The sequence below is a fragment of the Lepus europaeus genome, chromosome 2 (genome assembly GCF_033115175.1).
Source record: "Lepus europaeus isolate LE1 chromosome 2, mLepTim1.pri, whole genome shotgun sequence".
NCBI classification, from domain to species: domain Eukaryota; kingdom Metazoa; phylum Chordata; class Mammalia; order Lagomorpha; family Leporidae; genus Lepus; species Lepus europaeus.
Genome location: NC_084828.1, coordinates 143,865,485 through 143,935,928, shown reverse-complemented (window position 1 = coordinate 143,935,928; position 70,444 = coordinate 143,865,485). Strand labels below are relative to the sequence as shown.

The window sequence follows — 70,444 nt, the reverse complement described above, 5'->3', positions numbered from 1 at the left end:
ACAGCTCTGAAAGCCGTCATTCCTACAGGGCTTTCTCGAAAGTCATTTTGTTTCTGCTGTACATTAACCACAAAAGAACTCATTCTAAAGCCAAAGAAAGAAGACAATTATGTGGGCAACGGCTGAGAACCGTGAAATAGATGCTGATTACAAATAGAGGCTGCAGGCATTATGAAATGGGGCAGCTCTCAATTTTCAAAGAACAAAGAAAAAGCAAGAGGCTTTTTTAAATATCAAAAGGACTTCCAGGTTATAATTAGTAAATTGACTGGCCCTTTTAAAGGTAAAAGGGAATTTCAAAAGCCCAGGGCATTCATGGAACTGTAGGAGACAGAAGTCTAGGGGACAGACCCTCTCTGCACTCCGCACTCCGCACACGTGAACACAAAAGGTCCCCTGACTTTCCCAAGGTCATAAGGCAAGTCTGCAGCTCCAGGATTCAAATCCGAAACCCTGACTCCCTTTCCCGCCTGTGCTTTCCACTCATTCTACAGCGGAAGCTGCTTTCCCAAGCCAGTGGCGATCCTCACATGATTTGGCTAAATACACGTGCGTCGTTGGAGGTGGAGATAATGGTGGTGGCGGCAGTGTGGTTGGAGGTGGCGAAGGCGGCAGTGACGCAGGTGGTAGTGGAGGTGGAGGTGACACATGTGGTGCAGGTAGCAGCAGTGCAGGTGGTAGTGATGGTGGTGGTGGCAGCAATGGAGGGTGAATGTGGGGGTGCTAATAGAGGTGGTCCTGCTGGTAGGAGTGGAGATGGGCAAGTGGCAGGGGCGATGGTCAAGGTGAAGGTGGAGGTGGCAGCAGTGATGGTGGTGGTTGTGATACGTGGTGCTGGGGGTGGGACAGAGGAGATGGTGAGCATAGCAGTGGTACATGTGTGTGTGGTGGGGAACTAAGTAGGGGACAGCTCAAGAGCATCCGAGCCCTGCTGGTTAAGACGGAATCCACCTGCAACATGGATGAAGGAGGAGAGGGCTGCCGCAGGTAAGGACAAACCAGTCAGATGGTTCCTTAAGATGAGAGGAAGTGTGCAGAGCTGAGGAAGCAACAGGAGCATAAGGATCCTTCAGGGCAGGATTCCCCCTTGTGCTGAATGCTTCCAGGCTGGGGAAATGCTCCCAACGGCAAGGCCCCTGGAGCGCAGGTGCAGGTTGAGCAACCTGTCCACACTGGCTCATGGCCTTTTCCGTGCAAAGATACAAGCAGGAGCAGGAAGGCAGGGCAGCCCATGTCTGCTCTATCCCCTGTCTTTAATGTTTGGGTTTTTTTGCATTTTATATATGTTAATCATAATCCAGATTATGTTTATATATTATATATTGTTTTTATGTATTTTTAATCATAAGAGAGTTGCCTGGCTGAATAAGACAATTTGCCAAGTCCTGCCCAACAGCAGTTGGTGGTAGTGCAAGCTGGACGAATTCAATTTATCTTTTTTTTTAATGTTTGTTTATTTTACTTGAAAGGCAGAGTGACAGGGAGAGCAAGAGAGATTTTTCCATGCACTGGTTCACTTCTCAAACATCAGGAACAGCTAGAGCTGGGCCAGACTGAAGCCAGGAGCCCCAGATTCCATTAGGGTCTCCCATGTAGGTAGCAGGGCCCAAGCACTTGAGCCATCATCCACTGCCTCCCAGGATGTCTTAGCAGGAAGCTGGATCTGAAGGGGAGGAGCTAGGACTCAAACTTAACTTGGATATGGGACACATGGACCCTAAGTGCTGGATTAACCTACCGCACCACAAAACCCTCTTGTCAACTTACCTTTTGTGGTAAAGTCTTCATGTCATTAAAAAAGCTGGTGTTGCCAACACTTTGTGGCCCACACTGCCACCGTGTGGAAGGCACCTGTTGGCTGCTCCCACATGAAATAAACCTGAAGCAGTAGCAGCTTTGAAGCCAACCTATGACTTCTGAACAGGAAACCCAATGCATGCCTCCTGTGTGGCTCTCGACACAAAGAAAGGGCTGTTGAATCTTGTAGACCCTCACGGATCACCTGTGAGGCCCACGTTCTCACTCATTCCCTCCGTGAGATCTCCGACTGTGGGGTGGATCGTGAAGTCATTGCGCAGCTCCTGTTCCTTCACATCCCCCATTCAATCCATTCACTAATGGACTCTTGAACATGAGACGCAACCTCATCTTCCCCAAGAGCCTAACGGTGATGAACCATTGCCAACGGCGGGGCAACTCAGCTCACTGTCTCTGGGCCTCCCCTTCACCACCCTCTGACCTTTATTGCAGGTCCCTTTGAAATATTTTTCTCTCTGGCTCCCTGCTTGGCTTGGTTCGCTCTTCTCCTTGGGTGGAGCAATGTATGAAGACAGGTCTAGCGCAAATGACTCAGCTGGCCTGGTTCAGCTTACTGGACGGTGTCTGCTCTGCACGGTCATGGGTGGTACAAGGCCAGACACCTGCTCCTCCCAAAGAATGTCACCAGAGTTAGTGTCCTGGCAGGCAGCTCTGCTTTCTGTTATTCTATTTTTTTTATTTGAGAGGAAGACTTACAGACAGAGAGATAGAGAGAGAGGTCTTCCATCTGCTGGTTCACTCCCCAAATGGCTACAATGGCTGGAGCTAGGCCGATCTGAAGCCAGGAGCCAGGAGTTCCATCTGGGTCCCTCACCTGGGTGGCAGGAACCCAAGTATTTTAGTCACCATCAGCAGTCATATTCACCTCTCAGTCACATTAGCAGGAAGCTGGATAGAAAGTCGGGTTGGGACCCCATCCCAGGCACTCCGATGTGGGATGTGAGCATCCCAAACAGTGGCTTAAGTGCACCACAGTGCCTGTGCCATAGAACTCATAAAAGTAGGCCAGCACCACAGCTCAATAGGCTAATCCTCCGCCTGCGGCGCCAGCACACCGGGTTCTAGTCCCAGTCGGGGCACTGGATTCTGCCCCTCTTCCAGGCCAGCTCTCTACTATGGCCCGGGAGTGCAGTGGAGGATGGCCCAAGTCCTTGGGCCCTGCACCCGCACGGGAGACCAGGAGAAGCACCTGGCTCCTAGCTTCAGATCAGTGCTGTGCGCCGGCCGCAGCACGCTGGCCGCGGCGGCCATTGGAGGGTGAATCCAATGGAAAAGGGAGACCTTTCTCTCTGTCTCTCTCTCTCACTGTCCACTCTGCCTGTCAAAAAATAAATAAATAAAATAAAAATTAAAAAAAAGAATTCATAAAAGCAATAATACACAAATTGAATAATAAAAACACAACCTCTCAAAATCGAAAGTAAAATAAGGGTGCTGGCATTGTATCACAGCAAGCTAAGCTGCTCCTCGGAACACCTGCATCCCATAGCAGAGCGACAATTCCAGTGCCAGCCACTCTACTTCTGACCCAGCTCCTGCGAATGTGTCTCAGAAGCAGCGGATGACGACTCAAGGACCTGAGTTCCTGCACCCACATGTGAGACTCCACTGGACTTCCTGGCTCGTGGTTCCAGCAATGTGGCCATTTAGATGGAAGCACTCTCTCGCTCTCTCGCTCTCTGTCTCTCTCTCTCTCTGTCTCTCTGTTTCACTCTCTTTCTCCCACCCTGTCACTCTTCCTTTCAAATAAATAAATATAAATAAATATATTTTTTAAAGAGGCAGTAGGCAGCCAGCCAAGCGCAGGTGGAGCTGGGCACTGGCTTCCACGGTGTGTGCAGACCCTGCCGGAAGGAGAACTGGGGAGGACCCGAAACCTGGGGAAGGCGACTTTCACCACAGCCTCCAGGGACTGAGGGGGCCGGTTGGGTGGTGGGGTGGCAGTGAGGAATGGCCTCTCCCAGGGTGGGGGACAGCCCTCTGCATTTGTAAAGACATGACCACCCCAGCTTGCTGTAGGAGCTGGCTCTGTGGTATAGCAGATAAAGCTGCCGCCTTTGATGCAGGCATCCCATATGGGCACTGGTTCGAGTCCCTGCTGCTCCACTTCTGATCCAGTTCCCTGCTAATGCACCTGAAAAGCAGTAGATGATGGCCCAAGTCCTTGGACTCTTCCACCCACATGGGAGACCCAGAAGAAGTTCCTGGCTCCTGGCTTTGGCCTGGCCCAGTTCCAGCCGTTTCAGCCATTTGGGGGAGTGAACCAGCAGATGAAAAATTTCTCTAACTCTGCCTTACAAATAAATAAATATTTAAAAAATAAAATGAAAGGGTCAGCACTGTGGCATAGCAGGTAAAGCCGCAACTTGCAGTGCCAGCATCCCATATGGGTGCTGGTTTGAGACCCGGCTGCTCCTCTTCCAATCCAGTTCTGCTATGGCCTGAGAAAGCAGTGGAAGATGGTCCAAGTTATTGGGTCCCTGTACCCACGTGGGAGACCCAGAAGAATCTCCTGGCTCCTGGCTCCTGGCTCCTGGATTCGGCCTGGCCCAGTCCCAGCCATTCTGGCCATCTGAGGAGTGAACCAGTGGATAGATCTCTCCTGTCTCCCCCTTTCTCTCTCTGTAACTCTGCCTTTCAAATAAATAAACAAATATTTAAAAAATAAATAAATAAATACTAAAATAAAGAGGTGGGGTCCAGCACTGTGATACAACAGGCTAAAGGCTGTAGTCCGAGCTTACAGCCTACAGTACCAGCATTCCATACAGTCCCCAGTTCCAGCTGCTCCACTTCCAATCTAGCTCCCTGTTAATGTGCCTGGGAAGACAGTAGACAGAAGACTTCTCACTCTGCCTCTCCTTCCCTGTAACTCCATCTTTCAAATAAATATTTTTAAAAACATATGATCAGGGGATTAAATGGCAGAGTAGAGAGGGAGCTTACTGCTCTAGTCTAGGAGAAGATAGTTCCAAAAAAGTGGAGAGAGTGCAAGATCAGGGAAGAGTTAGGGAGAAAATGGCAGAGGAAACTCCAGGCAAATTAGAGGGACAAAGCAGACCTATGTGGAGGGTGTGGACACATGCAAATCAGGACCCCAGCAGCTGAGAGCCTCAGCACCAGCTTTGGAGAGAGGTGAGTCCAGACTGCAGCAGCCTAAGCCACTGGTGATGAAGCTGCAGGAAAAGCCTGGAAGAAATCCAGCTTGGACCCCTACGGGGGATAGTGTACTTGCCAAACTAGAGGAAAAGGAAGGAGTGGGGGGGGGGGCGTTTCTCTCTCCTTGATCACCCTGCAATGTGTCCTATAACAAGCCAATAGAGCAGGTGCCATTTTGGACATACATAACAGCTGTGCCAGCTCATGTCCAAGCCCAGCAACCAGCCAGGTAAAGACTTCCTGAGTCTGGAGGGAAGAACTAATGGGGGACTTGGTGCTCGTGACTGTGGGAGGTTTGTGTGCTGGGACTGTGAAAATACTGAGGCTACAGGGCTTTGAAAACACTGAGGCTGCATGAGAAGGCTCAGGGTGTGGCTGGGACTTTGTGCAGTCTTTGGGAGGCTCCACATGCTCAGGGATCCCTGGTTTCCTGGTGAGGAGCATTGCTGAGGAATCTGCTTACACCAAGGATGGCACAGATCCTGTGTGTGGTCCTAGTAGAAATGCAGACCAATATTAAACCAACTGGGGATAGCACCCAAGCACCAGTCTCCTTTGAGGAGGGGAGTTCAGCTGAGTTTATGCCAACTGAACAGAAAAATCTCCCCTCTGATTTCTTATAGAAGAGAGAGAGATTTACCATGCCCAACCTGGGTGTCACCTTAACACTCCCTTCACCCTGGAGCACTGAACAGAGCTCCCTGGGCACACCCACCACATGCCTCTAGGTATTCCCTGAAAGCAGATACTTCACTAATCCACACATAGTCCAAAGATAAAAGCCACCACAGAAAAAAAAAAAAAACCACACACACACACAAAGAAGAAACAAACAAGTATCTCCACAAATGCCAAATAATAAATGCACCAATTCAAGAAACAAGAATAAGGAACACAACATGATGCCCCCAAAAGAATACAATGCTTCAATACTAGATTGTGAGTATGAAAAGTTTGAAGAAATGCCAGAAATGGAATGCAAAAATTGATCATAAGATTACAACGAAGTAATTAGAAGCAAATGCACAATCTAATGAAATCCATACATGACATGAAAGAGAATTTCTCCCACAAAATTGAGATCTTAAGGAGAAAACAAAATGAAATCTTGGAAATGAAGAATTCAATAGAACAAACAAATAATGCAGTCAAAATCCTTAAAAACAGAATTGGCGAAACAGAAGAAAAAGTATCTGACTTAGAAGACAAACCATGGGGAATTATGCAGTCAGAAAAAAAACAAGAAGAGGAAATTAGAAAACTAAAAAGCACTGTTGGGAATCTACAGGAGACTATCAAATGATCCAACGTACGGGTTCTAGGAATTCCTGAAGGTGTGGAAAGAGAGAAAGGATTAGAAGGCCTTTTTAGTGAAATAATAATAGGAACCTTCCCTGATTTGGAAAAAGAAAAGGACACCCAAGTACAGGAAGCACATAGAATTCCTAATGACATGACCAGAATAGATCTTCACCACAACATATTGTAATCAAACTGTCCACAGTAAAACATAAAAAAAAGATGCTAAAATGTGCACGAGAGAAACACCAGATTACTTTTAGAGAATCTCCAATAAGGCTCACAGTGGTCTTCTCATCAGAAACCCAACAGGCTAGGAGAGAATGGTGAGATATATTCCAAGTCTTAAGAGAAAAAAGCTGTCAACCCAGAATACTGTACCCTACAAAGCTCCCATTTGTGAATGAAGGTGAAATAAAGACCTTCCATAACAAACAAATTGAAAGAATTTGTCATTACCTGTCCAGCCTTGCAAAAGATGCTTAAGATGTGCTGCACACAGAAACACAAAAACATCGTCATCACTACAAAAGGAGGTAAAGGAAGAACATCTCCCAGTAAAAGTACAAAGGAAAGATAAAGTAAAAATAGGAATATATATGTAAAAATGGCAGGGCAAAGTTGTTATTTATCAATAGTTACTTTGAATATAAATGGCCTTAACTCTCTAGTTAAAAGACTGGATGAATGGATTCAACAACAAAATCCATCTATTTGTTGCCTATAAGAAACATATATCTCCAACAAAAATGCACACAGACTGAAAGTGAAAGTGTGAAAAAAAGAAATCTCATGCTAACATAAACCAAATAAGAGCTGGTATAGACAGCCCAATATCAGACAAAATAGACTTTAACACAAAAACTATTAAAAGAGACAAAGAAGGGCATTATGTAATAATTAAGGGATCAATTCAACAGGAAGATGCAACTATTATAAATGTATATGCACATAATTACAGGACACCTGGTTATGTAAAAGAAATGTTAATGAATCTAACAGGAGACATAGACTCCAATACAAGAGTAATGGGGGACTTCAATACTCCACTTTCAGCAGTGGACAGATCAACCAGACAGAAAATCAGCAAGGAAACAACAGAGTTAATCAATGCAATAGACCAAATGGACTTAAGAGATATACAGATGTTTCCATACTACAGTTACACAATACACATTCTTCTCAACAGTGCAAGTAACTTTCTCTAGGATTGACTGCATGCTAGACCATAAAGCAAATTCAAAAAAAATCAAAATCATACCATGCATTTTCTCAGACCATAATAGAATGAAGCTGGAAATCATCAACTCAGGAATATCTAGAACATATGCAAATACATGGAGACTGAACAACATGCTCCTGAATGAACAGTGTGTCATAGAAGAAATCAAAAGAGAAATCAAAAAATTTCTGGAAATAAATGAAGATGACAACACAACATATCAAAACTTATGGGATACAGCAAAAGCAGTGTTAAGAGGAAAGTTTATAGCAATTGATGCCTACATCAAGAAATTGTAAAGGCACAAAATAAATGAGCTATCAATGCATCTCAAGGATCTAAAACAACAGCAAACAAACCCAAAACTAGTAGGAGAAAAGAAATAATTAAAATTAGCCAAGAAATAAACAAAATTGAAACCAAAAAAAATTTCAAAAGATCAGCAAACCGCAGAATTGTCTTTTTGAAAAAATAAACAAAATTGACACACCATTGGCCCAACTAACTAAAAAAAGAAAAGACCAAAATCAATAAAATCAGAGATTAAAAAGGAAATGTAATAACAGACACCACAGAAATAAAAAGAATCATCAGAAATTACTACAAAGAGCTGTATGCCAACAAACAGGGATATCTATCAGAAATGGATAGATTCCTGGACACATACAACACGCTTAAATTGAGCCATGAAGACATAGAAAACCTAAATGGACCCATAACCAAGGCAGAAATTGAATCAGCAATAAAGGCCCTTCCAACAAAGCAAAGCCCAGGACTGGATGGCTTCACTGCTGAATTCTACCAAACATTTAAGGAAGAACTAACTCCAGTTCTCCTCAAGCTATTCAAAACAATTGAAAGGGAGGGAATCCTCCCAAATTCTTTCTATGAAGCCAGCATCACCTTAATTCCTAAACCTGAAAAAGATGCAACTGAGAAAGAGAACTAAATACCAATTTCCATGATAAACTTAGATGCAAAAATCCTCAACAAAATTCTAGTCAATCGAATCCAACAACATGTCAGAAATATCATTCATCCAGACCAAGTGGGATTTATCCCTGGTATGCAAGGATGGTTCAACATTCACAAATCAATCAGTGTGAAACATCGCATTAACAAATTGAAGAACAAAAATCATATGATTATCTCAATAGATTCAGAGAAAGCGCTTGAAAAAATACAACACCCTTTCATGATGAAAACTCTAAGCAAATCGGGTATAGAAAGAACATTCCTCAACACAATCAAAGCAATTTATGACAAACTCACATCCAGCATCCTATTGAATGGAGAAAAGTTGGAAGTATTCCCACTGAGATCTGGAACCAGACAAGGATATCCACTGTCACCATTGCTGTTCAATATAGTCCTGGACGTTTTGCCAAAGCCATTAGGCAAGAAAAAGAAATCAAAAGGATTCAAATTGGGAAGCAGGAAGTCAAATTATCCCTATTTGCAGATGACCTGTTTCTATATATAGAGGATCCAGAAGACTCCACCAAGAGACTAATTGGACTCACAGAAGAGTTTGGTAAAGTTGCAGGATATAAAATCAATACACAAAAATCAACAGTCTTTGTATACACAGATTTTTTCAGATTCATAAATTCTCATAGCTGAGAAAGAACTTCTAAGATTTCTCATAGCTGAGAAAGAACTTCTAAGATCAATCCCATTTACAATAGCTACAAAAAAAATCAAATACCTTGGAATAAATTTAACCAAGGATGTCAAAGATCTCTACCATGAGAATTACAAAATATTAAAGAAAAAAATAGAAGATACAAAAAAATGGAAAAATCTTCCATGTTCCTGGATTGGAAGATTCAATAGCATCAAAATATCCATACTTCCAATAGCAATTTACAGATTCAATGCAATACCAACCAAAATACCAAGAACATTCATCTCAGATATAGAAAAAATGATGTTAAAATTCATAGTGAGACCCCAGTTAGCTAAAGCAATCTTATACAACAAAAACAAAGCTGGAGGCATCACAATACCAGATTTCAAGACATCCTACATGGCAGTTATCATCAAAACAGCCTGGTACTGGTACAAAAACAGATGGATAGACCAATGGAACAGAATAGAAACACCAGAAATCATCTACAATCAACTTATATTTGACAAAGTAGCTAAAATCAATCCCTAGAACAGAACAAGGACAGTCTATTCAACAAATGGTGTTGGGAAAACTGGATTTCCACAAGCAGCAGCATGAAGCAAGACCCCTACATTACACCTTATACAAAAATCCACTCAACACTGATTAAAGACCTAAATCTATGATCTGACACCATCAAATTATTAGAGAACTCTGGGGAAGCCCTGCAAGACAATGGCATAGGCAAAGACTTCTTGGAAAAGACCCCAGAAGCTCAAGCAATCAAAGCCTGAATTCACAAATGGGGTTACATCAAATTGAGAAGCTTCTGTACTGCAAAAAAAAAAAACACGCAGAAAGTGAAGAGGCAATTGACAGAATGGGAGAAACTTTCTGCAAACTATTCAACTGATAAAGGATTAATAACCAGAATATATATAGAAATCAAGAAACTCCACAATAACAAAACAAACAACCCAGTGAAGAAGTGGGCAAAGGACTTAAATAAACATTTTTCAAAAGAGGAAAATCCATATGGCCAACAAATACATGAAAAAAATGTTCAAGATCACTAGCAATCAGGGAAATGCAAATCAAAACCATAATGCGGTCCCACCTCACCCCAGTTAGAAACCCTTCAAACAACAAATGCTGGCAAGGATGTGGGGGAAAAGGTACCCTAATCTGCTGTTGTTGGGAATGTAAACTGATAAAGCACTATGGAAGACAGTATAGAGATACCTCAGAAGTCTGAATATAGACCTACCATATGACCCAGCTATCCCACTCCTGGGAATTTACCCCAGGGAAATGAAATCAGCATATGAGTTATCTGTACCCCCATGCTTATTGCAACTCAATTCACAATAGTAAAGACATGGAATCAAGTCAAATGCCCATCAACTGAAGGCTAGATAAAGAAATTATGGGATACACTATGGAATATGGTTTAGAAAAAGTGAAATTAGGTCATTTGCAACAAAATTTGTGAATCTGAAAAACATCATACTTAGTGAAGTAAGTCAATTCCAAAGGGACAAACACCACATGTTCTCCCTGACCTGTGATACCTAGTAAAGCACCTAAAAGGCAATCTGTAGAAGGGAAATTGATGGTTTGAGAAGCAATAACTTGAACAACACTTGTCTTGACTGTTGAGGAACAGTTTTTTAATACTATTTATTGAACTCTTTATTTAACATAAACATATGTGTATAAAGTCAACTGAAAATAGATCTCAGTAAAAATTAAGAGTGGGAATAAGAGGGAGGAGGAAGAGGGGTTGGGAGTATGGGTGGGAAGATGGCATGGTGGGAAGAATCACCATGTTCCTAAAGTTGTAATTATAAATTGTATGAAGTTTATAACTGTAAAGCTTTATAGTTCTGCATACATTCCTACAGACTTACTTCTAAGGGTACAGTTTAAAAACTTGCCATGGGACCCCAAATCCCCTAAAGCTGTGTGATAAAAATGCCTTCTGTAGTGTTAAAGTAATCATATGGATAGGATTAAGGGTCTGGTAACAATAATAAGTAGAATTAAAAAGGAGTGAATGCTCCAACATGGGCAGCAGTCCACACAGCAGACTCATAGAATGATAATCACTTAAATAGCACTTTGACCTCAGAATGAGCCCTTAAGGCATTCTAGTCTGCCTGAAAAGCCCATGAGAGCATTTCAGGCATGGAAATACAAGACACTGTGGCAAAAAATATTCTACATGAAGGACCTCAGTGGGTGAGACCCCAGTGGAAAGTGGTCATCAAAGAAGAAAGCATCCCATATGGGTACCAGTTCGAGTCCCTGCTGCTCCACTTCCGATCCAGCTCTCTGCTATGGCCTTGGAAAGCAGTAGAGGATGGCCCAAGTCCTTAGGCCCCTGCACCTGCATGGGAGACCCAGAAGAAGCTCCTGGCCCCTGGCTTCAGATCGGCACATCTCTGGCCGTTGCGGCCAACTGGAGAGTGAACTAGTGGATGGAAGACCTTTCTCTCTCTGCCTCTCCTTCTCTCTCTGTGTAACTCTGGCTTTCAAATAAAGAAATTAATCTTTTTTAAAAAAGTTTTGACTGGCACCATGGCTCAATAGGCTAATCCTCCACCTGCGGTGCTGGCACACTGGGTTCTAGTCCCAGTCAGGGCACCAGATTCTGTCCCGGTTGCTCCTTTTCCAGGCCAGCTCTCTGCTGTGGCCCAGGAGTGCAGTGGAGGATGGCCCAAGTCCTTGGGCCCTGAACCCGCATAGGAGACCAGGAGAAGCGCCTGGCTCCTGGCTTTGGATCAGCATGGTGCACCGGCCACAGCGCACCGGCTGCAGCAGCCATTGGTGGGTGAACCAACGGAAAAGGAAGACCTTTCTCTCTGTCTCTCTCTCACTGTCCACTCTGCCTGTCAAAAAAAAAAAGTTTATTTATTTATTTTAAAGTCAGAGTTAGAGAGAGAGAGGGAGAGACAGAGATCTTCCATCTGCTGCTTTAGTCCCCAAGATGGCCACAATGGCCAGGGCTGGGCCAAGCCAAAGCCAGGAGCCAGGAGTCACTCTCCTTGGTAATTATCTCTGGAGTATAGTGTGTGCATGCACACACACACACACACACACATACTCCTATCTACTGTTTTCAATTGGATTTTCCCTGAAAGCAGAACCAGACTCAAGGACTTGGGTGCTGGTTCATCTATCTTCGAGGTGCTCACAAGAGGTAGAAGTGAGGGAGTGAGAAAAATGAAACAGGAGGGAGGCAGGCCAATAAAGTGTGCACTAATATGTAGCAACAGCTGTGGAACCACTGCGGACTCTGTGAGACCAAGCAGGACAAGTCTCAGAACTGCCCCACAAAGACACAGAAAGGCTACAGAAATGGGTTTCCAACTCCTATCCCTCAAGGCTGCCACAGTAGCATCAGCTCTCATGCACATCAGGTGCACCTGCAAGTAGACCGTGCAGTGTTCCATGGCATCGACATAATCCTGCAGCTGGAAAGCAGAGACCCCAGGGCACATGCATGATGTGGGCGGCTGGCAATGGAAGTGTGCTTGGAACCATGGGAAATCAGGAGGTGACGCTGGGAACCATGGGAAATCAGGAGGTGATGCTCAGAGCCATGGGAAATCAGGAGGTGATGCTGGGAACCATGGGAAATCAGGAGGTGATGCTCAGAGCCATGGGAAATCAGGAGGTGATGCTGGGAACCATGGGAAATCAGGAGGTGACGCTGGGAATCATGGGAATTCAGGATGTGATGCTGGGAACCATGAGGAATCAGGAGGTGATGCTGGGAACCATGAGGAATCAGGAGGTGACGCTGGGAACCATGGGAAATCAGGAGGTGATGCTGGGAACCATGAGGAATCAGGAGGTGACGCTGGGAACCATGGGAAATCAGGAGGTGATGCTGGGAACCATGGGAAATCAGGAAGTGATGCTGGGAACCATGAGGAATCAGGAGGTGATGCTGGGAACCATGGGAAATCAGGAGGTGACGCTGGGAACCATGGGAATTCAGGAGGTGATGCTGGGAACCATGGGAAATCAGGAGGTGACGCTGGGAACCATGAGGAATCAGGAGGTGACGCTGGGAACCATGGGAAATCAGGAGGTGATGCTGGGAACCATGGGAAATCAGGAGGTGATGCTGGGAACCATGGGAAATCAGGAAGTGATGCTGGGAACCATGGGAATTCAGGAGGTGATGCTGGGAACCATGGGAAATCAGGAGGTGATGCTCAGAGCCATGGGAAATCAGGAGGTGACACTGGGAACCATGGGAAATCAGGAGGTGACGCTGGGAACCATGGGAAATCAGGAGGTGATGCTGGGAACCATGAGGAATCAGGGGTGACGCTGGGAACCATGGGAAATCAGGAGGTGATGCTGGGAACCATGGGAATTCAGGAAGTGATGCTGGGAACCATGGGAATTCAGGAGGTGATGCTGGGAACCATGGGAAATCAGGAGGTGATGCTGGGAACCATGGGAAATCAGGAGGTGACGCTGGGAACCATGGGAAATCAGGAGGTGACGCTGGGAACCATGGGAAATCAGGAGGTGACGCTGGGAACCATGGGAAATCAGGAGGTGATGCTGGGAACCATGGGAAATCAGGAGGTGACTGCAGAGACTAGTGTATGGCCCCACAAGATGCTGCTAAACCTCCCTTTTCCAAACCAGGTGAACAGGAAGGCATGACTTTGCTGGCAGAATGAACCAGAACAGCCACTCCCCACTTACTGCCTCTTTCCCCTCCTCAGAGCCACTGGGATCATCCATTACATTTTCAGGCAACCAACGTACGAGATACACAAGGAGCATTACTCTGTACCAGCCAAGGTTGTGCTGGTCCCAGTTCCCACACAACCTACACACACACTCCAGCTGCACTGAACAGCTTCAGGACACGACACCTACCCTTCCCCAGCCACCCTCCCCCACCACCAGCCCCCTTGCTCTCTGCAGTACTCCTCCCTCACCCTCACCCCCACCCCGATTCCCCCACAAAGACTTCAGGGTTGAGCCAGGAGCGGGGACCACCCGGAGGTCAGAAGAAGCCTTGATGGGGTGAGGACCAGTCACAGAGGGAACAAGATGCACGGTGAGCTGAGCTGAGAGTGGTCGAAGCCCACAATGAGGCTGCGGGCTCACAGCACTGCTTACTTCCTCTCTGCTCTCTGTGTTTGAAATTCTCCATAACAGAGAGTGAAAATCTGCTCTGGGCCTGGCAGACCTGGAGGCTCATGGCAGGCTCTCCCTCAGGACAGCTGCAAGGAGTGTCTAGGCACAAGGAGTGAGATTGGCCGACAGAGCTCACCTCAGCTTCCAAGCCTGGTCTCTGGTCCTGGACTGCCCGCCAATGACCAAGAACAACTTGGGCATTAGGGTCTGGCTGTTTCTAACCAATGGGGACTCCCTGGTGGGAAGTTCTTGCTCTGGAGCTCCCAGTAAGGTGGGTGAGGGCCTTGTCAGCCCCGCATTGCAGTCTGGGGGTGGGGCTTTTCCTGTTCCTTTCGGCTTCCTGTCCCTCTTCCCTTCACAGTGGTCACTTCTGCATTGCATCTTGAAGTCTCCCCTCTCTGACCCCATTTCTGCCACCCTTACCATTCCCAGCTGTGGCTCCTCTAGAGACCGCTGGCCCTTGCGGCTCCAGTTGGATGACTCAACCCAAAGGACCTAAACTGATACAACTGAGGTGCAGGTCGCTTCTCTCCCCACGCCCCGCCACCTCCCTCCCGCAAATCTCGGAAAATAACCAACACCAGAGAGTTACAAACACCGCGGTATATTTTAAATACACACAATAAATTAACATTTTTCACACCAAAAAAATATAATGACCATGGATGAGGGCATTTCAAAAACTCTGCAGAAAGTAAGTAATTAGACGACAGTGTAATGGCAGGCAAATTTAGCCTGCTGGTTAAGACACCGTTGTCCCACACCAGAGGGCCTGAGTTAAATTCCTGGCTCCAGCTTCCCACCAATGTAGAGCTTCGGAGACAGCAGTGAGGACTCAAGTAATTGGGTTCCTGCCACCCACTGGGAGGCCTGGACTGAGTTGCCAGAGCCTGGCTTCAGCCCAAGCCAATCCCAGCCATTGCAGGCATTTGGGGAATGAACCAACAAATGGGAGTTCTCTGTCTCTCTCTCTCTCTCCCCGCTCCTACCCCCACCTCGATATCTTTCAAATAGATAAATGATTTTCAGTCTACCTTCTGAATCCTCCTAGTGTACAACCTGATTTTAGAAATAATATCAAAACTTAAGTTTGTGGTCCTTTGGGCACACGAGGTCCCAGCCCACTGGCCCCCTTTTCCTCCCACCCATGAACAGGCCCTGTCAGGGATCACAAACATCCCAAGGTCGCCCCCACACTGGGGTTGGCAGCCTCTCAAGCTCTCCCAGAGCACCCTAATCTCCATCACCAGGTCACTGCTCTGTGCTGGCACTGCCTCGTGGGTGTCCTTCCACCCACCTCCGCTTGTACCCCAGCTCAGCAGTGAGAGAGGCTGGAGAACTCACACCGGGTAGACACCCAGTAACTGAAATCAGATCGACCCTTGCATGATTAAGGCTTACGTGCCCCCCCCCAAAAAAAAAAAAAAAAAAAAAACCTATAGGGTTCATCTCTACAGTGTTCCTTACAAAAGTTTCAAGAAAAAAGACCAAGTGACCCCTTCCACTGGAGTGCACATGGAGACGGAGAAAAGAAACCACGTGGAGGTCCTGCTCTAACCGTTTCTCAAGCTCTGGGGCCTGGGGACCCAGCCAGGCAGCCCTGGCTCTTGGGTTCAGGACCCCTGACAGGCGGGGAGGGGAGAGATCACACACATCCCCTGCGCTGCTTCTTTCCAAGGCCAACACCTCTTGCTCACTGGTACAGACAAGAGGCTCAGAGCCTGTTCTGCTGGCGTGGGACCCAAGAGGACCCCAGCCAGGTGACAAGGCTGGCTCGCGAGACACCAGACAAGGGGAGAGATCACCAGCCAGCGACCCTGGATTGGCCAGAGCTCCAAGGACTGTTGCCAAACGTCTCTGGGAGCTTCGAGCGAGACAAGGGCTTCGGTTTCTCTCGCTGGTCCAAGTCCTGGGGAATATCTTCCAAGGACGAGATCTCCAGGTCACTCTCATCTTCAGAAAACTGCACAGGGGGAGGGGAAGAAGAAAATGCATTTTGCTAAGGGAGGCTGTTGCTGTGGCGCAGCGGGTTAAAGCCCGGGTCTGCAGTGCCAGCATCCCATATGGGCGCCGGTTCGAGTCCCAGCTGCTCCACTTCCAATCCAGCTCTCTGCTGTGGCCTGGGAAAGCAGTGGGAGACCTAGAAGACCCGCATGAGAGACCTGGAAGAAGCTCCTAGCTCCTGGCTTCAGATTGGCTCAGCTCCAGCCATTGTGGCCATTTGAAAGTAAACCAGTAGATGGGAGGTCTCTCTCTCTCCCTCTCTCTCTCTTTTTCTCTCTCTGCCTTTCTGTAATTGTGCCTTTCAAATAAATAAATAAATCTTAAAAAATTAATAAAAATAAATAATAAGACCACGATGAGGCAGCCCCGTTAGCTTGGCCTCAGATAAGGGCAGCAGTGGAGCCTAGGGTACAGGGGGAGCCAGGAGATAGACAGCGCTGGGCCCAACCCAGGCTTTGATCCAAACTTCCCACCGGAACTGCCTCCAAGGGCGTTCCCCCATGGCCTAAGGCCTTCCCCCAAGGCCCATCTTCCAAACACGATCGTTAGGCTATCTCTGCCCTCTGAGGAGCAGTACCTGATACACTGGGAGTTCAGAGTGCCCCCCGAGTGCAGGAGCCAAAGCACACTCAGGCCACGGCACCGCCCTCGGGGGAGTCGGCCCTACACCCAGCCTTGTGCTGGGCTCCTTGGCGGAGCGAGGACTGGGGAGGAGGCAGAGTGGGAGGAGGGCAGCCGCTGCCAGAAGCCAGCCGGGCAATTTCCAGGCTCTCCTGGATGCAGAGATGCGAGTACCAAACCTATCGAGCAGTTTCCATGATGAACCAGAAGGCTCTGACATCAACACGCACACAAGCGGCCACTTGCCGTCTCTGTCTGTGCGCATGCAGGGCGGGGCGAGGAGATGGGGGGCACCTGCAGGTGTCAGCCCCTCTCCAGTCCCCGCCCCATGCTGCCCAGGACTCTGTGGGGAATGACAGGGAACCCCGAGTGTCCTCCAGCCTACCTGGGCCTTCCTTCCTGCTGGGGCCGCTCCCCGTGGGCCAGCGTTCGGCCTTGAGAACAGACTGACCCCTCCTGCGGGCTTCTTCACGGGCGTCTCCAGCTGCTTCTCGAGATTCCGGACCATGGACTGCACGAGGGTTTCTGGAAGGCGGACAAGCGGCCCTGTCAGGGGGAAAGCCCAGAAAAGGAATGGTCCATCCCAGGGAGCGGGGGGGGCATGTCCAGACTCCAGGTGCACAGACGTGTGCAGAGGTCAGGAGGGAGAAGGCAGGGCGACCACAAAGAAGAGGGGTAAAGACAGAGAAGTTCCGGGCCAATGTGTGCCCTGAGTGAACAGAGGCCTGGAATATTCTGAAAACGCCCCTGTGCAGACTTGAGGAGCTGGAAGGTGACAGAGGCTTAGGAAGTTCTTCCTCCTCTTAGTGGGAGGCTGGGGCGGGACATCTGCCCGGTTTGATGCATGAACCTCAGGACCAACGCGCAGACACAGCATCCCCCAGCGTATTCCCACATAGACAGGAAGACATGGCACCACCGACAGGGCTGCACAGGAGAGCTGCAGGTGAGACAGGCCTCCTACGAGCTCTGTGCAAGAGGGCAAGACCGCAGGTCATCAACAGGCCCCTGGTGCGTGCCTACCCAGGGTGATGGCTGCACCTCGGCGGCAACAAGCAAGGGGAACCAACTACAGCCTTGCAGAGTTCAAGTGCCTGGGGCCAGAGCAGAGCTGTGGAGCTACGGCGCTTGGTTCATCGGCTCCTCCGAGAAATGCTTGTCAGGGGCCTACCACGTAGCAGGCCCTGTGTCCCTAACCCCGGTGCAATGGCCTTGTCCAAATACCTCACTTTGCAACAAAGCGTCTGGAACCCCTCGTGCTCAGACAAGGACAATCAAGTGGCGAGCGGCAGAGCCAGCACTGTCTCTGAGGAACTCTGACCTTGCCCCCATGGCCCCACCCGGCAGGCCAACAGCGTCACTCCGGAGACGTGGTTCTGGTAGACTCCAAGGCCCTGGCAGGCTTGGCTTACGCTGTGGCCCTGACCCAGTACTGCACCACAGTGCTCCAAGAGCAGGGCCTTGGCAGGTGGCAGACTGGGGCTCCAATCCCAGAGCCTCCACTTACTGGCTGTGAAAACGCGTAAGCTGCATGTTCTTTAGTTCAGTCTTAGCTAGAAAATGCAGCTGAGGCCACGGTGAGCCATTCTGTAAGAAAACCTTGAAAGAGTGGGAGTAGGCATGATCATTTGGGGAAGAAAAATGCCCAGTGAGCCACTGTGGGCTGTTAGGAAACAGCATGTTTCAGGAATAGTCACATGCCAGGTCTCCAAGATGCCCTTTCCACACACAAGGTGAATTTCAAAGTCTACTTGCTGAACAGGTCAAAGAGCTTTCCTGTAAGACTAATAGGGTCCCCTGGGGCCCACAGGTCACTGGCGGGGACTTGAGGCTGCCCACCGCAACCGAGTGTGGCTGCCTGGGCCATCACAAGATTCGCTAGGAAAGTACATTTCTTACTACTCTTTCGATACAAAAACACATACTTGTTAGACTACTCATGTTTGTTAAAAGGCTCACTGCAGGCGTCCTGTTTTCCCTTAGATCTTTCTCCCTGGGTTTGCCTGGAGGCTGCTTTTACTCTTCTGATCCCCCACACCCAAGCTCGTGCGCAAGAACCCAGGCAGCATAAAAGACTGGAGCTGGTCTCACGATGAGCACAGCCAGCCCACAGCAGTCGTTCCCGAGAAAAACCCTTTTACTTTTTCAAGTAAATAAATAGTGACTCCACCCCGCTTACTTCAGGAACGTAATAGAGAACCTCGGTTGGCCGCGACACCAGCTCTGTGATCTGGAACTAGCCACCACGTCTCACAGGCGTGGACCCCACATACCCCTCCACCTACACCGGGTTACACCCGGCGCACCATCGCAAGCTGCAATACTGCAGTTGAAAGATCATGTCACACGGCTCACTTAGCCAACGCCACTGTAACTTAGCCTGGTCCACCGTGAGTGCGCCCAGAGCACGGGGCCAGGGGTGGGGTCAGGGAGTGGGAGGTTAGCCACAGCGGCACCAAAATCCCTAGGCAAAGCCCACCTCCCGTCAAAACGGCTGACTGCCCTGTAAAATGCAGCACTGACAGTGAACTCACAGTGCTCGGGAGGACACACTCTCACACCCCAGGGTCCCTAGTCCAGCCGTGGCAAGGCAGGGACTGTGTATAACACAGCCTTCTCAGGAGTGAGGAGGGGCTCAGGGCAAAACGGCCACACAGAGCAGAGCCCGTGGTGAGCACCAGTACAGAGAAAACTCCACCTAGGGGGCACCCAAGAGAGAACTCTGCTCCACCCACCGGCGGGAGCAAGACCAGGAGGGATGCCCCCATCTCCTCCCCACAGAAGTGGCCCAGCACAGGGCTGGGAGGGCAGCAGCCCTGGTCTCACCTGGAGGCAGCCTCTCTCTGACCTCTCCCTAGGACTGCATAGCAAGGTGCTGGAACATTCCCACCGCTGCTACTTTAAGATCCCCCCACTCTCAGGGTCTGCTTTGCTGACCCGACCCCAGGCACAAGTACAGGATCTGATCTGGGGAGGCTGCAGGGGCCGGCGCTTTGGCCTCCAGTGCTGGTCTTGTCTCCAAGGGAGGCTGCACTGGCGGCAAGCCTGGGCCCCACGGCCTCCGAACAGAGCGAGGCTGCTCTCTGCCCATTCCCCCGCCCCACCCTACTCTGGCCACAGTCAGTGCTCTCTGTGCTGTGGGAGGGCGGCCCAGCTGGAGGAGGAGCCCCTGGTGGTCCCAGGCCACTCACCGGAGGAAGCCAGCCCTGCTGAGCCCTGGCCAGGGGGCTGGGCGCGCTCCTCGGAGGTCTCGGTGTCAGACCAGTCCCAGCCATCCCCTGCCCGGGCCGCCATCCGGGGGGCAGCTTGCGGGGGCTGAAGGGACACAGGCTTCACGGCGTCTCCTTCCGAGTCCTCCTCAGAGCTGAACGGGGACGTGGTGCTGCAGGGCCAAGGAGAAGAAATGAGAGAACGAGTGAGCGGGCGTCCCCACGTGCGAGCCCTGCGCCCTCCCTCAGGCCCCGGGGACAGCCACTGGGACTGGGGGGAGACACGGGCAGGAGGAGGGTAGGTTTGTCCTGGCTGGGAACAGAGGTTCTGCAGTCCCTTATAGGAGCCCAGGCTGGACCCCTCTGGAAGCACCTGCTGTTCCCCTCTCTGCCCCGCACCCGTGTCCAGGAGCTGTCTGGAGCCCAGGAGCCACCACCACAGCTCACCTCAGCCCAGGCCCAGGGGAAGCAGCGCTGGGAGGTCCATGGGCTCTGGGGCGCGGAACGGGGGTGGACACCTGAGTGGGGCCAGGGCCACGGCTGCCGTGAGTCTGAGGAGCAGGCGTGGGCAGCTGTGCTGGCTTGGAGGGCAAGGCCACATTCAAGGTCCTGGGCTTTGGCTGGGCCTCTCTGGTGACCAGCGTGCTCCGCCGGCTTTGGACTGAAAGTACGAAAAGGAATGATTTGTGGAGCAAAAGAACAAGTCACTCTGCTGCCATGTGTGTGTGTGTGTGTGTGTGTGTAGTCACGCACACATCAGTAACCACAGCAGATTTAACAGGTGTCCTGCCGCTGGCCAAGCTCACGCTGGGACCATGGGTGCAGTTTCATCAGACAGCAGGAAGGCAGCCAGCTGTGCCAGGGCCATTTGGGCCTTGCCAGAGATGAGCAGGAGTCCACGGAGCTGGAGAGGGGCCCACGTGTCTGGAGCACCAGATGGGGACCTCAAGGAAGACAAGCGGCTGCAGTGCAGGCAGCCTTGCAGGAAGGCCCCGCTGCCAGCAGGGGTCGCCACAGGACTACATGGGCCATGAAAGCCACAGCAACCTCCTCCCACAGGCGACCTGGGGGCAAGGTGGTGCCCAAGGCAGGTAATGAGATGCAGCCTCTTTTCCAAAATGCATCAAGACCTTGTTGGGGGAAGAGGGATGCGGGAGCAGCTATTTTTTTATAGAAAGAGGAAAGAAAAATGTTTCACAGGACTCTAAGTACTGGCCCATGGACGGAGTGACAGTGTAAAATGCATTGCTTCCTATAGTTCAAGGTCAGAAACGGTCACAGTTCGCTTCTCTCGGAGGATGCACTTACACAGAGCGGCCTGACGGCAAGGCGGAGGCAAAGACAAACTTGCTGAGGGCAAGCAGCCCAGCTTGTGATCCGTGCACCAGACGCGGAGCGAAGCATGTCCCCTGCCCCATCCAGGGGCCCAGAGCACCTGCAGTCGGCATCATCCTCCCCACCTCACAGGGGCTTTGACACCATAGGGGACTTGTCGTGATTCCACGGAAGCAATCAGGAGATGTAAGCCTGGCCCTGGGCCAGCGCCTTCCCTACATGCCGCAGCCTCACTCCGGAGCGAGAAGAGGCGTGGACTGAGCAGAGACAGGAGGTGGGCAGTAGCATAGCACTTGTGGCGCCTGGGAAGGCGTGGCCACGCAGCTGCAAGCAGAGGTTTACCAAGTGCCCTGGACCCCAGTGCTTGTCTCATGCCTCAGTGCGTGCCCCAGAGATGCCAGGCTGCCAAGGCCAGGGGACAGCAGAGGAGGCAAGCCCGGGGCAGGGGGAATCTCTCCCTCCAGGCTTTCTGACTAGAGGATGGAGCAGGGGAGTGGGGGAGAGCACGAAGGAGGAGCAACGTTCCTCCCAGGTGTTTCTGTTCATCCTCCGGGGCCCCACCCCCTCCTCCTGGTCCCACCTGCCCCGTGTGGGGCTCTATTGCATCAGGAGCCCTGAAGGTTGCCCAGGCGGAGGGGCAGGCCCTGGCACAGGGTCAACCTCAGCAAGCACTGTGCTGCACGGACGCACGGATGCAGTAACAAACGAAAGCTTCAGTGAGTCAGCAGAGGACACAGGTTAAACAGAAGGGGGACGAGCTGATGAACAACCCCAGGCAGATTCCCTTCCGTCAGCTGTGGGCGTGGCAAGTCCAGCGGCCAGAGTGATGCCGCGGAGCAGGGATCCAGGCTCCAGCCCTGGCGCTCCGCCAACGAGTGCACCCCCCCTCTCTACCCCGGACTCTGCCTCCCCACACGGAACTTTCAGCCCCCACCTGGGAGGGTCCTCCCTCCCAAGCTTTAGCCAGAACACCCCGCTCCCCAGCGAGCCTCCCCCCACCCCTGTACCTGGCCGGGACCCCGCGGCCCTCTTCTCCTGCCTCTCCTCCACTCTGCTGCTGGCTTCCTCCACAAGTTTTTCCCTCAGCCTCAGAAATTCCGCAAACTTCCTGGCCTTCTGCCCACGCTGGGCTCGGAGCAGGGACTCCAGGCGTCCGAGGGTCTGAAGCGAGATCCCCTTTGCATCCTGCCGGGACAGAGCGCACCTCTGCAGACCGCAGCTCCCCTCCCCCTCCCGCTCAGCCTCTCCCCCGTGCTGCTGCTGACCTGGGAGTCCGGGGAGGATTGGGGGTGGGGGGCATGAGATGGGGATCAGATGGGGGTGAGCTGCTGAAAGGGCAGCGGCGCAGGGTCTGGGAACCCCCCGCCCAAATCTGCACAGCAGGATCAAGCCAGGGTCACAGCACAGCTTTCCTGCCACCTGGCTAAATCCTTAGCGAGCATGGCTAACAGTGTCTGAACACCAAAGTGCAGAAAACAAAAGTGTGTCCTGGCCACACCTACTGGGAGCTGCCTGTGCTACTGATGCCCACCCAGAGCCCGCGGGAGGGTCCCGGGACGCCCCGGCATCCAAGAGGAGGATTCACTCGAGGTTAGAAACTCGTTAGTCAAATCTGAACACGGGGCGGCAGTTAGAGTGAGCAGTGGCAGAAACCAAAGTTCAGTGAGCGCCGTCCTGAATTACACCCAGATGTCTTGTTTCCCGTGCTTCCTCTCCACAGAGAGCAAGTTCAGTGATGTGATGTTTGGCTACTGGAACAAAGTGTATTTTTCCTGAATAGATTTCATGATGCCTCCAATGACCACATGCACACTCTGATCAAATCCAAGTGAGAAGGAACAACGCAGTCCAATCCTAACCGGAACCGGACCCGGCTTCCAGTGCCTGCCCACCCACAGGCACCTGCAGAGCAGGCACGGTCATCCATGCCACAGGTGACCGACAGGAAGATGACACTTCTCCCAAAGGGGCTCTGTCCATCAGCCAGACCGAGCCAATTAAAGCCCCTCTGTCAGGACCCAGAGGGTGAGGGTGTGCGGGGTTCCTTCCAGGACACCGAGCATCTGCAGTGGAACCCATGAGGTGGACGGGTTTACAAGGCAAACAGGAGTCTATCGCTCCTAAGTTTGACAACACCTTGGGTCTAAACTACAGGGGTCGGCCCTTCAAACAGAGGCCCCTGAACCTACCCTCTTGATCCCCATGCTTTCCAGTTTCTCTTCCAGGGTGTCTTCCAGGATTGGCCTGAACTGCTTCAGCAAGGTGGGGTTCCGCCTCAGAGCCGCCAGCACCTTCCGCTGCTCCTCCCGGGGGTCCTCCGGTTCTGCAGCATGAGATCCCACTGCGGTGAGCTCGGGTGCAGGAGCCCCATGCCCAGAGCCCTCCGCACTGTGCACCTGCGCTGTGCACCTGCGGGCCTCACTCACGCCGCCCATGGTCCTGCTCTCAGGCCTGTGAGCCCAGGACCCCTCCTGAGGGTGCAGCCCTGGGTCAGAAGCTGGGGTGTCTCAGCTCCTGGACACCAGGAACTCAGAAGCCCCAAGCCCCCTCTGCGTCCTCAGGCCCTGCCAGTGTGGACGTCTGAGATGGAAGTCAGCCCGGCCACAGCTTAACATGAAGCTTTGGGGCTGGCACCTCGGGAGCAGCCGTGATGGCCCCAGTAACTGGGTTACTGTCACTCTCGTAGGAGACTGGCATTGAGTTGCCAGCTGTGACTTGGCCCATTGCCAACTATTGCAGGTATTTGGGAGTGAACCAGCAAATAGGAGAGTTTCTCTCTCTCTACCTATCTCTCTCTCTCTCTCTCTCTCTCTCTCTCTCTTCCTCCCCACCTCCCTCAGCTTCCTCCTCTCTCTCCGCCTCTCAAATAAATAGATTTTTAAAAAAGAAATTTTAAAAAAAGAATCACTGATCCAGAGGGCAACAAAACAAGCAATGACCGTGACTGCTACAAAGGGGGCGGTCCAGGAAGATTCTGGAATGACTCCCAGGAGGGCTCTGCAGGTGTAGAACGGGGGGCCTGGGGCTAGAGGGGCACCAAGCTGTCACTCAACAGACGTTTACAGAACAAGTGTGGGAGGCTGGCGACTCCGGGAGGCTCTCTGGCCACCAGGCGCTCACAGAGGAGCCTGGGGTCCAAAGCCTGGCTGCAGGCTTGCAGCACCTGCGCCCCTACCCAGGCTGGTGACCTCTGAGTCCCTGAGGGTGATACTTTACTGTTGGAACTCCCTGTGTATTCTCACAAACAGCCATGCCTGAGAAGTAGCTGCTCCGGGGCTGAGGTCCTCAGGTGACAGCCACAGTGTCAGCATCTCCTGGTGACTTGAGAGCCCCATTCCAAGCCTTCTGAGTCACTAACTCAGCAGGTGGGGCCCAGCAAGCTTGCCCCAGGGCGAGTGCCTCAACTTTGGCTGCACCCTGTCGCCAGGGGAACCGCAAAGGCAGCTGCAGCCCCTAGGCTCTCTGGGGCAGGCAGCGTTGGAAAGGGGCCCTCCATAGTCACCAGCTCCCTGGGTGATTCTCAAGGTGTGCCCAGCACCACAACAGAGTCACTGGCCTTGTTGTGGCTGTCACCCATGAGCCGGCACTGAGACATAGTGAGTAAAGGCACTCCCTGCGACACCAACATCCCATATGGGCGCCGGTTTGTGTTTCCTGGCGGCTCCACTTCTGATCCAGCTCCCTGCTAACACTCCTGGGAAAGCAGTGATCAGCCCAAGTGTTTGGGCCTCTGCCACCCATGTGGGAGACCTGGATGAAGCTCCTGGCTCCTGGCTTCGGCCTGGCCCAGCCCTGGTCATTGTGGCCATTTGGGGAGTGAATCAGTGGATAGAAGACCTCTCTCCCTCTCTGTCCCTCCCTCTTTCTCTGTAACTCTTTCAAGTAAATAAATAAATCTTTTTAAAAAATAGATACAATGAACATGTAGATGGTCACGGCCCAGAATCTCTGCTTGACTTCGTCCAGGGTGGGCTGCACCTCTGCATTTCTAACCAGGTACCGAGGGACGCTGCTGCCTGCTGGCCCAGGATGGGGTGAGGCGGCCAAGTGCGGGAAGAGGCCCAGCCCAGGATGATGGGAACCCCACCAGGGCCCCCCTGACTCGGGTCTCTCAGGCCCTTCCCCTCTAGAACCCTGCATGCCCAGTTTGAGGAGCTGGGTCTCACCCAACCTGAGGACCTCATGCAACAGAGAGCTTCCCCAGAAGGTACCTGTCATTCTGGCTTTTACAACTGTGCCCCAAGGTAAATGCACTGCAGGGGGGGAGCAGAGGACTGGCTAAACCCGTGGGGGGGGGCTGTCATTTGGTGCAGCAGCTAAGTCTCCATTTAGGATGCTCACATCCCATATTCCAGGGCCTGGTGTGAGTACTGGTTCCTCCGCTTCTGATCCAGCTTCCTGCCAATGCACACTCTGGGAGGCAACAGATGATGGCCCCAGTCCTTGAGTCCTAGGAACTCTGCAACCCACATGAGAGACCTGGACTGAGTTCCAGGCTCCTCGCTTTGGCCTGGCCCAACTCTGGAGCATGCATGCATTTGAGGACATGAATCATCCATCTCTCTCTCTCTTTCTCTTTCTCTCTCTCTCTCTCTCCCTCTCTCTCCTTCAAATAAAATAAGAAAGGCAGAGTGACAGAAAGAGACAGAGCGAAATCCTTCATCTGCTGGTTCACTCCCCAGATGGCCCCAATAGCCAGGACTGGGCCACGCTGAAGCCAGGAGCCAGGAACTCCATCCTGGTCTCCCACATGAGTGGCAGGGACCCAAGTACTTGGGCCACCTTCTGCTGCCTTCCCAGGTGCATTAGCAGGGAGCTGGATCAAAAACAGAGCAGCCAGGACTCTAATGCCACCATTGCAAGTGGTGACTTAACTCACTGTGCCACAACACTGGCCCCTGTAAAAATATTTTAAAAAATAAAAATAACACATTTTGCTTCTTCCATCTGATGGAATACTGCAAAGCCCTGAAAAAATAATGAACAGATTCTATGTACAATGATAGGAAATGATTTCCCAAATAAGTAGTTAAAAATGGAAACAGTGGCACACATTGTGCCACAGAGGGTTGGCCTACTGCTTGGGACACCCACAGTCTAGATCAGAACGCCGGTTCAGGTCCTGGCTGCTCCACTTGCCATCCAGCCTCCTGCTAGGAAGGCAGCAGAGGATGGCCCAAGTGCTTGAGTCCCCACCACCCACGTGGCAGACCCGGAAGGAGTTCCAGGCTCCTGGTTTAGGCCTGGCCCAGCTCCAACTGTTGCTGGCATTTGGGGAGTGACCCAGCAGATATAATGTGTGTATGTGTGTGTGTGTGTGTATATCACTCTGCCTTTCAAATAAATAAATCGTTTTCAAATAATGAAAAAGACTCTGCATAATTACAGAACGATGTGTGTAGTGTGTTGGCTCCCCCTGGGGGAAAGTAAATGATAGGCCCACAGAGGCACGCTGGTGTGTGCAGGGTGTGCCTGGAAGACCACATGAGGATGCAGTGGCCGTGTGACCCTCGGAGAGGAGGCTGGCCAGCTGGGCAGGAGGGGACCCACCCCGCACTCGGCACACTCCCTCACTGCTTTTTCTCTTGCAAAGTACATAGGTCACCATCTCAAAATTAAAAAATGATCTCATATCAAAAACAAATCAAACTATCCCGTGGTGAATTCCAGTGGCCACAGGTAAAATCCTCCCCCAAGGAGTCTGCCAGGGACCCTGGGAAAGTCATGTCACAGCCTCGCTCCACCGGCAGGCTCAGGCCAGCAGGTGCCCGGGCAGCTCTCTGATCACCCCGGAAGTGCCCCTCCCTGATTTCCCTAGGAGCACCTTGCAGTCAGGGAGGGCATCTGGATTCTTTGTGGCTCTTTCGCACCCTTACCACATCCAGCAGAGGGCTCTGCGCGTGGGAAGCCCTCACTGCGTGGAGAGAGAGAAAGCAGCAGACGCCGGTGCTCTGAGGCGGCCACGCAAGGTCCCGCGCTTCAGCCAGGCCCTGCGCACCTGTTTGCCGCTCACTCTCCACGCTGAACAAAGCAGCAGAGGCCATTTTTAAGTCAATGCAGCGAGCTCTCTCCCCTGTTGCTCGGGATAGCACTAGGTGACAGAACCAGTGCCGGAGCAGGCTGCAAATGGAACCCCACTCCAAAGCCCACCTCCGCCCCCTGCTGGCTGTGTGACTCAGGGCAAGTTACAGACCCTCTCTGAGCCTGGTGTCCCATCAGGCTAGGGCCTCTCTGTTAACAGGCCTAGCCCACACCAGGCGCTCAAGAACTACCACTTCCTGTCCCCACTTCCCTTCACCCCAGCTCCAGGCACCCAGATGCAGCTAAGCAGGGAAAACAGCGAGGCTGCTTTTTGTGTACCATACCCAGGTAAGAAAAGAAGGCCCCCACCTTCCTCAGGAGAGTCCTCCTCTGTGTCCACAGCCTTGGGCGCCTCCGGGGTCCCTGAGAGAGGAAGCAGCATGAGTGCCCTGGGCACCATCCCCAGGGGAGGGCTGGCCAGGAGGAGCGAGCCACCAGCCAGTTCACCTTTACCGGAGGGAGGCAGGGTGGAGCAGTGGCCACAACCTTGGGCACAGGAGGCAGAGAGGTGAGCAGCCACGTGCCAGCTCTGCCCCTCACTACCCGTGCAGGAGATGGCAAAGTTCTTGAGCCTCTCTAAGCCTCATCAAGGAGATGACGTAACAAGACGATGGATCTGGAATACTTGGCCAATGACCAGCACATGGCTGTTACTAACGGTTCGGCTCCAGCTTGCAGGAAGTTCGGGACCACAGGCCTCTCTGAACTGCCTGCAAAGTGGCCAAAGAAGTATCTAGCCTTGGGCTGGGGAGGGAGGAGGTGTGAGCGTACAACAAAGGCAGAGAGGCAGCCAGCCGGCAGAACAGGGGAGCTGGGGCATGGCAGGCGAAGGGGCAGGCTTCCCAAAGGGCTAGCTCAGGTCCCCCACACAGGAGCAGTACCCTGTGGGTCACTGTCTACCCAGCACCTGCACCCCACTACACACAGGTGCACACATACACTCAAGAGGAGGAGAGTGCCTATGTGAAACAGGCCACAGCCCCCAGGGCTTGGGACCAATGGGCTACATACTGGGGAGACGGTCAAGGTCATTGGCAACCCTGAGAGCCTCACTCCATGCCCAGAGAATTAGAAAGAGCCAAGAGCCTGCTCATGAACCCAGCCCCATTGATCACTGCCTCATGTGCCATGGGCTGCTGTTACCAGTGGTCTCCCTTCAAGGTGATGAGGAGGAGGAGAGGGAAGAGCCCACGACAGCAGCCGAGACTTACAAACCACCCAAACACAGACTTACCCTCGGCCTTCCTGCAGGACAAGGCCTGGATCTGCAAGAAAGTGGGAGAGAGGGAGAGCAGGTCACCGCCAGCAGGGGGCGCTGTGGGACCTCTACCTGAGCACCAGATCGGTCCCCACAAGGTCCTGGTTTCCATGCTACCCACTGGGGACCAGAAGGCGCTCAGATGCAGGACTCAAGCCCCCAAGCACATCTCCCACCACTAACCGGGAAAAGGGATGCACCAAGGCTGATATCAGTGATGGGGACCTTTCCCAAGGCAGGGGAGGCAAGAACAGCCCCTCAACAGTGATTGTGGCTTGGGACTGGGAGCCCCATGGAAACACAGTGGACAGGCGCGTGGCCCCTAACGTTGGTACAACGGATGGAAGACAGCCAAAGTAAGGTGGGGCTCCCCTCCTGTGCTGTGAGCACCTGGGCTGAGCGACCCTGAGGAGGGAGGCGAAACGGGATCCCAGCCAAAGGTTGGTGTGGACATGCACTGAGCCTTCTGTCCAACCCCCCCTTTTCCAAGAAGTGCCTCTTCCTTCCCCTTGCCACAGGTGGCAGGCGGGCAGCCACAGGCGAGTTCACACTGCAGCCACAGCCAACAGGCCAGCTTTGGGCGGAGAGCTCTGGACTGACAAGCGAAGTCCAAAGCTGTTGGCAGCCAACTGTTTTTACTCTTCTCTATTTAGTGCTGTGTTGGTTGCTTGGCCCCATGGAACAGAAAAGAAGAAGAGTTGGTCTTCAGAGAAAAAGAGAACATTGATGAGAACAGAGTGGAGTCAGGGAGAAGGGAAACCTCCTGGCCATGCTCACATCTCTGGCCTGTCTACTCCCAGGCTCGGCCGTTCCCTGCCGTGAGCTCTGTGGGTTGCGCTGCCCTCTCCGGCTCGGGTGTGAGCTACATCTCACCACCGGCCATGGCCCCTACTGATGGCTAACTCACCCAACACCCGTTCTCACTGCCTCCTCCTTTGCCTAGCTCCCCTCTACACACTGAAAAGCTAAGGATCCGCCTTCCCAGCCTTTCTTGAGGCTACAGACGACCACGTGACAGAGCTTTGGCCGATAATACACACTAGCAGAAGTCTTGGAAGGGGCTTTTTCATCAGCTTCTTGCACCAAATATGGTGGCTGTGACAGCCACCTGGCAACTGTGAGGGTGATGCAGGAAACAAAGATCCATGCTCTAAGCAGGAAACAGTCTGGGGCAGGCGTCGTGGTGCAGTGGGTTAAGCCGCCACTGGGGAAGTCCCCATCAGAGTGTGAGATTGAGACCCAGCTACTCCGCTTTGCACCCAGCTTCCTGCCAGTGCAACCTGGAAGGCAGCCAGTGATCGCTCAACTGCTTGGGCCCCTGCACCCACGTGGGAGAGCTGGAGGAGGCCCCTGGCTCCCGGCTTCAGCCTGGCCTAGCCCTGGCCGTTGTGGCCACTTGGGGAGTGAACCTGTGGACCTGTGGATGAAAGATCTCTCTCTCTCTCTCTCTCTCTCTCTCTCTCTCTCTCTCTCTCTCCCTCTCTCCCTCTCTCCCTCTCTCCATCTCCCCCTCTCCCCCTCTCCCCCTCTCCCCCTCTCTCTCTGCCTTTCAAATAAATAAAATTTTCAAACACTATTTAAAAAAAAAAAAAACGGGAAAACAGTCTGGTTTGCCAACAGCATCGTTTTTTTGGCTAACCATGCTGTACAACTATCTCCTCCTTAATGTTACGATAAAAATAAACCCTATTAACCTACTTCTATGACCTTGAGTCAATGGAACCTGGAGCCTAGACCACAGCAGAGAGGAGCTAAGTGCTGGGGGGTTGGGGGGGAAGGCAAAGAAAAGCCGCAGGGGAGCTGGGGAGAGATGTTGGCTGGCAAGGCGGGGCTGGGACAGCAGGACACAGCCGGCCATGGGCACGGAGCAGGTGCTCCGCCAGGGACTCTGTGGAGGCCGGTCCCAGAGAATGTGATGTCATAACCGTGGTAAAGATCCGAGGCCCCAAGAGGGGCCCCCAAGGGGAAAAACGCAGCTTTTCCACAGAGCCAGGGCTCCGAGAGCTTGAGCCGGGCAGAGAATGATGAGCCATGGGTGCAGAGCCCCAGGGGCTGGTTGGAGCAGAGAGGGGGGCAGCGAGCAGGCACCTTGGGTCCACCAGCATCGCTGACAAGCCCACCCTCAGAGGCTATGCACTGATGGTTCAGAAACCATGTCTGATCAGAGTGTTCATTGCTAAATAAGCAACAGGAGTCACTGTGCACCAGCTCCCCATGCAGGACCTCTGTCCTCAAAGAGATGGACTATGAGAGTTAACAGTAAAACTTGCTCTCAAAGAGTTATGTCATTTTAGTGTATTAAGGGGAAGACATTCTTATGTCACATAAGTTTTAGTTATGCCTAAGCGGGCAACTCCATCGCCTGCTTTCTTAGGTGCTTCCTTAATTAACGATAAAACTTGTTCCCAGGGACTCACTTTCTTTCGATGTATTAAGTAAAGGATATTCTTATGTCTCACAAGTTATAGTTATGTCTGCTTGCAAAAGGTATATCATTCTTGGGTGCTGCTTTAAAGTTAATTAAGTTTTTTTTAAGAAAAAAAGTGAAATTAACTTCGAGATGCAAAGACTTTGAACAGCCCTTGTCTCGACTGTTGAGGACGGCTTTTTGAGTTTTTTTTGGTGCAAACTGTTGAACTCTTTCCTTAGTATAGAGTTGGTCTTCTGAGTATTAAGTTAACTGAAAATGGATCTTGGTGGAGAATGGGACTGGGAATGGGAGAGGGAGGGGGAGGTGGGGTGAGAGAGTGGGTGGGAGGGCGGGCATGGTGGGAAGAATCACTATATTCCTAAAGTTGTACTTATGAAATGCATGAAGTCTGTATTCCTTAAATAAAAGGTTTCTTTGGGAAAAGAAAAGAGAAAAGCAACAAAACCACGTTTGCGAGCACAAGCTCCACGCTCCACCGGCCTGGCTGTGGCTGGGTCTCACGCCTGTCGCTTACGCGCTGCCCTGCACAGAGTAAGCAGGCACTGGACTTCTCCAGCCTGTTTACTTCTCCAGCCTGTTTGTCATCCCGGAAAAGGTGATGCACACCTCGAAGGGCAGTGAAGAGGCTCACGGGAAGTAGCATGCAGAGCGCCACCCAGTGGCGGGCATCGTGCACGGCCTCTGATGTCTGAGACCCCATCTCCTAGCAGCCCCCAAGAAGGACCCAGCGCCTTCAGCCTGGGGCAGCCAGAGGCAGCCTCAGCACTGCACTCCCCACACCCTGCAGGCCTCTCCCCTACCCTCCAGGAGCCTAAGGACATCAGCCCTGCTGCGCACTGCAGAATCCAAGAAGCAGCCAGGAAAGCCCAGGGAGAGGCAGACCTACCTTCTCCTCCTGGGAGGCGATGAGGCGGGCTTGCTCCTGCAGCCGGGCGTGGAGCGCACTGATCTGGCGCTGGGACTGGGCCGCCGCCTTCCTCTGGTCCTGAGTGAGGGCGGCCTGGAGCCTCTCGTTCTCCTCCTTCAGCTGGTGGGCAAGGAAGGCGGCTCAGAAAATGTGTGCGGGGCCCTCCGAGTGCCCCGTCTGCAGCACCTGCCCTACAGGCAAATGCTGGCTGGGGGGGGTGGGGGGGGGTCACCGGAAGCAAAGGATCTCCAACTCTGGCTTTCTAACAAGACATTTTCAAGTTGTGCTGAGAAGAATGGAACAAAGAGCCCTAAGACGGGAGAGCAAGGGTTATCTGTCAGGTACAGCCCTCTGAGGGTCCTTCAGGTAAACTGAGAGCATTCGAAAACCACCAAATAGGGGTGCCGTGGTGCAGTAGGTTAAGCCTCTGCCTGCAGTGCCGGCATCCCATATGGGCACCGGTTCTAGTCCCGGTTGCTCCTCTTCCGATCCAGCTCTCTGCTGTGGCCTGGGAAAGCGGTAGAAGATGGCCCAAGTGCTTGGTCCCCTGCACCTGTGTGGGAGACCCAGAAGAAGCTCCTGGCTCCTGGCTTCAGATTGGCTCAGCTCTGGCCATTGCAGACATTTGGGGAGTGAACCAGTGGATAGAAGACCTCTCTCTCTCTCTCTCTCTCTACCTCTCATTGTCTGTAACTCTACCTGTCAAATAAATAAATATAATAAAAAAGGGGTGGGCTTTGTGGGCCAGCGGGTTAAGCTGCAGCTTGGGACCCCTCATCCCATATTGGAGTGCCCAGGGTTCAAGGTTCAAGTCCTGACTCAGTTCCTGATTCCAGCTTCCCGCTAATGCGCACATTGGGAGGCAGAGGGTGATAGCCCAGGTAGGCGGGTTCCTGTCACCCACAGGGGAGGCCTGGATGGAGTTCCAGCCTCCTGGCTTTGGACTGGCATTGCCTCAGCTATGGTAGGCATTTGGGGAGTGAACCAGCAGATGGAAGATTGATCTCTCTCTCTCTCTCTCTCTCTGCCTTTCAAGTAAATAAATTTTTGATTTTTGAATGTTTATAGGTAAGAACAAGAGGTGAAGAAAATGTGGTAACATGTACCTCTGATGTAAAAGCATAGAAAAAATAAGACTACTTATTTATACTTACATAAAGAAACTATGAATTTCTTTACACAAGAACGCAGTAAAAGTTAGCACCTGTGGGTAGGTGTTGGGGACAGGCAGTTGGGCACAGGTGAGTGTGGGACTTCAATCAATGTACTTGAATATGGATGCTTTCTGCTTTGGGGATAAATTCGAACGTATTTCGCATTTGAAAATGGAGTGAGGAGCATCTGTCCTGGGCCAACCCCACCTAAGCCTGTGCAACCAATGAGCTTTCCCAGGGGCTCTTAATGAGCTGCCTATCCCGGGGCACTGCCACAGAAGCAGTGTTCTGTGCCCCGAGGCCATGGGACTGCCCCAGAACCATCCGTGAGGTCCACAGGCACCTGGCCCTCTCTGGGGAGGGGGGCGTGTCACAGAACACAAACACAAAATACCCAAGGGATTCATCTGAGACACCCAGCCCAGCCCTCCCCCCCGTCCCTCCCTTGGGGGGGGGGGGGGGACGGCAGCCAAGGAATCATTGCAGAAAAGACCAGAGAACAAAGGATGAGTGAGGTTCAGGAGGGAAGCCCCTGGCCAGGCAGCTGGCTCCTGTGTATTAGCCCGACACAGCTGCCAAGCAGCTCTGGGGTGGGGGGTGGGGGTGGCAGGGATCCAAGGCAGGGACTGCTGAGCCACAAGACGTGTCCTGGAAGCCACGCCCCCCTCCCCGACCCCAAGACTGCACGGCACCAGCTACCTCTCTCTTCTCAACCGCGTGCTGCTCCTGCAGGGTCTTCATTTTTCTCTTCCACTCTGTTCTCTGGAAAAGATTAAAAGGTTATCAAGCATATCTTCTCAAAGCATATCATAAAGCTACAGGAAATAAAAGGTACTGCCTTATGGTGCTGGAACGAAACACAGAGCCTGGCCAAGGTCAAGGACAGAAAATAATGGGGAGGGGAGGGGAAGCTGTTTGAACAGAACAGCTTCTGTCCAGTGACTGCTGACTGCAGGGTTATCAGTGCCGCAAACCAGCATATAACCACCCGGACAGCAATGAGATTCCTCCAGTCGTGGCCGGAGCACCCCCTACCGGCCCACAGGCGCTACAGACACAAGTCTTCCCAACCCCACTTGGTGACCTCACGTTGATCACAGGACATCGGCCACGGTGGGAGGGTTTACACCATGGGATCGGCAAATGCTGCAGATCACAGCTCTTTCACTTCCAGAGAGAGCTGGCTGCTAGCCATTTACCATTGCGCCCCGACCCTTCCCAACTATCCTCAGGTGCAAGAAACTGTCACACTAAGAGCTGCTTGCAACTGGGTTAGAATCAAAACAGAGGGCAGAAGGGTCAAATCAGACCCACAGAGGGATGGATTCTGAAAATGACCCAGGCAAATCCGACAGGGCACACATCCTACCAGCCTCACCTGTGGACCCTGTTCTACGCTTTGCTTTCGAGTATCAGCAGATCTGAAAATGCACAACTCTGATGTCTTTCGACTTCCCTAAATCCAGAGCCAAAATGAGAGGCCCTGTGGGAAGAGAGCCGGTTCCTGGCCGGTCTGGGGAAGGAAGGCACAGAGCCACGCTCACCTGAGTTTCCATCTTCTCTCTCAGGGCCTGCAGCTCCTGTGCTTGCCGGAGTCGCTCCTCTGACTCCTCATCCCGCAGCGATCCCAGGTTGGACTGAGTCACGCTGTGACACTGCAGTGCCTGAAGTTTCTGGAAAGGCCAGGGTGCAGCCTTATTTAGATGAAGATCCAATCAAGACGTGCTCGTGTGTGCCTACCCCAGCAGCCGGTCAGAAGGACATGTCATGCACATCCTCACTAATGCCTACGGGCCTGCAAACAGCCACACACTCAGCACCGCCTGTCCCAAGAATGCTCCTGAGGGCCGAGCCCTGGCACAGAAGCAAGTTCCCATGGAAGAACAGGATGCAAGAGCGCCATCACAATGTCACTTAAATCCTGTGGCCCACAAAGCCTCGAGCTCGCCTGACTGCGGCCCGGTGTCCTCCTTATTCTGGAAGAAGTTGAAGACTAAGCTAGACACTCAGAAGTGACAGGGGAGTCTCAGGCACCCGCACCACTCCCTGGGGACTCCCACACCTCTCCCCACCAAAACTCATGGCTACCACCAGGAAGGGCTGGCTTTGCTCAGCTCGGAGCCAAAGCACCCATGCCCGACTCTTGACCTGCAGGGAAAGGCACGGAGAACTGGATCAAAGACAGACACCTTTCCACACACCAGTGGTTATGCCGCTGTCACAGAAACAACCCGGCGCATCTCCATCTCCACGGCTGTATTCAACCCTGAGCCTGGTGGCCGCGCTAAGGAACTGGAAGCCCCTGAGTTTAGCTTGGAACCAGTCTTGCTAACTCCTCTCATCTGTCGTTTCAGCCACACTGGGTCCAAACGTTAACCATTTCTCAACTTGGGTATTTTAGTGGTGTCGAATGCTTTGCTTTTTCTTTAAGATTTATTCATTTATTTAAAAGAGCTACAGAGAGAGAGACAGACAGAGATCTTCTATTCACCAGGTACCTCTTCCAGCGTAGAGTTCTGGTTGGCGACACTTTGAACTTCATCCCAGAATAGTTTTTTCAGCTTATCTAGTTCCCCATAAAACTTGGTCTGCTCTTTTTCTTTCCATTCGTCAAATTCTTTCTTAGCTTCAATTTCTCTCTGGCGAGTGAGCTCTGCTTCCTACAAAAAAAAAAAAAATGAAGAAGAAGAAGAAGAAAGAAAGAAGAAAGAACAATACACTAATCACGAATTCCACGTGTTAGCAAATATTTGCTGAAAGCCTGCCAGGCCCCCTGCTTATATGCACGTCACTACAAAAACCCAAAGAACACTCAGCCCACAGCCCCCACTGTTTGGACTTGGAAGAGACTAGTCCAAGACAGCCTTAACTAGACCACAGGCCCTCCGGAGGTCTGAGTCACGTCTTCCCCTCCTTCCCAGTCCTCATAGTGCTGGCATAGTAGGTGCTCAATGAACACGTGCTGAGGGCAGAAGTGATCAATGAGTAAAAAGAAAAATAAGCGGGGCAAGTTTATTTATTTTCATTCTCCACATATAGTCAGGAACCCCACAGCCACATTTCAGTCAACCACAGACTATGTATATATATATATACATATATATATAGTATATATATGCTGGTTCCGTAAGATTATAGCAGAGGGGCCAGTGCTATGGCGTAGGTTAACCCTCCGCCTGTGGTGCCAGCACCCTATATGGGGCATCAGTCCAAGTCCCAGCTGCTCCACTTCCAATCTAGATCCCTGCTGATGGCCTGGGAAAGCACCAAAAGACGACCCAAGTGCTTGGGCCCCTGCACCCATGTGGGAGACCTGGAAGAAGCTCCTGGTCCCTGGCTTTGGATCGGCCAGCTCCAGCCGTTTTGGCCTTTTGGGGAGTGAACCAGTGGATGGAAGACCTCTCTCTGTGTCTGTCTCTCTCTCTCTCTGTCTGTAACTCTGCCTCTCAGTAAATAAATTTTTTAAAAAAATGATTATAGCAAAGCTGAAAATTCCTCACGCCTGGTGACGTCACAGCCATCCTAACATGCTAACGCCATGTGCTCCTCACATGTTTCTGGTGACAGGGGTGTACAGAAACCTACTGAGCTGCCAGGTATACAAAAGCACTCAGTACCTCAGAACTGGTAATAGGCTACTACTGGTTTATGCGTTCACTATACTTTCATGGTTCTTTCCCTTATGAAAAAGATAAGTTGACCCTCAAATCGCTTTGTGTGTCACAGCAGCCACAGACTCAAACACGTCCTCTTCACCGCGCCTCGATTCCATCAGAGCCCACCGGCATGGCTGACCGGCCACACCGAGGTTTGTGCGAGGACTCCCCGTGTGGTTTGCACGAGGAGAACACTGCCCAACGACGCGTCCTCAGCGTGTCTGCCGTCGGTACACGACACAGGACACTGCCTCTGGGCCCAGTCCTGGAGCTTTTTCAGTCTTTGCCCTCACAAAGCTACTGTTGGTGCCGCAGAAACTGAGGCCCAAATGCCCTCAGATGCTCTGAGCTACGCGGGAAGCTGCAGTTCTCTGCTGCACTTTTGGCCACAGGGGTCAGGCAAAGTAATTCGAATCTGCCTTCCAGACCACCTGAAATCACTTGTATTGTCCAGGAAGGGGCTATCCTCGCCCTGACGGCTCTAGAGAACCTGCGGGATTTTGGTCCCGTGGCAGTCCTGGGCATCAGAGTCCCCTGAGTGGCCCCCGCCACACCCACCTGGAGCTGCCGCTGCCTCTCGGCCTCCCTCTGGGCTTCCAGCTCCCCTTGGGTCCACTTCAGCTTGGCTCGCAGCTCCTCTAACACCTCCTCCACCGGCTCCTCCTGCTTCTGCTTTCCTGTGGAGTCCACACAAAGAAAAGGCGGCCAGGGCCAAGTCCCAAAGTCAGCGGCGCTTGTCACCTCTGCAAGGCTCGGCTCTGTCTGGAATCAGCTTTGCCACCATGTCATTGACTCAGGGCACAGGACACAGTGTCCCGTGACCTTCGGAGTCTCCAGACAGCAAAACGCAGCCAACAACAGCCATCCTCCCTCAGGGCTGCTGTGGGGCTGAAGATGAGCACACAGAGCTTCCCACAGCGCCTGGCACAACTCACTGAAGGGGAATGATTACTGCCTTGTCACTTAACATAGCTGGTGTGCCAGTCCTGACATGCAGCAGTGTAAATGCACAATTACTGCAGTAGGGACAGACCGCTGGCGCAGCCAGGGGAATGCCTGCATACCGTACTGGAACAGCTGGGTGAGTTCAAGTCCCAGCTCCGCTTCCCACTCCAGCTTCCTGTTAACGTGCACAGTGGGAGGCAGGGGTGCTGGCTCAGGTAACAGGAGACCTGGATCGAGTTCCCAGCCTCTGGTTTCAGCCTGGCCCAATCCCAGCTGTGGCAGGTATTTGGGAAGTGAACCACAGCCTTTCAAATAAAAGTTAAAAATATTTCAAAAATTGAAAACATAAAAAAAATTTAAAGAATTACTCAAATAACATAAACAGGATGCCAATTAACCCATATACACTGGTCATTAACACCAAGAACACTCACCTCCTGCCGTGCCTGTGTGCCTGCGCTGGATGTGGCCTCGGAGGAAGGTGGCGTTCATGAACGTCTTGTCACACAGGTGGCACTGCATAGAAGGGACATGGTAAGGAATGAGGGTAAGACAGCCGGGGACTTCCCTGTATCAAAGCTCCCACTCCCCAGGGGCCCCTGTGCTGCTCCAGGAAGGCAGAATGAGATTCACTGAGCAAGGTGGTGCCTGTGAGAATCGCCTGAGCAGCTCCCAGATCCTATGAGAGCCCCGGTTGCTGGGAACACTGACTGTGTATTTGATGACACAAAAGAACTGCTGATTGCCCAGGGTGTGAGGGCAATACTGTGTTTATGGGAGGGATCCTTGCTTGTAGACACAAACTGAACTATGTACTGACAAAATCTCACAACTAATGTGCTTCAAGATGATCCAGGAAGGGGCCCGGTGCTGTGGTATAGCAGATAAAGCTGCCACCTGCAGTGCCGGCATCCCATATGGGCGCCGGTTCCTGCCCCGGCTGCTCCACTTCCCATCCAGCTCTCTGCTGATGGCCTGAAAAAGCAGCAGAGGATGGACCAAGGGCTTGGCCCCTGCACCCAAATGGGAAACCCAGAAGAAGCTCCTGGCTCCTGGTTTCAGACCAGCCCAGTTCTGGCTATTGCAGACATTTGGGGAGTGAACCAGCAGATGGAAGATCTTTCTCCTTCTCTCTCGCTCCATCTCTCTCTCTCAACTCTGCCTTTCAAATAAGTAAATAAATCTTAAAAAAAAAAAAAAAAAGGTGATCCAGGAGGTGAGAGAAGGCGTGCAGGGGACAGGCAGCACAACACTGGCTACGGAGGGGGTAACTGTTGAGCTGGGTGGCACGCAGATGAAGGGTCTGTGTATTATTCTTTCTACTTTTATATCTGCCTGATAGTTTCCATAACAAAAGGTTTCTTTAAAAAAAATGCCAGTTTCTAGGTCCGCCCCCAACCCCCAGGGCTGAGAACCCCTAGAGGCAGAGGTAGCAAATGAACAGCATTGGGAACTCCACTTCCCTCTCTGCCGGCACCGCAGATACTGCCAATCCATCATCATATCAACGGACTTCAGGATTCTCAGCACAGCTCTGCACGATGCTGTTTCGACTCCATCATGGGGAGACAGCAGATTAAGTGTGATCGTTGCACAAAAGCAAATGTGACAACACGTGCCAACTCTCCCCCCAACCCCCTCCCCCTTTCTTCCTCAGAAATAGAAACTCTGACGTTAGCTAGTAGGGGACAAGTGAGAATAAACAGTGTATGCCCTAACCCTCCCCTCCGCCACTTTGCCACCGTGTGCAACCTTGCGACTAAATTCCTGCCTGTGCCGTGGAAGCAGAGAGGCAGATGCAGTTTCCGGGAGGTGTTGTAAAGAAAGAGCCGTGCCATTCCCCACCCCCTCCCTTTCTGCTCCGTGGAACAGTGGAGCTGAGAGCTGAGCCACAGCGGCTTCAGCCTGCCCCCGGCTCCACAGTGGAACATGTGGCCAAGACCAGAGCCCAGCAGAACTCTGCTTTCCTGGGGGCCCCTGTGAGGGGTTCAAGGATGGGCACATGACTCAAATACAGGCGGCACGGCGGTATACAAGCTGGACAGCTGGCACCACGGCAGGCCCTTTTTCATGCCAGCCTTGACTCGGGGAAAGTGGGAAACTGGCATTAGAGCGGCCCAGTGGGCCACCACCTAGATGGAATCTTCATGAGAGTAGAATCCACACAGAGGAAGAGGCTCAAGAGCCATTGAGAGAGAGTAGATTCCGCTGCCAGTATCTGGCTCCTGGGGCGAGCTAGACCTGAGTCCTCATCACTGGACTCGGCAGACGCGTTCACCAATAAATCCCTTACTGGCCCTCGTAAGGTTAGACCGCTGCCTTGTCATAAATAGGACATCAGTTACCATTTTATTAGTCAACATTTTATCGCAATGGTGCCTTCTGTCCCATCATGATACTGTGAAATAGTAAGAATATATATTCATTCTTCTCTCCTAGCTCCTGGCAAGGAGCTTCTAAAACCCTTGTATTTCCCCAGCTGTGGGGGTGATAGGAACATCTTCTGTAATCACATTTGGTCTGCGTCTCCAATTCCTGCCACAGGGGCTTAGGAGACCCTTGGAATCTCTAGGCCCACAAGAGTGGCTTCTGTATGCTAATGAGGTGCCTGGTGGCTAAGGATCCCAATGGCTTCTAATCGGGGGCTGGTCACCAAGAAGACCCAGGCATGATTAGAAGGTTGGCACTTTCAGCCCCACCTGTACCCCTAGAGAGAGGAGAGGGGCTAAATGTTGGCTTAGTCATCAATGGCCAATGATTCAATCAATCGCACTTGCATGGTGACAGCACCACGCAAAATCCATCGATGGGATGCACGGAACCCTCAGGCTAAGGGCCACATGGAGGCGCTGGAAGGTGACAAATCTGGAGAAGGCACAAAACCTCCAAGCCCCCTCCACACGCCTTGCCCCGTGCACCTCTCCCCGGCGACTGTTCTGAGTTGTAGCCTTTAGAATACATCACTACCCATTCTTTGAGCCATTCTAACAAATTACTGAAAATGAAGACAAGGCTATTGGCTGAAAGTACAGAGGTCTAACTCATACCTGAAGTGGGGTCAGCTTTGTGGGCGTGAGCCTTGAACCTGTGGGGTGTGACACTAATTCCAGGGAGATAATGTCAGAATTGAATTGAACTCAAGGACACCCAGGTCGGGGCTGGCGCTGTGGTGTAGCAGGTAAAGCCGCAGCCTACAGTGCTGGCATCCCATATGGGCACCAGTTCGAGCCCCGGCTGCTCCACTTTCGATCCAGCTCTCTGCCATGGCTTGGGAAAGCAGTAGAAGATGGCCCAAGTGTTTGGGCCCCTGCACCTGCAAGGGAGACCTGGAAGAAGCTCCTGGCACCTGGCTTCAAATCAGCCCAATTCCAGCCATTGTGGCCATCTGGAGAGTGAATCATCAGATGGAGGATCTCTCTCTCTCTCTCTCTCTCTCTCTCTCTCTCTCTCTCTCTGCCTCTGCCTCTCTGTAACTCTGAATTTCAAATAAATAAAGTAAATCTTTAAAAAAAAAGACACCCAGGGCTGCTGCAGAGTTGGCTGGTGTAGGGGAGAAATCTGTGCGCTGGTGTCAGACGTGTGAATGGAAACAGATTACTTATCCATCCTCAAACTATAAATTTCTCCAAAACCTTAACCATCATGACTGGTGCTTACACCTTCAGGGCCTAGACACCATGACAAATTTTTAAAGGGTAAATGTCTCTCCCTAACCAAGGCTCTTCATGAAGACAGACTCCAATGTTCAAATGCTGTTTGAGGGGCCGGCACCATGGCTCACTAGGCTAATCCTCCACCTGCGGCGCCGGCATCCCATATGGGCGCCATGTTCTAGTCCCGGTTGCTCTTCTTCCAGTCCAGCTCTCTGCTGTGGCCCGGGAGGGCAGTGGAGGATGGCCCAAGTGCTTGGGCCCTGCACCCACATGGGAGACCAGGAGAAGCACCTGGCTCCTGGCTTCGGATCAGCGCAGTTCCGGCTGTGGCAGCCATTTGGGGAGTGAACCAACGGAGGGAAGACTTTTCTCTCTGTCTCTCTCTCACTGTCTATAACTCTGCCTGTCAAATAAATTAAAAAAAAAACACTAAAATTTTAAAAAATGCTGTTTGAGTTCATGAACTGTCACTTGGTTGAATAATAGAGTCACTCTTCCAAAACGGTCTGGCCCCACCAATCCCTTGCCACACACTGACTTCACACCTGCACACCCCTTTATACACCACACTGCCTACACACACACACACACAAGCCCTCCACAGATCCACACATGTGCACGTTGCACCCTCGCTGAGTGCACACTCCCCTACAGACATAAACAGCCTTTGTTCACTCACACGTCAGCTCTCACACACACCCTCCGTAAGCACACTTTCACACACATACACGCCATTCACTCTCACACACCATAAACACATCTTCTATGCACTCTCCTGACTTGTGTTCTTGATAACAAACCACCACAAACAAGTCACACGCAAGCATACATCACACCCCACACGCTCTACCTGTGCACACATACACCCTACTCAATGTACCTTCCAAGCATTCACACACACACATTCACACCATCCATGAATACACAGCCATCCTCCATACACTCACACACCTGCTCCGTAAACACGCACTTCACGTGCACACACCCTACAAGGACGCACCTCCCGCAGTGTAACTCAAGGACACCCAGGTCGGGGCCAGCACTGTGGTGCAGCGGGTAAAGCCACAGCCTACAGTGCCAGCATCCCATAACACATATACGGAACCTGATCAGGCATCCGCAGACTCTCTGGCCATGAGCAGCATCCCTAAAATCTGCTGCTAAACTGAGAATGGCCCAGGGCAGCACCACCCAGGTGGCTCCCAGCAGCGCCATGCAGAGCATCCTCACCGTGTGGTAGCTGTGGGCACCTGTTTGCATGAGCAGCTGTTGCAGTGCGCTGATCATCTTGCGGCGCCGGCGGCTCTCCTCCCGCACGCCCTTGAGCTCATCAGCCTGGCGGCCCAGCTCCTGCTGGCCACGCTGCTGCTGGCCCAGGCTGGCCTGCAGCCGCGCCTCCAGCTGGGCAACGCTGGTGCTCAGGCAGTCCTGGCAGTGCAGCAGGTACTCGATGATGAGCTGCGCCAGGCGCAGCACCTTCAGCAGCGCCGGGTCCACCGGCTGCCCGCAGCGGCTGCAGGTCTCCCGATCCAAGTTGCAGAAGGTGACCCCGGTGATGTTCTCCTGCAGAGTGGCCACGTCCAGCTCCCGGGCCACACGGTCCACGTCCAGGGCGCTAATGCGCCTCCAGTCTATGCTCTCACGGCGAGGCTGGAACTTGAAGGTAGGCAGTGTGTAAGCCCCAAAGAGGGGGCCGGTAAGGCCCTCAGTTGTGGGAAGCGGTGTCTGCATGGGCGGAGGAAGCCCCGGGCTCACCACCGGGGCAGGCTGCCACCAAGGCCACGGTAGCAAACCAAAGAGCTGAGAGAGGGCCTGGAAAATGAGCAGAGAGTCTGTGTTAGGAAAGGTGTGTATGGCAGGTACCATGCACCTGGTCACAAGAGCCTAAGTGGGCCAGGGTGAGGTGTCTAAGCAGCGGCTACGGTGTATGTGGTCCTCAGTGGACCAACCCCCCCATGCCCACCTCCACTGCAAGAGTGCCTGGCAGAGGGGCGGGGAGGGGAGCCGATGTAGGAGTGGATCCTTCTGCAGCCCTATCTTTACCTCAAGAAAAAGCCCAACAACTTGCCCTGGCTGGTAGAGCCACATCATGTCCACCTGACCCGCTCCTCCTCTGTAATCACAGAATTGCAATGGAACAAGGGTGGACTACATTTCCCAGCCTCCCCAGCAGGTATGATCACATGACCAGGTTCTTGCCAATGCGCTGTGAGTGAAATGATGTCTACCTGCCAGGAGGGGCTTACCCTGGCAGCCTCTGCACAGCTGGTGCTCAAAGCATGCTGGGCATTCTTAAAAACCTAATGGGTCACTGTCTAACTCTGCCTGTCAAAAAAAAAAAAAAAAAAAAAAAAAAAAAAAAAAACAAAAAAAAAACAAAAAAACACCTAATGGGTTAGTAAGGAGAGCTCCCATTTGCCACCAAAAGACATATTCTACTTCCACATTCGCGATGGGTATAGGAATTGTTCCCTCACTCTGAAGTGTAATTTGATCAATGGGAATTTTAAATGAACATTCTACTACCAAGAATTACAATTTCCCCTACATACAAACACAAATGTGCAATAGTGCTTATGAAAAAACTCATCATTGTAGTGTTGTTAGTAAAACAAAGTGCAAGAACAAAAAGAGAAAGCGAAGTACAAAATACAAATAGGGGATACAGACGGTATCTCAATACACTGAATTTCTATGTGGCTACTGATAAGCATGAGGCAGGCTCCCTTGTACTGTCATGGAGTAATAATTTTCAAGGGGCCAGCGCTGTGGCTTAGAGGGTAAAAATGCCACCCACAGTGCCGGCATCCCATAGGGACACTGGTTCGAGTCCCAGCTGCTCCACTTTCAATCCAGCTCTCTGCTACTGCCTGGGAAAGCAGAAGATGGCCCAAGTCCTTGGGTCCCTACACCCATGTGGGAGACCCAAAAGAAGCTCCTGGCTCCTGGCTTTGGATCAGCACAGCACCAGCTGTTGCAGCCAATTGGAGAGTGAACCAACGGATGGAAGATCTCTCTCTCTCTCTCTCTCTCTCTCTTTCTCTCTCTCTGCCTCTCATTATCTCTCTGTGTAACTCTTTCAAATAAATAAGGGAGACCAGGAAAAGCGCCTGGCTCCTGCCTTCGGATCAGCGCAGTGCGCTGGCCACAGCGCGCCGGCTGCAGTGGCCACTGGGGGGTGAACCAACGGAAAAGGAAGACCTTTCTCTCTGTCTCTCTCTCACTTCCACTCTGCCTGTCAAAAAATTTTAAAAAAAAAATTTTTTTTAATTTTATCAAGACACATGAAGATACTTACACAAGTTCATGAGAGATGGAATTAAAAGAAAAGTTCATTTTGGTGCAAAAAAAAAAAATATTGCAACCCATGCTTACAAGGGCCTTCAAAAAGTTCATGGAAAATGTGTATAATGAAAAACCTGGGCATGGGCTTCAAAATTTTCAACATCAAATAAACTTCCCTTTTGATTCCATTTTTCCACAAACTTTTGAAGTATCCTCATAGGTAGAGTGTAGACATATATATTCACACACATGTTCTTTCATTTATGTTTTGATGATGTCAACATAATCATATTTAGTAATAACTCACAAAAATTATGTGTGTGTGTGTGTGTGTGTCACAACAGAATGGGTGCCCAGGAAGGAAGAAATAGAAGTGCAAACCAGGGATATTTAAATAAGCAGATGTATGACATGTGGATCAGAAACAGATAGATTGACAGGTCTTACACAGAACAATGAGGAAAATGACACACACACAAGTGACTTGCATTTGCCATAATTACATAGACATGGTTATTTATGAATCATAGATAGGATCCCTTTATACATATTCTTCCCTAAACACAGACTATTTCTTGAAAAACAGACAAGAAGCTGTTAGCCTAGCTACTGCCAGGAAGCAGAAATAGAGGTTGAAGGACTTGCTACACTTTCTTTATTTTCATTTTTATGTTTTTTTTTTTTACCGTTTATCCCTAGCCTTGCACAATCCGCCATTCCGTAATCCGCCACCTTGGAATCCTATTCCTGGGGGACCTGATTTTTCACTTTCCGCCTCTGTGCACTCTTCAGAGTTCTTCCCATCATCAGCTGCTACTTTTACTGTTTCGCTCAAGGATAAAACACAATTCGTGCTCTCAAGGAACCGAGAATCTGACTGCGACAACGAGAGGCACAGCTACCCTGTGTGGTCACGTTCCTTCTAGATGCTCTGAGACTTTCAAGTCTCGTGAAGAAGAAACGCCTGAGGATAGAATAACGCTGGGTTGGCAAAGAAAGGAGGGGCTCGAGGAAAGGAACCCCTCTCACCAAGTCGCTGTCCCCGCCCGTCAGAGTCCGTGACGGGCCACCCTTTGCCTAGCTCACAAGGTGCTGTGAGACCCGAAGGAGACGCACTCAGCGATCGGCCAGTGCCAGCCTCCCAGCGCAACACAAACCGAAACGCAAGCCTCCATACAGCGGCTCTCAACCCCATGTCCCAGTCCTGAAAACTGCTGTCCGGACAGGCTGAGCGGCTTGGCCCGGGAGTGAAACCAGAGTGCAGAAGAAGGACCCCCTCAGGTGTGCCGGGCTCCAACACTCGGCGACTTCACTCGCTCAGCATTTGTTCTTGGCGCTATTTCTCCCAAAACTTTGCTTTGATCACATTTTCTCCTACCTTGTCCCTCGAACCTCCAGTTCACTCCCTCGTTCCCAGCAGGATGCCCTGTTTACAGCATGCCTACTCAGACCTAGCCTGGTGCTAGGCGCCAGGGCTACCGGTGTGTGATAACCACACACCCGCTCCCCGCTGTGGAACTCAGCTTGGCTCCTTGTTGCCACAGTACCAAATGCAAACCCCTCAGCCTGGTCTTGAGACTTCCCACGGGATGCCACAGACTCCCCCCCTTCCAGTGTCAGCTCCAGCCTTCCCCACCACATACATCAGAAACAAAACCACCACGACAGAAGCACCCTCGCCCTGGTCGTGAGAAGCCCAGCACATAAGTATCAGGTTAAGAAGAAAGGAGCTGGGTGACGCGACGCTCACCATGCTTTGCTCCTAGCTGCAGCGGTGTCACCGGAACCCCAGAGACGACTGCTCACAACAAGCCATGCCTGGGAGCAACAGCAGGTTACCAGGTAGGCTGTGGGCGGACAAGGGTAACAGGACACCTGCTTCCTGTCCAGCCCCAGCTCGTGAGCTCACCTGAAAACGTCACTGTTTAACTATTTAAGCTTTGGCCTCAGGTGTCTGCCAACATCCCACTCTCTATAATAAGGCCAAGAATTCTCTTGACCATCCCCTTACTTTCTTTTTTTAAAAAAGATTTATTTATTTATCTGAAAGAGTTAGAGAGAGAGGTAGAGCCAGAGAGAGAAAGAGGTCTTCCATCTGCTGGTTCACTCCCCAGATGGCTGCAACGGCCAGAGCTGAGCTTTCCCAGGCCATAGCAGAGAGCTGGATTGGAATTAGAGCAGCCGGGACTTGAACCAGCGCCCATATGGGATGTCAGTGCTGCAGGCCAGGGCTTTAACCCGCTGTGCCACAGCACCAGCACCCCTTCCTTACTTCCTTTTAAGGCAACTTCCAGTCTCTTCCTTGGACAGTGACTATTCTTTCAACTTTCCCTGAAGGCAGGGGTGCCAACACCCCCTGAAATTCTGCTGTTCACTCACAACCCATCTCTCCCTGCACACCCTCGCTGGGGACAAGCTCACACAGCCACAGCTTCAGCTGCCGTAAGCCTCGGCTAGGCAGAGCCTCAGCCATTCCCAACCCTCTTTTCCCCGACCCTTCTGTTTCATGTGATCTGTAGACCCAACCCTGCTGTGCAGATCATACTGCAAACCCATCATCGACTGCAAACCCAAGATCCACCAGGACCAGGAAAGCCACGTTAAATGCATGTATGAGAGACACCACAGTATGAGCTTGATGACCAGTGGCAACAGGTTCCCCATCCTAGAGTTCAAGACACAACAAGGCGTGGTTCTCAAGGCATGCTCCCTACACCTGCAGTGTCAGCTCTCCCCAGGAACTTGTTAGAGATGCAGATCCCCAGACATCCCAACCCAGATCTGCTACAGTAGGAAGTGTCAGGACAGCAGGTGTTGGAATTGTGGCTAGATGTGAAGTGAACACCCTGTTTAAAACAGCAGCCACCAGGAGCCTGGCACTGTGGCGTAGCATGTAAAGCTGCCATCTCCAGTACCTACGTCCCATATGGGCGCCAGTTTGAGTCCTGGCTTCTGATCCAGCTCTCTGCTATGGCCTGGGAAAGCAGTGGAAGATGACCCAAGTGCTTGAGCCCCTGCACCCATGTGGGAGACCCGGAAGAGGCTCCTGGCTTCAGATCCGCGCAGCTCTTGCCATTGAGGTCATATGGGGAGTGAACCAGCGGATGGAAGACTCTCTCTCTCTCTCTCTCTCTCTCTGCCTCTCTCTCTCTCTCTCTCTCTGCCCCCCCCCTCTGTCTTTCTCTCTGTGTGTCTTTCTCTCTCTGCCTCTGCCTCTCTGTAACTCTGCCTTTCAAATAAATAAATCTTATAAAAAAGGAGGGGGGCACTGGCGCCATGGCGCAGTAGATTAATCCTCTGCCTGCAGTGCCGGCATCCCATATGGGTGCTGGTTTTAGTCCCAGCTGCTCTTCTTCGAATCCAGCTCTCTGCTATGGCCTGGGAAAGCAGTAGAAGATGGCCCAAGTGCTTGGGCCTCTGCACCTGCATGGGAGACCAGGAAGAAGCACCTGGCTCCTGGCTTCGGACTGGTACAGCTCCGGCCATGGCGGCCATTTGGGGAGTGAACCAACGGAAGGAAGACCTTTCTATCTGTCTCTCCCTCTCACTGTCTGTAACTCTACCTCTCAAATAAATAAAATCTTAAAAAAAAAAGAACTGGCAGCTGCCACTGGGCTTCAGTCATCTGGGAATGTGTTCCTTATGGGCTAATGCTAAGTTCACTGAGAATGGCATTCAGAGACTATGAACTGCTTCCAAACTACCTTTCCAGCTGCATCTCCCATTTACCCTATTCCTCTCTGTCCATATTTGCATCCCTCTGGGCTGGTTAATTTGTGCTTTACAAAGAAGTAGCTAATGAAATTCACAGAACAACTCCTTAAGGAGGCGCTGTTATTATCTGAGCCACAGAGATGTAAAGAAGTCCAGAGGCAAGATTCAAACCCAGGTAGCCTGGCTCCAGGCCGGGCTGTTAGCCACTCTCCTGTGCTGGCCTGGCTCCAGGCCAGGCTGTTAGCCACTCTTCGGTGCTGGCTTCTGTCACCTCCTCGGCTCCTGCCGAAGGTGGATGCACGCTGCAAAGCCCTGCTCCCCGTGATTGCCACCATCAATCCCTTCTAGGCCCACAAACTTCCTTGCCCCTCCCCCCGGCACCAGGGCACCTGGCATACATTCTGTTGTATGTAGACACCGAGGCTCAGAGAAGCTAAGGGACCATTCCCAAGTCACTCGGCCATGTGGGTACTTAGAAAGCTTATTGGGGGCAGAAGCTGTGGCTTAGCAGGTTGCCACCACTTGGGCTGCCATCACCTAGCAATGTGCCAATTCAAGTTGCAACTGCTCCACTTTCCACGAGTGCATCCTGGGAGAGGGCAGACAATGGCTCAAGTGCTTGGGCCCTGACACACGGGGAAGGCTGCGCCCCATTCATGCATCTGTCCTACCAGCAAATGACTCCTGAGCCCCATGCTGGCACCCGGAACTGATGGTGACCCAGGTAACATCATTCATGAAAACAGCGTTTCTAGAGCCCTACTGAGCTCCATGCTTTACATTCACGAACCCACTTAACTCCCACTATGGCCCAATATACAGATGGAGAAACTGAGAGTGAACAAAGGGAAATGACTTCCCCACAATCACACACAGCTTTTAAGTGGCAGTGTCTGGCTCCAAATCTACTCTCCAGGACAAACAGAAAAACACACAGAAATTGCCCTACGGAGTGGTCAGTGCCAGGACGCAGGCTAGGCAAGGCTGCTGTGGGAGCACCAAGGAGGGCCCTATGTCCTCCTCTGTCCTGCCTCTGTCCCCTCCTCTTCCCCTGCTGTGTAGCTTACATGGGCTGAGACCAGGGCTTATCTGTATCTGTTGTACCCCAGTCCCTAGACTATCACCCGGAGCTGAAACTGCTACTGAACCGGGCAAAACTGTCAACAGTGGAGAACATGTGCCTCAGGGCTGGCGCTGTGGCACAGCAACACAGGCATCCCATACAGGTGCTAGTTCAAGTCCTGGCTGTTCTGCTTCTGATCCGGCTCCCTGCTAATGTACCTGAGGAAGCAGCACAAGATGGCCCAAGTCCTTGGGCCCCTGCCACCCACATGGGAGATCCAGAAGAAGCTCCTGGCTCCTGGCTTTGGCCTGGCCCAGCCCTGGATGCTGCAGCCATTTGGGGAGTGAATCAGCAGATGAAAAGATTCTCATTCCCTCTGCCTCTGCCTCTGCCTCTCCCTCTCCTTCTCTCTCTCCCCACCTCTCTCTGTAACTCTGCATTTCAAATAAATAATAATTCTTTAAAAAAAAAACTGCCTCAAAAATCTGTGAGGCCCTAAAGAAACGAGACTATAGACCACCAAACATTAGGAAAAAGTGAAAGTGGAGCCAGGAGCCCTTCACTGGAACTCATTAGAAGGAAATGCATTCAGACAGTGGAACTCTTGGTTGGTCCCCTCTGTGCTCACAGAGTGGTTCCCACTGGCTCCTGCTGACAGGTGGCTGAGGCACATCAGTGAGAGGCCCTGGCTCATGCTGACTGCGGCTCAGTGTCGTGGCCTGACCCTGACAAGCTCTTACCCCTCCGCGTTTATCCTCTGTGCACACAGAGGATAGCAGCCCCACTCCCAGGTGTGTAGAATTCTGAATTAGGGATCCGAGTTCATGAGGTTTTACTGCAGCTCAAAAGCAGCATTTCTGGGGCAGGTGTTGGGCCTAGCAACTTCAGTTGCCACTGGGGATGCCCGCATCCCATATCACAGTGCCTGCTTTGAGTCCCAGCTACTCAGCTTCCAGTCCAGCTTCCTGTTAATCCTGGGAGGCAGTGGATGATGGTGTCCCTAGTACTGGAGTCCCTGCCATCCACAGGGGCAGTTCTAGGCTCCTGGCCCAGCCCTGGCTGGTGCTGCCATTTGAGGAGTGAATCTGCAGGTGGAAGAGCCCTCTGTCTCTCTGTGTTTCCACCCTGTCTCTCTACCTTTCAAATAGAATACAATAAATTTTTAACAGTTTAAGTAAGAGCGCAATTCTCAGAAGTCTTGGTGTTCTTGCAGCAAAAGATGGAGCTGAACTGTGGGACCGTAGGAATCTGAAGATGCAGATGATATGACAGAAGCAGCTATCATCCATCAATCTTTGTGCTAGGCACTACGCCAGCCCTCCAAAGTCCTGTTTCTAGCCCATATACAGCCTTATAAGTAATTATGATTTTCCCCATTTGACAGATGCAGAAACAGGCTCAGAGATGCTAAGAGACCATCCCCAAGTCACTCAGCCATGTGGGTATTTAGAAAATTCATGGGGGTGGAAGTTGTGGCTTAGCAGGTCGCCACCACTTGGGCTGCCCACGTCACCTAGCAGGGTGCCAGTTCGAGTTCCAACTACTTTGCTTTCCACTAGTGCATCCTGGGAGATGGCAGATAATGGCTCAAGTGCTTGGGCCCTGACACCCAAGTGGAAGACTGCATGGAGGTCTGAGTCCCTGGTTTTGGACTGGCCCCACCCTATCTGAAGTGAGCATTTGGGAAGTGAATCAGCAGATGGAAGAACTCTGTGTGTGTGTATGTGTGTGTGTGTATATATCTGCCTGTCACTTTGTCCTTCAAGTAGATGAGAATAAATCAAATAAACTATTTTTAAAAGTTTGTGGGAAAGAAGAATTTTAAAACATTTATTTTTCTGCAAAAAAATTTCAAAAGCATGCATATGACAGGTCTTCAAAGGGTTCAAGTAATGCAGTTTTTGAAAAAAATATATGCATTTCAAAAAATTTGTCTCAAAAGTAACATATCTCCTAATTTCACTTTTCCAAGAATTTTTTTAAAGAATTCTTTCTTAATTTGAAAGGCAGAATTTCAGAGACAGAGAAAGAGATCTTCCATCTGCTGGTTCACTCCCCAAATGACCACAATTACCAGGCGTAGGAGAGGCTGAGGTCAGGAACCAGGAATTCCATCCAGGTCTCCCACATGGGTGGTAGGGGCCCAAATACTTGGGCCATCCTCTGCTCCTTTCCCAGGTGCATTAATAGGGAGCTGGACCATTAGTGGAGCAGCCAGGACTGTAACCAGTGCCCACATGGGATGACAAGCCATGCGGCTTAACCTGCTGCACCACAACACTGGTCCCCCAAGAACTTTTTGAAGTATTCTCCTACTAAGTAATGCAGCCAAAATGCAAACCAAGTTCTGTGTGCTCCCAAAGCTTAGGAATTATGCCAAACTACCTCACAACAATGATGACAATGCTGACAACATACAAACGATTTCTCATTATGGAAACTGCAATACAATACCTGAGACTTCTTGACCAAAATGCAGGAGCTGGCAACGTCTACAGCTGATCACGCTGGAGACCCTACGTTCTCCCTGGATCTCAGCAGGGCTTGGCTGGATAACGCCCAGCTCCACAGCTTGCGTCCTGGTTGGGACAGACAGAGGACAAAGCTAAGTGAGAGTGCTGCAGGTTACCTGGAAACTGCACCTCCCCCAGGGGGCACAGAGCTTTTTCCTCCAGATTGAATTCTTAGCAGACTGCATCGCCCATGCCTGGGAACAGAAACAGAGATGATTCACTACTGTTGGGAAATCTGAAACTATGCTAACCACCTCTGGATGTCTTGATGGAGTCCCGGGGAGCTTCCCGATCCTAGATCAGTATCACGAATCCCTGAGCCAAAAGAAGACTTGTGCTAGCATCCCCAGCTTGCTTCATTGCTCAAGAGCTGTTTCTACCTGCAGCGATCCCACACCCAACATAGAAAACCCATCCATCACCTGTGCGTGGCGCACACCCCTCCCAAGGCAGCCATTTTGCTAGGAGACTGCCTGGCTGGTCTGAAACCCACCCTCCAACAATCTGTCGAGGATAACTGCCACGAAATTAGCCGAAGACCTGATCTTTACATCCAAACTGAACGTTGACCACCACCACTATGCTGCCCCTCTGCTAGCTTCTCTGCTTTCAAGAACACAGCCAGAAAACATGGAGGGAGCCGAGTTTCCAAGGCAGCTGCCCGGCAATCATTTACAGACCTGCCCTGGCTGCCAGCTAACCTCAGCCGTGCCTGCCCAGGGGAGCCCAGGCATGTCATTAGCGCTAATTGTTGTGGCTGCCAAGGAGACCTGCCCTGGGTTTGCAAACAGGCTGTGCACACACTGCAGCGAAGGGGACCCCAGAGACCCCAGCGGAGCCAAGAAGGACCCAGGAGCTCTCCAGGAGCACGACCCACACAGACCTTGCACTTGAGCTTGGATTCTTCTGTTTTCTAAAGAACAGACTCCCCTTTTCTGCTTTTCCCTGTCCCTCCTGGAGGCTGCACCCATGCCCAGAACCCTCAAGCCACAAGAACAACTTGAAGGAGGCCCCTCTAACAGACGGGTGTCTATGGTTTTGTCAAAAGCTTGCTGTTAAGTTTTTCCACAAAAGGATTTTCTTTAAAATAAAAACAGGGGTAGAGATTTGATTGCTGTGCCTTGAGACTGTTGGAGAAGAGGAATGGGTGGTGGCGTGACCTACCCTTCTAGATGCAAAACTGTCAAAACAAACTGCTTTCCACATCTGAAAGACAACTGGCTTAGAATATACTCATGTTGGGGCCGGTGTTGGGGCAAAGCTGGTCAAGCCACCGCCTGCATTGCCGGCAATCCATAGGATCCGGGTTCAAGTCCCAGCTGCTCCACTTCCCATCCAAGCTCCCTGCTAATGCGCCTGAGAGAGCAGAGGAAAATGACCTAAGTCCTTGGGCCCCTGTACCCACATGAGAGAACCAGAAGAAGCTCCTGGCTCTGGCTCTGGCCTGGCCCAGCCTCAGCCCCAGCCATTGCGGCCATGTGGGGAGTGAATCAGCAGATGGAAGATATATCTCTCTCTCTCTCTCTTCCTTTCCCCCATCCCCACCCATAGCTCTGACTTTCAAATAAATCTTAAAAGAAAAAAAAAAAGTTCTTGTTTGCTATTACATGAAGGAGTTTACATGAAATCTTGCTGACTTCTCCCTTGTCAGTGCCTAGGCCAGAGCCCCCAGTGGAGCTGCCAGGCTGAGTGACAAGCGTGGCACAGTAGGTCCACAGGGAGGTTCAGAACGGCCCACAACCCAACCTGTCCCCTTCCCTGCCGTCAGCTTGAGTGAAGCCACAAACCAACCTTTTGGCCAAATTTCAGCTCCATGGCAGAACCCACAGCTCATGCTGCATATACGAGTTCAGGTTTCTATTCCAAAGCTGCAACTTCATGGGGCTATTTTATCTAGTGAGGTGTACCCGAAACTGTTTCCCCATGAGGGAGATGGCCCCAGGCCCTCAGTGCTAACAGGGACAGACCAAAGGCTGGCAACCACTGGACAGGAGGGACAGCCTGGTGGAGGCAGGGCTGTTCTCACTGGCCGGTCCTCAGCAGGAGAGGGGGGTAGGAAGGTGCTGAGGTCTAGGACCCCCAATGGGAGACCAGCCAGGCTGCCTGCGGGGGGGGGGGGGGGGGGGGGAAGGGGGGGGGTCCCAAGGCCTCACACTCACCTGCCACTCTTGCAAATCCTGTTAGAAAGAGAGATGCAGCGAACCACACAGGGACAGCACAGGCCTTGTGCCCCTAAGGGGTTTTCCTGAAGGAAGTCCCCACTCGGGACTCCAGCTCAGAGCTCATAGACACCCCACCCCACCCCGCCCAGCCCCTGGATTCTGGACCCTTTTCTCGCACTAACCAATCAAGTCTCTTGTCAAATCCCAGCCCAGGAGTAGGACAAGGAGGCACGTGGGGCGCCAACGTGCTTGTTTATAAATCATCTCAGTACCCGACCTGCGCAACTCAAAATCATCACGCCCCGCAAATCACTTAACTGTTTGCCAGGAGTAAAAGCCCCAGGCCGTCCTCCCGGTCGTAGGAATCAGTCACTCTGGGTCCCCAGCAGGCCGACCTCGTGCAGCCCCGGCCCGGGCCGGGATCGTTCCGACTGCTGCGCCGCTACCCAGCCGGGATGCATTCCTGGCATAGTTTTCCCGGGCGGCCGGGCTCGCCGTGGGGTCACCCGGAGCCGGGAGCAGCGGGGAGAGGTCTGGAGTGGCCGCTGCCCGCCGGCCCGGGGGGTTCTTCCCCAGCTCTGCGCCCGCCGCTCGCCGCCTGGGGTCTCCCGCGCCTCCTGCTCGCGCCACGGCCGCCCACGCCACTCCGAGAAGAGGTGGAGCCTCGCCCCGCGCGCCCCATCCGGGGACGAGCTGTTCCGAGGCCTGGAGCGGATGGGGGAAGGAGGGAATGCCACGTTGAACTCGTTGGGAAAACCCAAGCCCCTCACCGGAGCGTTCGCTTGCCTGGCCGAGCCGCTGGGCCGCGCGCAGCAGAGGCGGGACGAGCTGCGGCCTCCCCGGAGACCCGCACACCGCGCCGGGGTAGCCGCGGGCCTGCCCTGCCCTGGGACCGCGGGTGCGCCCCGCATCCCACCCCGCCCCGCCCGCCCTGGCTTTGGACCAGGACCGGGCTAGGAGCTCCTCCCGGAGCGCCTGGATCTGCTCGGGCCACAGCCGCCTTGGCCGCAGGCACTGCCCTTGCTCCCTCCTGGGAGCAGTCCTGATCGGTTCCCGGGAGTAATCTTGGCCGAGCTGGGCCTCAGAATCTTTCTGTTGCTTCCAGCCCTAGCCCACCACAGCCTGGATCTGCCAAGCTCTGTGTGTAGAAGCGATTCTACTTCTAGGTATACCTGGATCTTTCAGGAGTCCAAAGAAAATGACAAACCCATTCATAGATATCAAAACTGTTTGTATCATAATCACCTCTTTAATGCCATTTTCCTCCAACTTTTTGAAGTTCTTGTATATGCAAAAGCATTGATAGCAAGGAATGGTTCATATATATATATATATATAATATATTTTAAAGGTTTATTTATTTATTTGAAAGGCAGAGTTGGAGAGAGAGGGAGAGACAGAGAGAGAGATTTTATCTGTTGGTTCACTCCCCAAATGGCCAAAATGGCTGGGGCTGGGTCAGGCTGAAGCCTGACCAGGATCCAGGAGCTTCTTCCAGGTCTCCCACATAGGTGCAGGGGCCCAAGCACTTGGGCCATCTTCTACTACTTTCCCAGACTATAGCAGAGAGATGGATCGGAAGAGGAGCAGCTGGGACTCAAACCGGCATCCTTATGGGATGCCAGCACTGCAGGTGGCGGCTTTACTTGCTAAGCCACAGTGTGGCCCCAGTACAGATATTTACACACTGAACTCAGAACAGCATTATTTACACTAACCAGAAGGTGGCTATCCAGGTGCCCATTGACAGATAGCTGGATAAACAAAATGTGCCATTCACACAATGGAACCTTATTCACCTTTTAAAAAGAAGATAGCGCTGGCATATGCTACAACATGAATGACTCTTGAAAACTGTCTTTATCTGTGTAAGCTACTACAGGAAAATACCATTATCTGGGTCACTTACAAACAATAGAAATTTACTTTTGACAATGCTGGAGCCTGGGCAAACATCGGGGCTGTAAGGCCACCAAGAAAACACACCAAACACCGGGGTTGAGGGAAAGGTGTATTGTCGGGTGGGGGAGCCTGGCGGGCCTGGGGGAGGTGGCGAGAGAGTAAAGGAGAGAGAAATCAGAGAGGGCACATTTGCTGGAAGCAGGTCCTGTTATACCTTTGTCCGGGGGTAGGGAAGTCGGAGCAGCGAATCCCATTAGGGTGGGGCTCCTGTGGCTGGGCCTTGGGGCTTAGGATAGGATCTTACTGTGTAAGATGACGGGGTGGGGGGCAGAGGTTAAGATGGTGTCCAGGGCATAGCTGGCACAGACAAGACAGCACCATTTTGTTAACAAAGGTACCAGTAAACTGAGCGGATGGAGAACCCTGGCCCGGCTTCTCCCTGGGTGCTCCCGCAGCCGGCTGGCCGGCCGGCTCTCTGGGGGGTCTCTGATAGAAGGATCCTAATCACAATCATGAAGGTTCCACCTTCATGGCCTAATCACTCCCCAAGATCCATCTCCTAGTATCATTATCTTGGGGGCCAGGGTTTCAACTTCATTGAGGCATTCAGACCAGAGCAAAACCATGGATGTGAAGTGAAATAAGCTAGGCACAAATACTGCATGATCCCACTTGGGCGAAACATGGGGAATACTGGACTTCATGGAGAGAGAAGGTAGAATCGTGGTTACCAAGGGTTGGGGGAGATAGCAGAGGGATTCACTGTGGAACGTATGGAGTCTCCACCGGGGAATGGCGGAAAAGTCCAGACGTGGAGCGTGGTGATGGTAGCACAATAATGCAAATGAATGTACCGCCACTGAATCGTACACCAGAGAGTGATTAAAATGGAAAAGCTTATGTTATTTATGTGTATTCTACCATGATTTTAGAAATGCTAAAGAAATGGATAAGACAGGGACCAGGAACCAGCAGCAATGTCTGATTCATCTGTCCCGATGGGGCGGTTTTTTCCGCCACTCCTTTAGTCGGGCTACCCCATTTTTTTAAAAGATTTATTTATTTGTAAGGCAGAGAGAGAGAGAGATTCTCCATCTACTGGTTCACTCCCTAAATTTTACAGCAGCTAGGGCCAGGCCTAAGCCAGGATCCCAGAACTCCATCCAGGTCTCCCACGTGGGTGGCAGGGGCCCAGGCCCTTAAGTCATCCTCCACTGCTTTCCCAGTATGCATTAGCAGGAAGCTGAATTGGAAACACAACAGCCAGGACTTGAACCGGCTCTCTGATGTGGGATGCTGGAGTCACAAGTGATGACTCCACCCACTGAGCCACAACTCCAGCCCCCAGCACACGTTTTTCACTACAGGAGGGGGAGAAGTGTACCAGTGTTGGTGTCATACATGTACCTGCCACCTTCCCGAACTGTGAGACCTTGGGAAAGTCACTTAACCCCTCTGACCTTCAGTTTTTCCATCTGTAAAATAGGAGAAATAAACTCTACCTAGCAGGGTTGCTGTGAGAATCAACATAGTTAAAATATCATCCAGGCTCAGCCTGTGGCTGGCAGTCAGTGATGTGTACCGAGTTCATGCTGTGAATTTGTTTGGGGGACTGGTGTTGTGGTGTAACAGGTTAAGCAGCTGCCTGCAGTGCTGGCATCCCATATGAGTGCTTGTTCAAGTCCTGGCTGTTCCACTTCTGATCCAGCTCCCTGCTAATGCACTTGGGAAAGCAGTGGAAGATGGCCCAAGTGCTTGGGCCCCGCACTCATGTGAGTGACTTGGATGAAGCTCCTGGTTCCGGCTTTGGGCTGACCCAACCCTTAGCTATTGTAGCCATTTGGGGAATGAACCAGTGATTGGAGGACCTCTCTCTCTCTGTGTGTGTGTGTGTATGTGTGTGTGTCTGTCTGTCTGTCTGTCTCTTCTTTCTGTAACTCTACATTTCAAATAAATAAAATAATCTTTTTTAAAAAAAGAAATTGGTTGTAGCATTTGTTCTCAGAATCCCTCATCCCACTGTATCCCTGAGTCTTGCAGGAGGGAGCTCTGATGAGGGGTGTGTGTGTGTGTGTGTGTGTGTGTGATTTCCCCTGGCCCCGATGTCCCCATGTGGAGACGGCATGACCTTCCTTGCAGAGCTGCTGTGACAAAGCAGACTTGGCATGCACCCAGTCCCATCCTACCAGGACTGCCAAAAGCCAAAGCTTCCCAAGTGGGCCCACCAACACCACCACACGTAGAGTCCTCGCACCTTCCCCTCCCTGGGCCTCACTCCAGCAGCCGCACTGGGGAGGGTTGCTGGGAACCTATCGTGTGCCAGGCCGTGCTCTTGATGCCAAAGAGGCCAGGAGCTTCCAGAGGACTGAGCATGAGCACTGGGAAGCTGTCACCTGCTGCTGCCACAGCACACGTGAGACCTGGCAGCACTGGTGGGGAGTGTGTGGGGTCCATGACCTAGGTGGCAGGTCCAGAGGACAGTGCTGTCACTCAGTCCCTGGTGAGTGAGGAGGCGGGAGTTGGGCTCCAGTATCCTGGGCCCACCTCAGTTCAGTGTCAGACACCTGCCCTCAGGTCTCCTTCCCGCACCTGGGGAGCTCTCAGGAAACAACAGGAATTGGCAGAGGCAGTGCCCTCTGCTGCCAACTGCCGGCATTGCACCTCAGGAGCCAGCTAGGGGTGGGAGTCCGCTCTCCTGCCGGAGAACCAGGTGCACCCGACAGGTCTCCCAGGACGGAGATGGCAGCCCTGGCTCCTCCCTGGGTGACTTTAGGTCAAAAGTCTACTGTGGTTTTCACAGCTTTCATGTGTAGATAGATACACAGTTAGAAGGGGATTTTACATACAAATCTAGTGCTGGCTCCTCATGAGAAATCTGAGAACTGGGCACAAAAGGTCTGCAAGTCACATGTATGGAATTGGCTGGAGGGGAGGGGAACCTCTTCCTTAGGCAGGGCCTACACTCCAGCCCAGTCCCTGAAAAGGCCACTTTGTAGAAAATCCGTGCACCTGCAGAAGACATTCTTTCTCCCAGGGAGGAAGGTGGGAGAGTTTCAAGTGCAGAACTGAAAATTTGAGGACAGAAGAAGCCTAACCAGGACCTACCTGCCTGCTAAGTCTAGGAACACACCTAAGGTGTGACCGGCCACCTGTGCCCTGGCCACCATTGATGGCAGTGATAAACGTGGCGGTTTGGTGAAGCTGATGACTTCAGAATGTTTCTTAAGTACAAAAAATAAAACCTATCGAACTACAGAGAACATGGCTAAGTTGAAAATATGGCCATGAAAATATCAGAGAACAAATTTGTGATAGAACAATGTTTTTGCTTCTTTATTAATGTATTATATGGCAAGATCTAGCATTTTATCTAAAAATGGCAAATGTAAACACTATTTCCAGATCTATGCAACAGCCTCAACGTGATATGAAAATACCTGCGATGTTTAATGGCCAAGTCACAGCTACTGATTGTGCAATGGTTGGCAGCCCACAATCGTAATTAAAGGAAGTGATAAAGATTTTCATTGACAGTTTGTAAGAACAAAACTGTAAGTTCATAGACCCCCAAATGAAGAACCCCTGCCCCAGTATCACCAAGGGGAGCACATTGGCCTTGCTATTTAACTTAGAAACTACACCTGAGACCACAGGGCCCTGTAGCGTCCGTCCCCTGGGCGGGGAAGCGGAATCATTATTTCTTCACAGAAAGCAGGCTGGTGGAGGGATGCAGAAACCTGGCATGAAATGCAAAAGATTATCCAAAAAATGATATATTGGATTACACAGAGTGTCAAGACATCTACAGTTAAAACACAATGAATGAGGTGGGGAAAACAAAGTGTTAGTGTCCTTAACATACAAACAGTGGTTACAAAGCGACAACAAATGGAAAAACAATCCAACAGAAAAGGTGTCAAAAGATATTGGACAACTCAAAGAATAAGAAAATACAAGGTGTCTTCTAAAGATTCATGTGAAATGGAACTAAATGACAAGTTTATTTTGAGAACAAAGGTTTTGGAAACCCATGCATAGCTTTTTCATAGTACCCATTCTCCATGAGCTTTTTGAGGGCCCTGTCCTATGTACCGCTAGCTAAACACTCCACTTCACCATGGCATGGCATTGTCCAACTCTCCCCACCACTATCACTACCATGTTTTCTGATACTTTTTTTTTTCACTAAACAAGCAGCGTTTATTAAGTAGAACATTATTAGTGTGCTCCCCATATTTTACTAATTGAAAACATTTTACTGTCAGGTAAATTGAATTATGGATATTGTGATTAAGTATCTTATAATCACAGCCCAGCGTGATGACATGTAACAATCAGGCTGACCTATTTTTCCTTCATTCCAAGACAACTTAAAATATTTCTCATCAGCTTCCCCCCAAAACTCTAGTAGTTGGAGTGTTGGTTGACAAAACCATTTGCCACGTGTTGCCCAGATACAGAAATGAGCACCCACATGGATGAGCTCCTGTGTGACCCTCCCTGAGCCCGGGGCCCTAGGATCCTAAACCTGTGGAGACAGCCAGGGGAGCTGGACACCAGTGGGTGCTCCAGGGCACAATGCACAGGACAGCCAGCTAAACTGTTTTTCCCCACAGAGCAAACAGCCAAAAGTGAAGTGCTAAAAAATCTTGGCTGCTAAGTTTTGCAGAAGAAATACCAATTCTCATAATGCTTGAAAAAAGATTTAAGTTTTTTAAATGTTTTAGTTGACAAAAGTTGTATACATTTATGGTGTACAATATAATGCTTTGAAAAGAAGGAGGTAAACTTTTATGCAAATTTAAAACAGGCAGTGGGGGCTGGCATTGTGCAAAGGGTTAAGCCACCACATGTGATGCCGGCACCCCCAATATGGGTGCCAGTTCCAGTCCCGGCTGCTCCACTTCCAACCCAGCTCCCTGCTGATGCACCTGGGAAAGCAGCAGAGGATGGCCCACGTGCTTGTCTCCCACATGGGAGACCCAGATGATGTTCCAGGCTCCTGGCTTTGACCTGGTCCAACCCCTGTTGTTGCGGCCATTTGGGGAAAGAACCATCAGATGGAATCTCTCTCTCTCTCTCTCTCTCTCTGCAACTCTGCATTTCAAATAAACAAAATAAATATTTTAAAAGCATAAAAGAGGCAGTGGTTTTAAACATTTGAATTTGTGATTTGCTTTCGTGAGCCAGTTGGGGTAGAGTAAGTTTATATTCACATAGTGAAAAGGTATAGTGTAGAGAATAGCAGATCCCCTGGGGAGGGGGGAGACTGTCCTAGGGGCACATGGCCAGTGATTAAGACATACGTGTGTGGATCGTGTCATCTTCATCCAGTTGTATCTTCAGCACCTAGATCACTGGTTGGCATGCAGAAAAGGGCTCAGTTGACATTTATTAATTGAATGCATAAATGAATATCAAAATCAGGCTTAGAAATCAAGTCTCTTTTTTCTCCCCCAGTCAGTACTTCCACAGGCCTTAAAATTAATCTTCCAGTATCAAATAAACCATGTAGTACAACTGGTAGTGTCTAACCCAACATGCGCTTTCTCATTCTCCTTAGATTTCTAGCCTCTCTTGCAGCTACACTCCGGCCAGTGAGATGCAAGGGGAATATGCTACTTGCAGAAAGTCTTCATAAAATGAAGGAGGGGCGCCCTTTCTGTTCCTTTTGCCCTGCTGCCTATAATGCAGACAAGATAAGCTGGAGGTGAAGCAGCCACAATGACCATAAGCTACGGATGCCAAGGACAAGCCAGAAAGATGCAAGGAACCTGGGTCACTGATGACTGCTGTTATCATCTTCACCCTGAATCACCTGCACTTGAACTTTTTTTTTTTTTACACAAAACAGGGATAAACATCCATGTTATAGAGCCACCACTGTTCTCTGGGGTTGAACTACTGGAGACAGAGAAAGAGACTCATAACTGATGCATAGGAAAGACCATGGAGATCAAGTGGGAGTGGAGCACTCCAGGAAGCGTCGGGGCCATGGAGCAATAGCCACCCAGTGCCGTCTCTATTGGTTACCTGGACGGCCTGCCTTGGTCACTGACTCCTCTGGGCCTTGAATCAGGCTGTACGTCCTGGGACAGTGCTTGCGGAAGAGGCTCTCCACCAGGGTGTGGCTCCCTCTCACCACAGCCCTCCCCTCCCGGTTCATGTAGTTCCACAGGTGCAGGGCGTAAGAGTCATTGAAGCTCGGCTCTGTGTCCCACACTTGGTAGTAGCGCCTCCACTCTGGATAGGAGATAGGGTAGAACCGCTGGGGGTGGAGGAAGGACAAGTTCAGACACCTGAGGTCGCTCAACTCCTGGAAGTCTCCGAGCTTACACCACAGCCTCAACATCCTGGTCATCAGATCAGGGCCTTGGTGGCCCCAGATGGCTGAATTGTAGTGCTCGACAAAGTTTTCCATGCAGCCCCACAAGAAGGGATGGTGGGGCAGGAACCCAAACACCCCATTGCTGGAGTACCGAGAGGCCTGTGCAGCCAGGAAATTCGCCTCGGGGATGGGCCTGATGGAGATGACATCGGTGTCCATGTAGATGCCACCGTATTTCCAGATGATGGCCAGGCGGCACGCATCCGAGCTGACGTGGAGCCAGTTCCTCTGGACACTGGTGTTGACCTGCAGGAGCAGCTGCAAATCAGCCCCAAGCAGCAAGCAGAGGGAGAGGTGGGGGCCACAGCCCACAGCCAGGCTCAGGGTAGCTGGCGAGGCACAAAGCCAGCCAACCTGCCCCAAAGTGAGTTGCCTCAAGCTCAAATTTTGCAGATTTACCAAACTTACCTTTTCCTCTTCCACCCCCCTGCCCTGCCAAAATTCTGCTGTGCAAGTGTAAAGTGCGCAGCCATCGGTGCCCAGGGGAAGCTTTCGGCAGTTTGTAAAGACTCCAAGAACTTGATTTTTAAAGCTGTCAAAGCAGTGGAAAGGTAAAGCAGAAACGCATCAGGGCTTTCCCCGTGAGTCATCCTTCCATGTGGGTGCACATTAACCACACACAGCACCAAAAATGCTAAAATCTGATAAGGAAAAAAGCAATCAGGGGAGTCGGAGAAAACCAGCCAGTATGTTATTTGAGAAACTGATAAAAAGAACCTTAAAAGGTATGCATGCGTGCACCTTTGTTTATTTATTAATTTCTCTAATAACATCCACTGAGGGCCTGCTCGCTATGGGCCAGGCACAGTTAAAGCTGCTGAGGATACAGCAGTGAACAAACGGGCGAAAATCCCTACTGGGAGGAGAGAGATACTAAGCAAATAAATATCCACCATGTCAGATGTTGATAAGGACTATGGAGGAAGATAGAAAGCTGGCTGGGGGTGGGGGGAGGCAAGGGGCAGGGCAAGCACTGTTATACTAGTCTCCAGCAGCAACTTGAATAAAATGGGTGCGTGTACCTCACCCACATCTAAGCAGAGAGGGTTAAGGGAGAGGGAACAGCAAGTGCCAGGGCCCACAGGCAGGAGGACACTCCTGGCATGGCTGAAGCAGGATGGAGGAGAGGGATAAGGGATGGGAGGGGAGGTAGGCAGGTGTGTAGGAGCGGGTGAAGACTTCCAGGTAATCCAGGAGGTTTGGAAGAAAGGAGGGATGTGATAAGAATTAGTCTTCAAAGGCTCACTCTGGCTGCTGTGTGGAGAATGTTCTGGAAATGGGGTGGGGGTAGAAGCCCACGAAGCCAGGCAGGAGGCTGCTGACATAACTCTGGCAGGGATGACAGTGGCTTGGAGCAGAGTGGCAGGCAGTAGGGGTGCGAGATGTGGCGAATCCAGGGTCCCTGCTCGAGAGAGCTGGTCAGGCCTGACTGACACATTGCTGACATATGAGCAGCACAGCCAATGACTTTAAGAGGAACAAAAATAGCCGGCGCCGCGGCTCACTAGGCTAATCCTCCACCTTGCGGCGCCGGCACACCGGGTTCTAGTCCCGGTCGGGGCACCGATCCTGTCCCGGTTGCCCCTCTTCCAGGCCAGCTCTCTGGGGTCTCTAGTGCAGTTCTCGGGGTCGGCCGTGCCAGTCTGCTGTACTCTGAGACGGCACTGCTGTGGGACAGCCTGGGGGAGGTGCTGCAGCTGCTTCAGGCCCAGACCTGGGCCGCTGCCATACACCCCTCAGGGTGACAAGTCTCTCGGCGCACAGCCTCCTGCTGGCTGTGGCACAGCTTGTCTGTTTTTGTAAGGCCTGCAGCTTTAGTTTCCCATCCGTGGCTGGAGGAATTTTCTCCCAGGTGCATCCCTCAATTAACTCTCCTAGAAGGCCGTGAGGGAGTGCAGTGGAGGATGGCCCAAGTCCTTGGGCTCTGCACCCCATGGGAGACCAGGAGAAGCACCTGGCTCCTGCCTTCGGATCAGCGAGGTGCGCCAGCCGCGGCGGCCATTGGAGGGTGAACCAACGGCAAAGGAAGACCTTTCTCTCTGTCTCTCTCTCTCTCTCACTGTCCACTCTGCCTGTCAAAAATAAATAAATAAATAAATAAATAAATAAATAAATAAAAAAGAGGAACAAAAATAGGGGCCAGAGATGCGGCTTAGCGGGTAAACCCGCCACCTACAGCACCAGCATTCTACATGGGCTCCAGTTGGCGTCCCGGCTGCTCCACTTCTGATCCAGCTCCCTGCTGATGCCCAAGTCCTTGGGCCCCTGCACCCACATGGGAGACATGGATAAAGCTCCTGGCTCCTGGCTTTGGCCTGGCCCAGCCCTGGCTATTGTAGCCATCTAGAGGAGTAAGCCACAGGATAGAAGGTTTCTCTCTGTGTGTCTCTCCCTCTCTCTGTAACTCTGACTTTCAAAATAAATAAATAAATCTTTAAGATTAAAAAAAAGGAACAAAAATAAATCCATGTAAATGGCAATGTTCCCACATGGAATGCTAAGATTCTGAATACAAAAAGCAAAATTTTTTTCTGAATTTAAGTATGTTAAGATTAACCTCTGGGGCTGGCGCTGTGGCTCAACAGGCTAATCCTCCGCCTTGCGGCGCTGGCACACCAGGTTCTAGTCCCGGTTGGGGCACTGGATTCTGTCCCAGTTGCCCCTCTTCCAGGCCAGCTCTCTGCTATGGCCCGGGAAGGCAGTGGAGGATGGCCCAAGTCCTTGGGCCCTGCACCCGCATGGGAGACCAGGAGAAACACCTGGCTCCTGGCTTCGGATCAGCGCGATGTGCCAGCCACAGCGGCCATTGGAGGGTGAACCAATGGCAAAAAGGAAGACCTTTCTCTCTGTCTCTCTCTCACTATCCACTCTGCCTGTCAAAAAAAAAAAAAAAAAAAGATAGGTATAATGGTCATTTTTCTTTTTCTTTGTTTTTTAAGATTTATTTATTTGAGAGACAGAGTTACAGATAGAGGGTGACAGAGAGAGAGAGATCTTCTACCCACTGGTTCACTCTCCAAATAGCTGCAACAGCCAGAGCTGTGCCGATTCAAAGCCAAGAGCCAGGAGCTTCTTCCGGGTCATCCAGGTGGTAGCAGAGGCCCAAGCACTTGGGCCATCTTCCACTGCTTTCCCAGGCAACAGCAGAGAGCTGGATTGGAAGTGGAGCAACCAGTACAGGAACCGGCACCCATATGGGATGCCGGCACCACAGGCGGAGGCTTAACCTACTACGCCACAGCGCTGGCCCCCATTATTTTTATTTTTCAAGTGAAAAATTAGAAGGACCAGGAATTTTGGTCACGCTTCCAAGGTAAGAGAGGCAGAGGTTGGTTTCCTTGAACTCAAGCAATCTGGTTTTAGTTATCCACTCCTTCAAAAGAAGCAAAGTTTTGGTAAAAATGATAACCTTTGATTCTGTGGTAAGATGGCAATTATTAGGAAACAGATGCAAAAAATAAGACACCAAAAACTACACAATCCTGGAGAAGGAGAAGGCCCACCCTGATTGGGCAGTAGACTAACACCAACTTAAAACACAAGAGCTCCAAGAGGGGTGAGTGCCAGAGAGGGTGTGGGTTCTGGCCGCTCAGATCACCACTGCCCATTCCCCCTGAACCCACTGTCCTCATCTCTGGGCATTTTCTTTTTTTCTTTTTAAGACTTATTTCTATATTTAGAGGCAGCATGACACAGAGAGAGAAACAGAGACAGAGACAGAGAGAGAGGTCTTCCATCCACTGGTTCACTCCCCAAATGGGCACAATGGTCAGAGCTAGGCCAATCCAAGGCCAGGAACCAGGAGCTTCTTCTAGGTCTCCCACATGGGTACAGGGGCCTAAGCACTTGGGCCATCTTCCACTGCTTTCCCAGGTTATTAGAAGGGAGTTGGATTGGAAGTGGAGCAGCCAGGACTCAAACTGGTACCCATATGGGATGCCGGCATTGCAGGCAGAGACTGACTATACCACAGCACTGGCCCCATGTCTGGGCATTTTCAAGGACTACAATTGCCCAGATCTAAGCAGCAAATCCAGGGCTAACCAGCAAATGATGGTATCTTGGGTCATCCAACAGGTAGCCCCAAGCTGGGCTATGGTCGCCTAACTGGGGCAGAACCTGCCACAGCCCAGCACCCCAAAGGTATCCAGGTATGATTGCTGTAGACACACAGTTTAGGGCAGCACTTGGAAAAGGCACTTCAGGGCTCTGCATCCCAGGGTCCACCTTGCTCCTAAAATCCAACATATAAAAATCTAGGAGCAGGTCAAAGCAACCGAAGCTATGCTCCATGGAACAGTGGTGCCAAGAGATGATTTATTTGTCGCACTGAAAGAGGGTTCCCAGCACAAAAATGTTTACAAAGTGATGAGTTAAGTCTTTAAGATTTCTTAGTTCAGAACTATAAAGAGACTTGAAGATCCTCATAGTCATGATTCATCTGTGAGAAAAGAATATAGTATGCAGCATCTCTTGGCTAGAGATTCCCCACCACCACCACCAAAGAGCAAAACCCAATCGCGGTAGTGTTAGCCTGGCCCAGCATCAGGAAACTCGTACGGTCCTGGAGCAGCTAAAGCTGAGAGGCACAGGGACCAGCCAAGCTGGCAGGTAGCCTCCACTCCCAGAGCCTGCCTCCCTGGCACACCACTGTCCTGTCTCTGCCTGGCCCAGAGCCACCTATTCCCAGGAGCACTGCTGTTGGCAGCTGCCAGGCCTACAATGCCTCAGTCCAGTGCACTGCTCTGCCATCTCTCCACAGGTACCAATTTGATACATCTGGGCTCTTGGGAAAGCGAGATGGGCACTTGGGGATGTAGAAGTCCGTGGGAACAGGAGTGAAAATGACTCCCAGCCCCACCTCCTACCTTCCTGGCCCACCAGACCCCTCCCCCTCAGTCCTATCACTTAGTCCAGAAAATGCTTCCAGCCAACCACAACCAGAAGCAAACATGCCCGCCACCCAGGATAGCCCACTCAGTTCCCGATCACATAGGGCAGGGCTGGGCAGGGCAAGAGTTTTCTCTCCTTTTGTGTAAATACTGTAGGAGGCTGACTAATGACCAAATGGCCACCCAAAGACATCAGGGCCCAACTCGTGGACCTCCTAGGGGAAAAGGGTCTTTGCAGGTGTGGTTAACTGACGGACCTTGAGGTGGGGAGAGTATCCTGGGTCATCCCGATGGATGCTTAAAAACTCAGACAGGACCTTTAAGGAAAGAGGGAGAGGAAGATTTTCCACACGGAGATGAAGGGGGATTTGAAGGTGGAGGCAGAGGTGGGAGTGGGGGGCTCGGGCCAAGGAAAGTGCACAGCCCCCAGCAGCTGGAAAGAGGTTCCCGGCCAGAGCCTCTGCAGGGAACGTGGCCACAGCAGCTGGACTGGGGCTCCGGGAAACTAGTCTGGCACTCCTGGCCTCCAGAATTTAGGGAATAAACTCCCACTGCTTGGAATCCCAAGGTTTGTAGCGATGTTACAGCGGCCATGGGAAACTGACCAATGCCTCCATAATATCGTCCATGTTGCCTCTTGGCCCACAAAGCCTAAAATATTTACTACCTGGCCCTTTACAGAGGAAACTTTTGCTGATATATGGCGTGGCCTATGCTTAGAATTTAGATAAGACTTTAAGTAGCAAGCAAACAGTATTATTTTGGTGTCAGTTTCTAAGTTACTTTCTATTTTTCAAAATAGTTTTATTTATTAAATTAACATACTCCTATCACTAAGTTCACTCTGAATCTGATCATACTAAAATGCAATCATACTGAAACACCTATTACTGTGTGCTATGTAATTTCTTCAGGTTTTTTTTTTTTTCTTGATAGATGAGTGTGGGTTTTTAAGGAGCTGACATGATTGGAATTACATTGTAATGTAAGGGAGTTTTTAATCCAAGATTTGCTATAGTCTTCATAAGATGTCAGTTTAAAGAAATACCATAAAAGTAAAAGACTCCATGTTCAACTCATTGAGTGAGTGTGCTATAATTTCCTTAAACAGTACTTGACTGTCAGTCCTCTGGGAGAGAAATATGAAATTGAAATACTATTTTCTTACTATTATATGCAGCTAAGATGAGGATAATAAGATGGCTAAGAGCTGCAGGAGTTTGCCAATCACATCTTGATACAACCCAGTCCATATAGCAGCACTCCATTGATTCTTCCTGAGTTTTCTACCTACATTATTTTCATGTTAAACTTTGCCTGGTTTCCCCCTCGGGTGCAAACATCATTTAACAGAGATGGGTTTCAAGCTGTAGTGAAAAGTAAGTGCTCTGTACATCTAGAAAAGATATTCTAACTCATGCAGTTAAGAATAATCTCAAAGGTGAAGCTGAAGCAGTAGGAAACAGGCCAGACACAAAAGACAACAGGCTAAAGAAGACTAACCAGACTGCCCTCTTCCTGGGAATCTGGACTCAAGGCGGCACGGCAGGGGTCGAGGGGTTGGGGTCCCATCTCTGAGCCTGAGTCGGACTCACTTCCTGTGCTCCCTCCCACCATGGACCTGCGAAGTTGCCAGGAGCACTTACGTGGGTGTACCAGGAAAACAACGGGGTGTCCTCCAGCAGGCTCTTCATGTCCAGGGGGAAGAGGAAGACGTTGTCCATCGCGGAGAGGAGGGAGAACGCAGGGTGCGTGGAATTGGAAGGCAGCTGTGTGAGATTGCCCAGCCCCTTCATGAAGAAGGCCACCGGCTGCCCAGGGTAAATCCTGGCTGCCGACTCCACCGCGCAGGACACCAGCGGCGGCGGCTCCGTTCTCTCCGAGGTCTCCAGGAACACGATGCTGCGTCCGGGGCTCAGGAGGGCTTCGGGCCCCTCCTGGGACTTGAAGGGAGGGAGGCAGGAGAAGAGGCAGCCGGATCGCAGGGACAGCTGGTAGAGGAAGCCACAGGCAAGCAGCAGGATGACCGACAGGGAGAGCTGGAGTTCCTTCAGCATGTCGGCGCCTCTCTCCCGCCTGAGCCTTTAATCAACACAAGGCATTCAAAAGCGGTCACAGCCAGCAGCACACAAGACAATGGCATGAGGATACCTCTTAAGAACTTAGATTTTCAAAGATCCTAACGGAGGGCGGGCATATAGGGATGTGCATCTTCAGGTCAAGAGGCCGCTTGGAACATCCACATCCCAAATCAGAGAGCCTGGGTTTGAGTGCCAGCCCCACTTCCGATCTAGTTCCTGCTGATGCACACCCTGGGAGGCAACAGGTGATGACTCAAATGCTTGAGTATCCGACACCCACGTGGGAGCCCCAGATTAAGCTCCGGGCTCCCATCTTTGGCCTGAGCCAACCCTGGCTGTTGGGAGCTTTTGAGAATGAAGATGAGCATTTGGGCAGTGGATGGAAGATCTGTTCTCTCTCTCTCTCTCTCTCTCTCTCTCTCTCTCTCGGTCTGCCTTTCAAATTAAAAAAAAAAAATCCTAAGTGAAATATAATCAAATCAAGTCCAGCAGTATTAAAAGAGAAAAATGCATTATAGTCAATTGGAGTGTATCTTGGATCAAGATAATTTGACATAGGAAAATAGTCAACAGGAAAACTATTAATGAAACTCTAAGAACAAAAGCCATATGATCATGTTGGTTCTACGGGTGCCAAGAATGTTATACAATTTGATGTCCATTCATGGTTTTTTAAAAATACAATGAAATTTTCTTAAGCTGATACATGATGTCTGCCACAGCATCAAGGGTGCTTCAAAAAGTGTGTGGAAAAATAGAATTAAAAATAAGCTTATTTTCACATAAGAAATGTGTAAGTCCATGCACACAGGGGTCTCCAGAAAGCTCACTCTGCATGTTAGGAAAAAAACTGGGTCAATTTCAAAATATTTTTGCACCAAAATAAACTTATCTTTTCATTCTGTTGT

The 70,444-nt window shown here is 51.2% G+C and overlaps 2 protein-coding genes across 3 annotated transcripts; both read right to left on the bottom strand.

Annotated features, from left to right (window-relative positions):
- Window positions 1-14,883: 14,883 nt before the first annotated feature.
- Window positions 14,884-54,841, bottom strand: DZIP1L (DAZ interacting zinc finger protein 1 like). 2 transcript variants are annotated; one of them, XM_062214247.1, is made up of 17 exons: window positions 54,592-54,841; window positions 52,053-52,177; window positions 42,767-43,348; window positions 38,318-38,399; window positions 37,497-37,615; window positions 35,781-35,942; window positions 34,827-34,955; window positions 33,982-34,044; window positions 32,108-32,248; window positions 28,767-28,797; window positions 27,842-27,895; window positions 23,641-23,774; window positions 22,459-22,636; window positions 20,564-20,777; window positions 20,099-20,289; window positions 17,293-17,432; window positions 14,884-16,245 (listed from the first exon to the last, which is right to left on the bottom strand). In XM_062214247.1, the coding sequence occupies exons 3-17, from the start codon at window positions 43,265-43,267 to the stop codon at window positions 16,084-16,086; spliced, it is 2,301 nt and encodes a 766-aa protein (XP_062070231.1). In that variant the 5' UTR covers window positions 43,268-43,348; window positions 52,053-52,177; window positions 54,592-54,841; the 3' UTR covers window positions 14,884-16,083. The 2 variants fall into 2 exon arrangements, with proteins under 2 accessions (XP_062070231.1, XP_062070222.1); XM_062214238.1 differs by having other exon boundaries at window positions 37,497-37,625; window positions 38,319-38,399.
- A 7,356-nt stretch (window positions 54,842-62,197) lies between these two features.
- Window positions 62,198-69,512, bottom strand: A4GNT (alpha-1,4-N-acetylglucosaminyltransferase). The gene is made up of 2 exons (XM_062178873.1): window positions 69,102-69,512; window positions 62,198-62,809 (listed from the first exon to the last, which is right to left on the bottom strand). The coding sequence occupies exons 1-2, from the start codon at window positions 69,510-69,512 to the stop codon at window positions 62,198-62,200; spliced, it is 1,023 nt and encodes a 340-aa protein (XP_062034857.1).
- Window positions 69,513-70,444: the final 932 nt, after the last annotated feature.

Coding starts and splice junctions, on each gene's coding strand:
- DZIP1L (XM_062214238.1), bottom strand. CDS start 43,267: ATGCAGACACCGCTTCCCACAACTGAGGGCCTTACCGGCCCCCTCTTT. Junction 32,249..33,981: donor ACGCGGTTGAGAAGAGAGAG/GTAGCTGGTGCC, acceptor CTTGCCCACCAG/CTGAAGGAGGAGAACGAGAG. Junction 28,798..32,107: donor TCGCCTCCCAGGAGGAGAAG/GTAGGTCTGCCT, acceptor ACTTTCTTGCAG/ATCCAGGCCTTGTCCTGCAG.
- A4GNT (XM_062178873.1), bottom strand. CDS start 69,512: ATGCTGAAGGAACTCCAGCTCTCCCTGTCGGTCATCCTGCTGCTTGCC. Junction 62,810..69,101: donor TGTTTTCCTGGTACACCCAC/GTAAGTGCTCCT, acceptor CTGCTCCTGCAG/GTCAACACCAGTGTCCAGAG.